The 67,588-nt window shown below is 34.6% G+C and overlaps 3 protein-coding genes and 2 long non-coding RNA genes across 9 annotated transcripts; 3 read left to right on the top strand and 2 right to left on the bottom strand.

Moving 5' to 3' along the window:
- Positions 1-8,485: 8,485 nt before the first annotated feature.
- LOC123886455 (secreted RxLR effector protein 161-like) lies at positions 8,486-9,181 on the top strand. The gene has a single exon (XM_045935769.1). It carries the CDS (start codon positions 8,486-8,488, stop codon positions 9,179-9,181), a length of 696 nt encoding a protein of 231 aa, XP_045791725.1.
- An 8,070-nt stretch (positions 9,182-17,251) lies between these two features.
- LOC123882849 lies at positions 17,252-39,536 on the bottom strand. Of its 2 annotated transcripts, XR_006800006.1 has the most exons (7): positions 37,733-39,536; positions 34,107-37,526; positions 33,131-34,022; positions 32,523-32,614; positions 32,312-32,419; positions 17,969-18,188; positions 17,252-17,829 (listed from the first exon to the last, which is right to left on the bottom strand). It is a non-coding gene; the product is annotated as an uncharacterized LOC123882849 (long non-coding RNA). The 2 variants fall into 2 exon arrangements; XR_006800007.1 differs by lacking the exons at positions 17,252-17,829; positions 17,969-18,188 and having other exon boundaries at positions 30,352-32,419; positions 32,523-34,022.
- Positions 39,537-47,724: 8,188 nt separating this feature from the next.
- LOC123882846 lies at positions 47,725-54,873 on the top strand. Its single transcript, XM_045931483.1, has 9 exons — positions 47,725-48,008; positions 48,092-48,188; positions 48,291-48,412; positions 48,490-48,574; positions 48,652-48,939; positions 49,049-49,166; positions 53,905-54,066; positions 54,175-54,312; positions 54,413-54,873. Exons 1-9 carry the CDS (start codon positions 47,822-47,824, stop codon positions 54,611-54,613), a joined length of 1,398 nt encoding a protein of 465 aa, XP_045787439.1. The 5' UTR covers positions 47,725-47,821; the 3' UTR covers positions 54,614-54,873.
- On the bottom strand, positions 49,940-53,425 carry LOC123882848. 4 transcript variants are annotated; one of them, XR_006800003.1, is made up of 5 exons: positions 53,010-53,425; positions 52,324-52,654; positions 51,044-51,172; positions 50,193-50,570; positions 49,940-50,092 (listed from the first exon to the last, which is right to left on the bottom strand). It is a non-coding gene; the product is annotated as an uncharacterized LOC123882848 (long non-coding RNA). The 4 variants fall into 4 exon arrangements; XR_006800002.1 differs by having other exon boundaries at positions 52,324-52,595; XR_006800005.1 differs by lacking the exons at positions 51,044-51,172; positions 52,324-52,654; positions 53,010-53,425 and adding an exon at positions 50,766-50,855.
- Positions 54,874-60,952: 6,079 nt separating the features above from the next.
- On the top strand, positions 60,953-63,258 carry LOC123886453. The gene is made up of 10 exons (XM_045935768.1): positions 60,953-61,108; positions 61,203-61,298; positions 61,386-61,470; positions 61,595-61,691; positions 61,778-61,899; positions 61,997-62,081; positions 62,170-62,457; positions 62,549-62,645; positions 62,749-62,937; positions 63,040-63,258. The coding sequence occupies exons 1-10, from the start codon at positions 60,953-60,955 to the stop codon at positions 63,256-63,258; spliced, it is 1,434 nt and encodes a 477-aa protein (XP_045791724.1).
- Positions 63,259-67,588: the final 4,330 nt, after the last annotated feature.

Here is a 67,588-nt window from a genome sequence, read left to right as displayed (position 1 = left end):
TTTTCCGTTGCGTATTTTGAAAAAGATTTTACTAAAGGTAGAAATATACAAATAATGGGTTTGGGTGTTACAATTGCTATCAGGCGGAAATACTGCAGTTTGCACCAGTTTTTCATCTGCGATCTTCCTTTGCATGTAGTTTTGAATCAGTGTCTTATTCTTACATGATTGTTGATGATTGTTGATGCTTGTTGATTCTTGTTGATGCTTATAATGATTGTTAATCATGTATGAAGAATAAATGAAGTATATTAAGGTGTTAATCAACTTAATAAAGAAGGATATTAAGGTATAGTGTTATCTTAATAAAGAAGTAATGTTGGATAGTGTTCCACATTAGTAAATGAAGAGCTTAATGCTAATTAAAATGATTGTGAGTGAATTCATGAAAAACATATACATGCATTCATGAATATATGTGATATTGGATATTCCAATAAAGAAGTATATCGAATTATGTTATTCGATAAAGAAGGATATTAGAGGTGAGATACTCTGATAAAGAAGATGGTACCACATGCATTAGAGGTGTCTAGAGGACATAGCATGAATGTGAAGCATTAGATTGCATTAGGGATTATGTGTGCATTTTATGATAAATAATGTTGACACGTACTTGGTAAATGTTGATTGTTAATCCGTATGTGAGGAGTAGAGTCCGTCATGACTATAAAATGAACAACGCAGGGTCCGTCATGACCATAATCTGAACCGTGTATTTGTGGTGTTAGATTACATTAGGAACTTTATGTGTATTCCTATTTGTAATTGAATTATGTGTATTTGTTGATGTTTTGGTATTGTCCGAGACGACGTGAAACTATATGTTTGGTGTATTTTGTGGGTGATTGATTATGTGATAAATGAAGTATATGCATGATATATGAATATGCATGAATAATGGTGAGGTATATGTATAATGTATGATTATGCATGTTTTTATGAAGAAGTGTTTAAGTACCATTTACTTACACTTATATTTTGAGTATGTTTCCTAACTCTCTTTTATGTGTTATGTGCTGGACCGTTGGGGGTCCAGATTTACAGGTTTTGTGGTATTCGATGTCGAGTCGTCGATGAAGCTCCGCTCTGATTGTGACACGGGAAAGGGTTTTACATTGTATATAAAGTCTATTGTCTAGGTTGTTTTGTATAATCAATAAATACATTATTTGATTCAAAGATTTGTATAAACACTATTTTTACTAATTAATTACATTAGTATTATTTTGATAGAGGAGTGTAATACTCGAACCGATATTCAATAAATTAAATGTGATTTTCCGTTGCGTATTTTGAAAAAGATTTTACTAAAGGTAGAAATATATAAATAATGGGTTTGGGTGTTACAATTGGTATCAGAGCCCCGTTGTCTTCGGACTGTGTGGGTTATGTGTCGATCAGAGCAGGTCTGTGCAGTCAGACCAAGTGAGTATTGTGTGTCAGTCGCGTTTGTCTAACAATTTTGTGTTGTTTGTTTTGTGAAATCATTCATGTTGTTCCTTTAGGAACTATGAGTGGTGTGAATTGGATTAATAGATCCATTGTTTTGTTGAGTAATGGTGTGAGTGCTATACTTCTATGTTTATAATAGTTGTGTATGCGTAGAGTTTAACCTTTTTGTAGTTTAAACTTGATGGAATGATGCTTATTTGCTAATTGTTGTTGATCCGGCATGATGTAAAACTGCATGTGACGATCCGGCATGATATAAAACTGCATGTGGTAATGATTTGAAATAATTTTAAAAACTAATATTATTTCTTGAAGATTTTGGTGAAAATATAGAGTTATTTTCTTTTGAGTGAGTGAAAATTAATTTTCAAAATGGTGAGAAGAGTAGGATATTAATGTGTTTGTTATATGTTTGTTTATAACATGTGCTAGATAATTACTAGGCATTTGAATTGCTATGCGTTTTATGAGTAAAAACATGAAGATCTCATAATTCTATGTTGTGATTGTTTATGCATGATTCTAATTGTGCTTTCAAGTCTATAATGATGTTATATGCTTGATGTTTTGGATTTTGTGGATTAGTGAGTCGAGAAAACGAGAGTTTAGTGAGCGTAAGTTCAAAACCGTAGCAGAGCACCCAGATTTTTTTGGATGTGCTCGCTAGGCGAAGAATGAACCTCGCTGAGTCTCGCTAAGTCTCGCTAAGTCCTGTGAATGTTTGTGACTTGTCTCGCCGGGAGCTCGCTAGCTTTTGCTAAGCGAGGGAGCCAGACAAGAAATTTTATTTTGTTGATGTCTTGTCCTAAGTTAATCGGATGTGAGATTCTTGCCTTCTTGTGTTTACTAGGGCTAGGATAAATGTGAATATGAATTGTTGCTATGCAATGTTCATTTTTCTTGTGTTGTTTTGATTTCCTAACTTTGAGAAGTGAGGGAAGTATAGGTTACTTGAATGCTTGCATGAATTTGTGTTAGTGTTTAGGTATCGTGGGTTAGGTTTTGTCCCTTGTATGCGACATGCGTATAAACGATGTCGATACTAGTTTCTTCTTAGGAAGAATATGTTTAGAGACGATAGAACCGTTAGGTGTGAGCACCGGAAGTTCTAGTGGAAGAGTACGAGTGAGTTTGAGATAAGTGGGGGAGAAGGTTATATCCCTCTGAGATGTTTCGAACGTGAGAAGATTGGATGAGTAGAGATGCTCTTGAAGTGGAATATTCAGGAAGTGGTGACGTTGTTCGAAGTGGAATGGATGGGAACAACAAGTTGTGAGAAACTATTAGAAGAGGAGTTGTCGGACCAAGTGTTTCGCCGTGAGGCGTTAGTGAGATTGGTTAAGTGAGATGAAGAGTATTCGGAATGATTGGAAATCGTGTGTTGCACTAAAAGTATGGAGACGTGTTTTGTGGACCAAAGTTGAAGTACCTATTCGATTAGAAGAAGTTGAATATGTAGAAGTGGAAGTGATTAGGATTCTTGAGAGGTGATGATTTTGAAGTAAGTTGTCATCCAAGGGGATCGGATGTTGTACCGGATGTTGGAGTAAGAAGTTTTACGTGAGTCGTGCATATGGTAGTATGTTGAATTGGTTGAACAAGTCGGAGTTCTAAGTCTAGTGTGCGAGGTGATTTCTAGAAGAGGTTTGAGAAACTTAGAGAAAGAGATGTGAAGATTAGTGAACTGTTGGTGTTAATTAATTGATGAAGGGAAGTAGGTTTTAAAGTAGATGAGAATGGAATTGAGAAATATCATAATAGGATTGGTATGTTTGTTGAATCGTTGGAAGTGAGGATTGTATGAGTAGTCGAGTTTATTCGAAGATGGAAGTAGGATAACAATTCGAAAGATTTTGTGAGAGGCTTGCCGAAGAAAGGGTAATTGGATTTGGATAATGACAGGGCAATTTGTGTCGAAGTTGAATGAGATCCTAGAAGTGGAGATGAAGCTAAAAGAGAGGTATTATTTTTGAATGATGAAGAATAAGAAAGTTAGCCGTTGAAGAACGTGTTGAGAGTGAGTAATAGGAGGTCATGTTGGAAGTGACTTGTGTTAGGTGAGAGTTTGCGAAAAGGATTACCGCACATATGAGTAGATGTTGTGTTTGAGCACATATAGTAAGGAGTTGAAGGTGATGCCTAAGGTAAGTGTTAGAGAGCATTTGGTAGTGCCCACAAGATAAGAGTGAGTAAGTATTTGCTAAGGAATTTGGATTCATGGAATGGAAGAGTCGGTAGAGACTAGTTTTGTTAGATGTATCGTGGATGTTAATGAGGTATGGTCACAATCGGTGACAATGAAATAAAGGATTTAAAATTGTTTCATCATGGATGATGAAACGGTAGTGACTTGGTGCATAACTTAAAATGTATTTGGACGAGAATTTTGGAAATTTTCTAGAGATGTCATATTGGGATTAGACAAGGAGTCATGAGTAAGAATACTAAGACAAAGGTTGATTAGAATTTAATGGATGGGATTAGATCGTATGACGAGTATTTGGAGCTTTGTGGATTTAATTCGATGAGTGAATAAACGGAGAAGAGTGTGCTTGTTGCAATACAAGATGATGAGGAACATCGATAGATGGATTATGGGCAAATTGAAGATGTCGTTTGGAATCAACGAGATAGAGGTTATGATTGTTTGGAGAACCAATTTTAGGCGGTAGCCTAATTTTGAAGTAGCAAATTGCTAAGGGATTAAGGAGAAGTGGTATTGGAAAATGTTTGCGTTAAGGAATGCAAATATTGGTTGAGAGATTACTTGGGAACAGAGTAGTCGTATTGGATTCGACTCAATGTGAGAAAAGGAATTTGACGGTTAGAGACGGTAGTTTTTAGCATGTGTCAATGAAGTTTGAGAATGTTGGTCATCAAGTGATTGTTGGAATTGAACTATCAAGTGATAAGTTGGAATAAGATTCGAATATGAATAAGTGATGTAACACGGTTAAGTGATTCATGAGGGAATCAGAGAATTATGGAGTTGTGGAAGTATTCCACGGAAGTATCTTCGGAGAGTTCGATTGTTTGTACCTGTTTTGGGGTAGAGTTATGTGTACCGTAGAATGTGAGTCTATGGATGTTTCGTGCGAAGTTGACGTTTTAGCGGTTTGATAAGAATGGTTTGTGCCGATATCATGATTGTTGAATATTTATTGACAAATTGAGGAACTGGCCGTCCTTGATCTCTTGTTGATAAATGGACAAAAATTGTGTTGGATGGGATAAACTAATTTTGTCATACTTAGTAATGTGTAGCGTTTTGAGCGTTTCGTTGGAGGGTCGGATATAGGAGTTATCCGGAGCTGTTTTAGTAGCGTAATTTTCGAGGGCGAAAATCTTTTAAGTGGGGGAGAGTTGTAACGACCCAATTTTCATATTATTATTTTTATGTGTTAAAATATTTTATTTAACGTGGAATTTTAATTAAGTTAATAACTAGAGTTATTTATCGAGTACTTTAGTTATTAAGCGAGTAGTGAGAGTTAACGTGTTATTGGGCCAAGCCAATTGGGCTTGAGGCCCAATGGGCCTTGAGTGTGTGTGAGGGGGCGCCCATTAAGGGCAAGGAAGAGAGAGAGAAATTCATTTCTCATGGTTCTTGTGTTCTTGAGAGGAGAAGAGGAGAGCTTGGGAGCTAGAGCAAGGGGAGAGCTAGGGATTCGAGATCTTCGTCGTGTTTTCTTCGAATCCAGGTAAGAGAGTAGATTTCATATTCGTGGGTGACTCAAGGAAGGGGAGAATGTCGATTTCTCCTCACCCGAACTTCCTCCACCCCATTTTCGTTTTAGTTTGGAATGGATTTTCTTGATGGAAATCGTTCCTAAGGTTCTTAATATGTTTAACATGCTTTTAACATGATTAATGAACGGATTTAATGGTTAAAACGAGTTTTCTAATGGATTAAACTCAAGAACTTTGTGTTCTTGAGAGTTTTGAGTAAAAGTGTTAAATCTCTACTTTTTCGTAGTAAAAATGGTAGATCGGTGAAATGAACCGTCCTTTTGTGTTTAGATATGTTTGTAGCACTTGAATACAAACTCTTTTGGGATTTATAACATGAAAAATGGAATTTTTGGGCGTTTTTGTGTAGAAAACGCATGTTTTTCCGCCTCAGGCACAATAATTTCCGCCTGAAACGGAAAAACAGTGAGCAGTCAACCTTTCAGAAGTTTTTCCGCCTCAGGCGTAAAAATTTCCGCCTCAAACGTAAACTTACGCCTCAAACGTAAAAATTTCCGCCCCAGGCGGAAATACTGCAGTTTGCACCAGTTTTTCATCTGCGATCTTCCTTTGCATGTAGTTTTGAATCAGTGTCTTATTCTTACATGATTGTTGATGATTGTTGATGCTTGTTGATGCTTGTTGATGCTTATAATGATTGTTAATCATGTATGAAGAATAAATGAAGTATATTAAGGTGTTAATCAACTTAATAAAGAAGGATATTAAGGTATAGTGTTATCTTAATAAAGAAGTAATGTTGGATAGTGTTCCACATTAGTAAATGAAGAGCTTAATGCTAATTAAAATGATTGTGAGTGAATTCATGAAAAACATATACATGCATTCATGAATATATGTGATATTGGATATTCCAATAAAGAAGTATATCGAATTATGTTATTCGATAAAGAAGGATATTAGAGGTGAGATACTCTGATAAAGAAGATGGTACCACATGCATTAGAGGTGTCTAGAGGACATAGCATGAATGTGAAGCATTAGATTGCATTAGGGATTATGTGTGCATTTTATGATAAATAATGTTGACACGTACTTGGTAAATGTTGATTGTTAATCCGTATGTGAGGAGTAGAGTCCGTCATGACTATAAAATGAACAACGCAGGGTCCGTCATGACCATAATCTGAACCGTGTATTTGTGGTGTTAGATTACATTAGGAACTTTATGTGTATTCCTATTTGTAATTGAATTATGTGTATTTGTTGATGTTTTGGTATTGTCCGAGACGACGTGAAACTATATGTTTGGTGTATTTTGTGGGTGATTGATTATGTGATAAATGAAGTATATGCATGATATATGAATATGCATGAATGATGGTGAGGTATATGTATAATGTATGATTATGCATGTTTTTATGAAGAAGTGTTTAAGTACCATTTACTTACACTTATATTTTGAGTATGTTTCCTAACTCTCTTTTATGTGTTATGTGCTGGACCGTTGGGGGTCCAGATTTACAGGTTTTGTGGTATTCGATGTCGAGTCGTCGATGAAGCTCCGCTCTGATTGTGACACGGGAAAGGGTTTTACATTGTATATAAAGTCTATTGTCTAGGTTGTTTTGTATAATCACTAAATACATTATTTGATTCAAAGATTTGTATAAACACTATTTTTACTAATTAATTACATTAGTATTATTTTGATAGAGGAGTGTAATACTCGAACCGATATTCAATAAATTAAATGTGATTTTCCGTTGCGTATTTTGAAAAAGATTTTACTAAAGGTAGAAATATATAAATAATGGGTTTGGGTGTTACAACAATCATTTAAAAGAGTGTGGGATCTTGTCTCAACTCACACCTCCTGGAACGCCACAATGGAATGGTGTTTCTGAAAGGAGAAATCGAACCTTGTTAGACATGGTCCGATCAATGATGAGTCATGCTGATCTTCCAAACTCCTTATGGGGACACGCCTTATTAACTGCAGCTTATACACTTAACTGAGTTCCATCCAAAGCGGTAGAAAAGACACCATATGAGATATGGAATGGTCGAAAACCCAATATGAGACATTTAAAGGTATGGGGTTGTGAAGCTTATGTGAAGCGACAAATGTCCACTAAGCTTGAGCACAAATCTGATAAATGTTTCTTTGTGGGATACCCTAAAGAAACTAGGGGATACTACTTTTACAATCCTTCTGAGGGCAAAGTTGTTGTCGCTAGGAATGGAGTATTCCTTGAGAAGGAATTTGTTTCCAAAGGAATTAGTGTGAGAAATATAAATGGAGGAACAAGAGCAGGATACACAAGCTGTTGTGATAGAAAATCCTACTCCAACAACACAAGAACCACGTAGGTCAAACAGGATACGTCTAGAACCTGAAAGATATGGGTTTCTCATATCAGAAGAAGGTGACGTATTGCTCATGGACCAAGATGAGCCTGTGACTTACCAAGAGGCCATTACTGGTCCTGAATCTGCGAAGTGGCTTGAAGCCATGAAATCTGAAATGGATTCTATGTACACAAATCAAGTTTGGAACTTGGTTGAAGCACCTGAAGGAATTAATCCTATAGGATGCAAGTGGGTTTTCAAAAAGAAAACTGACATGGACGGAAATGTAAGTACCTACAAAGCACGATTGGTTGCTAAAGGCTTCAAACAAATTCATGGTGTGGACTATGATGAAACCTTTTCACCAGTCGCGATGGTCAAATCCATTCGGATCTTACTTGCTATCGCTGCATATCATGATTATGAAATTTGGCAAATGGATGTCAAGACTGCTTTCCTTAATGGAAATCTCCTTGAGGATGTGTACATGACACAACCTGAAGGATTTGGTATTCCCAATGAAACCAAGAAAGTATGCAAATTACAGCGATCAATCTATGGATTGAAGCAAGCTTCCAGAAGCTGGAATCTTCGTTTTGATGAAACAGTACAACAATATGGATTCGTTAAAAACGAAGATGAACCTTGTGTTTACAAGAAGGTTAGTGGGAGCATAGTATCATTTCTGGTATTATATGTGGATGACATATTGCTCATCGGAAATGATATCCCTACACTACAAGAAATCAAAATTTGGTTAGGGAAATGTTTTTCTATGAAAGACTTAGGAGAAGCATCCTATATATTAGGAATCAGGATCTATAGAGATAGATCACAAAGATTGCTTGGCTTAAGTCAGGGTACATATATAGATAAAGTCTTGAGAAGTTTCAACATGTATGATTCCAAGAAAGGATTTGCACCTATGTCATCAAGCATAAGTCTATCAAAGGCTCAATCCCCTTCAATAGATGAAGAAAGGGAATACATGAACAATGTTCCATATGCATCAGCAATTGGATCTATCATGTATGCTATGTTATGTACTCGACCAGATGTCTCGTATGCTTTAAGTGCTACGAGCAGGTATCAGTCTAACCCTGGCAGCAATCATTGGATTGCTGTCAAGAACATCCTTAAGTACTTGAGAAGAACTAAGGATACTTTTTTGATCTATGGAGGTCAGGAAGAGCTCTCTGTAATTGGTTACACAGATGCTAGTTTTCAAACAGATCATGATGATTTCAAATCGCAATCTGGATACGTGTTTTGCTTAAATGGCGGTGCTGTGAGCTGGAAGAGTTCAAAGCAAGAAGTAGTCGCTGATTCTACAAGAGAGGCCGAGTATATTGCTGCATCTAATGCCGCAAAAGAAGCTGTTTGGATCAAGAAATTCATATCTGATCTTGGAATAGTTCCAAGTATTGTAGATCCCATTGAATTATTATGTGATAACAATGGAGCGATCGCGCAAGCTAAAGAACCTAGATCTCACCAAAGATCCAAACACATACTCAGGCGCTTTCATCTCATTCGAGAGATCATCGATAGAGGAGATGTGAAAATATGCAGAGTACCAACATCAGACAATATAGTTGATCCACTGACTAAAACTCTTGCTCAAAAGAAGCATGATGGTCATACTAGATCTATGGGTATTAGGTCTATGCCTAATTGGCTCTAGTGCTAGTGGGAGATTGTTGGTGTAAGCCCTAGAGGCCAATAGTTTATGTTAAACTTATGCTATGTATCATGACATTTATTATTAAATAAAGTATGGCATTATTTATTATAATTGTTGTAAAGATTAATAAAGTCCCTAGAATAGATAGTTCATGTGATGAAACATTAAGTGAGACTTAATCGTGAGATTACATTAACTTAAAGAACACTATTCTTAAAAGTATCCGTAGTCAAGCTTTAATATGAAGTGGGATAATAATAAAGCGTAGAGACTATTATGTGTGTAGACTGATGACCACATCTCACGGGTCATGAATATGAGATATTAAGTCTATACATAGGTATAAATATTAGGAGCAATATTTATACTGGATTGACCCAGCATGAGAGTACTACATAGTATGTTATGAAAGTGTCATAAGATACTCTCATAGTGATAATAGTGTATATCACTCTTAGACCTGAAACCACTATGATCCCTAGATGTGGACTTAAATGTTTTATTATCGTTCAAACGTTATCTGTAACAGGATAATTATAACGTCGGTTAATGGGCATTTGAGAACCATGCTTAGGAACATGAGTGTCCTAGATGGGATTTGTCCCTCCTGCATAACAGGAGATATATCTTTAGGCCTCTTGATGAACATGACTGAAAAATTGCATGGCCATGCCAAATTAAGTCAATATGAGATATTGGACTTATTCGTTACTCAGTATGCTTCGGGATCAAGAAATACAAATATTGAACTATACAAGGATGACACTATTTATGTCTTGTGTTCAATAAAGATATGAGGACAAAGGAGTAATTGTACACATATATATTATCATGGAAAGGTTTCGTAAGATCACCTGACATTCTTGTCACTTGGGTAGCAGTGATGTATTTCTAGATACCGCTCACTGTTTATAATATTAAAATAGGATTTAATATTATTGCCAATGTGGCAAGATCCTATAGGGTCACACACAAATGAACAGTCATAAGGAGAAACATAAGTAAGACTTATGAATAGGGTGCAATTAGTAAAAATTGCTAATTAGTTGGCAAAAGGTTAATGGGCTTAAGGAAGTCCACTATCACTTGACTTGGAGTGCATACAAAGAGGTTCTATAAATAGAACCCTTGTGCCATAGTCAGACACACCTTTTGGTTTTTGAGAAAAACAAAAGAGCACTCTCTTCTCTCTAACCTCTGATTACTTGGCTAGTATCGGGTACCGGAGGAGAACCGTTCGGTGTGGACGAGTAGAGGCTTTGCTAGGTTGCTCAGCTTGTGATCGAAACTTCTCTTCCACTACTTGTAAGGTAACAACACTATCACTGATTCATTGTTCTTCGTAATGATCCAAGGAAAGGAAATCAAATTTTTTTATAAATTCCGCTGCTTCTGATATATCGATTTCCCTTCATTCATCCCTTACAAAACTTATGAAACATTAGTGACAAGGGTCATTAAGTTCATAATGTAAAATCACTTTTAATTGCAGTTGCAGAATTGAATTTAGAGACTAAGGGTCATCAAAGCAGAATATACATTCATTCTTGCATTATTATGAATTAAAATTCATAATTTTTTTAATAAAAAAGAGGACACCGATAGAGACATTTGCTTGAGTAGCAATTAAGGCAACAACTAGCTTTTTTCATATTCAGGGACTAGAGTCATTAAGTAATTTATCCAGCATATTTTGGGCATCAAGAAATCCAATCCCTTAAACAATTTGAAGGTTCATTTTTTTTGAAGATTAAAGGTTTCTGAATAATCAAGAAGCCTGGTCGTTCCCAACAAGGTTCGATTATAAATCAGATAGAGAAAATATGTAGGAATGAAAATTCCAAAATCGTGTGAAACTCCATTATCATAACAGACAAAAAATTGTCTATTAATTACTCCCTCAGTCCGTGAACTATTTATTTAGAAATTTCTAATTAGACTCTTGACTACTAAAGTCTTTAATTATGTCATTGAACTAGTCAATAATTTGTAATTGCATCCCTTAACTTTAAATAATTTGTGATTGGTTAACTAGTTCAAAGACTCGATTTAAATAATTTGTAACTAGGTCTCTAAACTTGCCATTGATTATAAACTTGCCATTGATTATAAATTATTTAAAAATTCTGGTACCCGATTATAAAAGACTAACAAGTTGAGGACCCAACTACAAACTATTTTAGTTCAAATACCTATTTAGATATTCTCAAATAGTTCAGAACCATAATTAAACCTATAATTTAATGATTTTTTTTTTATAAGCAAAAGGATTGAATTAAAATGAGTGCAAGGGGCACTCAACCCTTACAAAAATTACGAAAACCATTAGATGCTTAGAATGCAAGCTAATGGATCGTTACACCAGTCTAACAATACAAATGAAGGATTAAGTTCTATTCGACCTACAAACCAAACCCAAGAAATAAAAATAATCTGATCAACAAGTAAGGCCAAATTAAACACATCTCCATGAAACATAATGTTGTTTCGAGTTCGCCATATACTCCAAGTGGTTGCTAGCCAAATGACATGACGAGCTTTAGCAAGACTCTTACTCTTCACCAAATCACCAAAAGTAGTGAAATGCTTCCATACTTCCTCAAAAGTTATAAAATTCACGTTCAGCCATTCATACACTTTTTTCCACACTTGAATTGAAAGAGAGCAATTAAAAAATAAATGATCGATATCTTCTTCTTCTCTAAAACAAAAAGCACAACAAAGTTCACGCGGATTACTAATAATTTTTTTTCTCTCCAAAGCCTTACGAGTCGGTAGTCTCGCTAGTAACAACCTCCATCCAAAAATGCTCACTTTGGATGGAACATCATTCGCCCATATGTCTTGTAGTGCATCCACCACATTGCTATTAATGGTCAATGGAATGTTACAATTTTGCAAAAAACAATACGCTGAATTTACCGAAAACATGCCGAGCTTGTTAGTGATCCAATTCCTATAATCCGTACGGTCCTTATTAGGACTGATATCTGATAGCAAACCCGCCAATTCAGCTGCTGCTTCTATATCATCTTGCGCTAAATCTCCATTCCAAAGCAATCTCCAATTCCATTCAACCTCATTCCATGAACCACACTCTGCTATGACTGAACTTGGGTGCATACTTTTAACATATAATTGTGGAAATAAGTTCATGAAACTATCATTACCAGCCCATCTTTCTTGCCAAAATAGAATGGTATTACCGTTACCTAACACGTTGCAAACATTGGACTTGAACCAACCGCCACTCTCTTCACCTCCTATTTTCATAATATCACGCCACCAAAATGATTGTAGTTTAACTTCCTTGTTCGTATATAGAAGAAAGTTTTCAGACTTTGATCCATACCTATGCACTAACAACTTACACCACATAGATTTTTCTTCACAAAGTCCTCGCCACTTCCATTTGCAAAGTAACGCTTGATTAAAAAAATCAAGATTCTTTATACCCAACCCTCTTTTATCTTTTGGTAGGCAAATTGTGTCCCAACTAACCCAACAAATTTTTTTAGTGTCCAAACTTCCACCCCATAAAAACTTCCTTTGGATACTAACCAATTCTTTTAATACGCACGAAGGTGCTTTAAAAAAAGAAAAAAAATACAGCGGGAGACTAGACAACACTGAATTAATAATAGTAACTCTACCACCAATAGACAGATTCCGACCATTCCAGCTACTTAGTCGCTTCCTCATATTGTCCACAATAGGATTCCATGTTATCTTTCTTCTTGGATTGGCTCCAACAGGAATTCCTAGGAAACGAAATGGAATAGACTCTACACCACAATGTAAAAAAGTGGACGCAGCGTTCAAAAAATTATCATCCAGATTAATTCCATAAAGTTTACTTTTAAAGAAGTTAATCTTTAAGCCAGAGACTAACTCGAAGCTTCGCAACACCGTTTTGATAGACCAAAGATTATCCCAATTACCTTTACCAATCAAGATAGTATCGTCCGCGAATTGAAGAGTATGAAAAAGTAAATCATCACTGACCTTATAGCCATGGAAAACACCATTACCCACTGCCTTCTGCATCATGCATGTGAGACCTTCAACTGCTATCAAGAAGAGAAAAGGAGATAGTGGATCACCTTGTCTCAACCCTTTACCGACCACAAAATCCTTAGTGGGACTGCTGTTTACTAGTACCGACATCGAACTATTAAAGATACAAGCTCTCATTCATTGGATCCAACCATTCGCAAAGCCCATACGTCGCATCATATACTCCTGAAAAGACTGATTTACTGTATCATAGGCTCTTTCGAAGTCCACTTTCAACAATAAACAATTATTTTTCCTTCTCTTGGCTAAGTCGATCAATTCGTTCACAACCAATACTCCATCCAGAATTTGCATGTTAGGAAGGAAGGCTGATTGGCATTCTGAAATCAAATTTCCTAACACTTTTTTTAATCTTGCCGCCAAAACCTTTGACACTATTTTATACAAACACCCTACCAAACAAATTGGTCTATAATCCGACAAGGCCTGAGGATGATCCTTTTTTGGTATAAGGGTCAAAAAAGATGTGATTGCCTTTGGTAAAGTGGCAAAGCGATGAAATTCATGTAAAAAATTCATGATGTCGTCTTTGAGAATATCCCAACAGGCTTTCAAAAAGTTGAAATTGAAACCGTCAGGTCCCGGGCATTTGTTCCCGTCACAACTCCACACCACATCACGAACTTCATCAGTAGAGAACGGTGCTAGAAGAAAAAAATTGTCAGACTCAGATAAAGTTTTAAATTGAATACCATCTAAGTTAGGACGATTATTCCATTCTTCTTCAAAGTTGTGAGCAAAACAATTCTTCACAAAAGTCTTAACTTCTTTAACTCCTTGAACCCAGACTTCGCCATCTCTAAGAGCCGCCAACTGATTTCGACGTCTCCTACTCTTTAAAGATTGGTGAAAATATCTGGAGTTGGAATCACCTTCTCTAATCCACTTTGTTCTCGACTTCTGCTTGATGATGCTTTCCTTATAATGAATTTGCTTCCAAAAATCTTTATTCAACCCATCCCTCTTAATACAGTCCAAATTTCCAACGTTATTCGCCATGAGACTTTCAAAATCATTAATGTCAGCAACTGTCTTGTCTATGTTGAGGTCAAAGATACCAAACACATCTTTGTTCCATTTCTTCAAGCTCTCCTTCAATAATTTTAGTTTTTCTTTAAGGACATAAGCTTTCTTGCCGCCAACATTAAAACTCTTCCAAGATGACTCCACAAAATTTTTGAAATCAGGGTGCTCCAACCAAGCATTTACCACCCTAAAAGGTTTAGGACCCCAATCACAAGATGAACAAAATAACCAAACTGGACAATGATCAGATATGTCACGGTCTCCAATCCATTGACCACTAATACCACTCTTCTCCACAAAACCTTCTGATAGCAAGAAATGATCAAGCCTGCTCATAGCTTTACCGTTAGGGCTAACCCAAGAAAACTTCTTTCCCAACACTGGAATGTCAACAAGCTCCATGTCTTCCACAAACTCTCTGAAATAAGTAATCTCCCCCAAACGTCTATCAGCACTACACCCTCTTCTTTCAGAAGGGTGAAGAACATCATTGAAGTCGCCTCCCATACACCAATCACCTCTACTACTACGTTTAAGATTTAACAGGTCTTCCCATAGTTTTCTTTTTCCCGCCAAGCTACAAGTGGAATACACATTGACAATATTCAAAATCATACCCTCCCATTCAACACAAAGCCCCATAAAACCATCTCCAAAGAAAGTATGTAACAATTTGAATAAATTAACGTTCCAAATTGTTAAAAGTCCCCCTGATAACCCATTAGCTTCCTTAGCCACCCATAAAACATCTTGGTGCCCCCATAAAATGTGAATAATTGAATCATCAAAATGCATTCTCTTTGTTTCTTGAATCATACAAAGATCAAAAGAGCCTTTTTTGATCAACTGACTCAGTCTCCTCCTCTTGGCACTCCCCCCCCCCCCCCCCCCCCCCCCCCCAACCTCTCATGTTTAGAGAAACTACCTTCATTTGGCAACCTTCTTTTGGTGCTCCCTTTGAATTCTTCCTTCCTTATCTCTTTTTTCATTATTATGAATATGGTGAATACACTCTTCTTCATTTGCACCTCCTCCTACACCCAAATCTTTAGCACCTTTCCAAACTTTCGATGTAACTTCTTTATCTCTGTTATTTTGAATCCTACTGTTGCAATTCCTTATGTCAGAGGAGTGTAAAGAACTACAACACAATATGGCCCCTGCCGAGGATAAGGAATTGGCTGCAAGTTTTGGTTTCTTACTTCTTCCAATTGGATTGCGAGAGCAAGTCGGAAGTAAGGCTTGGGAAGACGCACCTTTAGAAGATGAATTAATGTTGGCAGGTTTTGTGTTGGTGGAGGCGCGACTTATTCCTTCTTTTCCATTCAACGTGGAGCGGTTATGGCGCTGAGATGAGGGCTTCACCCTTAAATTACGTGCCCCCAATGAACTGCTGAAATCATCTCCTTTCTGCCCACGCTGACTAGTAGCTTTTTTTGGACACAAAGCGTGCTTTTCACGGCCTGCTCTCTTCACCACTTCAGAATCGTTGATTGCACCCCTCTCTCCATTATGACATAGGTGGTTAATAGATGTTGGACTAACAGATGAGAACCCATCACTACTAGCACCGTTCATTACTATTCTAAGACAAGAAACTTCATGATTTGAGTGTTCATTAATAATGGAATGAGTATTATTCCCTTCTTCTTGATGACCACTCTTCTCATTTGAATTTGAAATTTCAATTAAAGACATTGGATGCATCGTCTCCTCCACGAATTCTTTTTCCTCATCATCGTGTTCATAGTGATCATCGTTCGTTCTTTCAATCTCCACATAGCCAGGCTCATCTTCTTCATCATAACTGTTTACAACATCATCCCTTCCGTCGTTACTGGTTTTGGATGGTACAAGAATTCGCATCGGTCCATAAGAGTCTTCAATAATCCTTAGCGAGAAAATTTCTCCATTGATAATTGCCTCAAAAACATCGTCAACAACCTTGTGTCCTTTAGTCCTCAACATCAGTCTTGCTACATCCATGGTGTTTTTCTTCATAGTTCCGTCATCAGCATTAATGAAGGTTCCATACGCTTTGCAAATCAACTCAAAGAAATCTACATACCAAGCGTGTGCTGGAATTCCATACACTCGTACCCACAACAACCTCTCATTGTCCACTGATCCTGGTTCCCATGGTTTGATATGGCTAAACCATTGATCCAGCCAATTCTTTGCATCGGCCTGCAGTGCTTGTAATTCACCCTCTTCTTGTTCTTCCATCAACACTAAATTGGCACCCAGTGGTGTAACTTTAACTCCAAAATAACCTTGTATGTGAAATTAGGGGTGTACGTGGGCCGGATTGGGTTGGGTTTGGCCAAAACCAAAACCCAAACCACATATGGTACTCCGGGTTGGGTTTAGTAAAATAACCACCCGTTATAACATTGGGCCGGGTTGGGTAAACCCACTAATTTCCGGGTTGTGGGTTACCCAAATTATTTTTCTATTTTTTTTATATTAAATATCTAAATGTTGAATCATAATATTTTTTCATAAAAAATAACTCAATTAATATATTTTCTTGAAAAATAGGGTAACTTTTTTTCACTATAAAAAATAATCACCCATTTTTTTGTGTAAATCTACTAATTTACGGGTTGGATAGCGTGTTATCCAAATGATTTTTTTGCTTTTTTTAATATCAAATGACTAAACCATGAACCACTATATTTGTTTATGAAAATTATTCAATTTTTTAAAATTTTAAAAAAATAATGCGAAAAATTATTATATTTGTTCATAAAAATTATCTTTTTTTATTTTTCGTAAAAATATTTAATAATCAAATGAAAAAATCTTTAGTATTTTCATAAAAAAATTTCAAAAAACATAGCACTAGTGGGTTAGTGGATTTTTTGGGTTGGGTCCGGTTTTACCCGAAACCCAATTTTTTTAATGGGTTTTTCATTTTTGAAATCCATATCCACCCACTTGCCCGACCCAACCCACTTTTTTGGGTTGGATCGGGTGGGTTTGACCGGGTCGACCGGATTTGCCCAACCCATGTACACTCCTATGTGAAATTCTTCTTGTATGTTATATGACATCCCTGGCTGTGCAACTGTCCCAACAAGAGCTTTTTTTAAACTTTGGAGATCGTCTTCAGCAACCCTATAACTCACCCTTCTCAGCCCTTGATCCACTTGGTTCGGATGATAAGTTGTTCTTGCACCTTTTTTAACTGCGTTTGCAAAAGAGTTGCTTCCTCCTCTTTGCACAGCAAGATTGTTATCCGTTTTGCTGCCCCTATTATGATCTTTCTTAGTGGTCCTTGTTTGCCTTGTTTTCTCCATCTCCCTTAGTCTGATCATGTTGCCTTTCTGGCCTTTGAAAACGAGAAATATTGATAGAAATTTTATCTCTTCCGATTATGATTCCATCCAAATCGTATTCAAACCTTCGTATATCAGTAACCTTTTCAAAGCGAGCAAAACCAAATCGTTCCCCTCTTCTATCCCTCCTGGCTGGAATAACTACCTCAACAATGTCTCGATAGTTTTGAAAAACATTAAACATTGCTTTTGCTCCGAAGCTTTCTGGAAAAAAAATATAATGATTAAGTCCTCACTTAAAAAAAAATACAGTTTGAAGTAACCAAAATAAATCAGAGATGAAGATATTTCAAAGCCAGAAACAATTATTCCAAATTCAAAACTAAAGAAAGTAAAGCAGTACCAAAGGCAAACTCTGTTAAACTTAAACATTAGAATTTGTGGATTCCTGAACGAACGACGTTCTACATAATGAATGGGTGCTCATGAACGTGAAATCTTTTGTTGTTTACTCGCTAGGAGGTTTTCACAATGAAGAGCCATTTCTTTATATGGCATGTTACAAGATGTTGAAACTTGAAACAGAAATCCTTCCTACATGATTTGTACGTTGTCTCCAAAACCTGCAGACGAAATATCATTTTTCAACTCTTTATTTTTTTAGAATTAACTAGTTTAAACATGTGCATTCGCACGGGTCCATGGACTTTTATTCGATATTTGAGTTTGTCACTATATTAATGTAAAAAAATTATTTAAAATCAAATACTTAAAAATTTGTTATATAATATTGCTAAAATATAAGTGGAATTATTGTGTTAATTATTTCTGGTAAACTTATTTATTCAATTTTTTATGTTTCGGTGACAAATAATGGTCACGTGTATATTTTTTATCAAAAATTAGAAATTTTATTAGGAATATTTAGGGTAATTTAGTAAGTTTGATTATAATTAACTTTATTATATTATTATTAATGGTATGTAGTAAACTTTATAGTAATATTTTTGGTTAAATATGTTTTTAGTCCTACATTTTGCCCTATGGTTAAGAATAGTCCCTAAATTTTTTTCTGGTAAAAAAAAATCCTACATTTTTTTCATTCATCAAAATTGGTCCCTGCCGTTATTTTATTTTTTTAACAGAATGCTTATATGGCGTAGCTAGTCAATAACATATGATGACGCACGTCTTCTTCCGCAATAATTTTTGAGTCCCATGGGATGTGAAGAATGGACAGACACCCAAGAACTTAACATATTAAAAAGGCAAATTCTTATCTACCCATTGATATCCTTACCCATGCTACTACCCATCCAAGTTGTCAAACTAGAAATTTGAGTCACCACTATTATTTATATTAGTACGTGATATTATCTATAATTACATATTCAACCTAAATACATTAATTGCAACTTTTACCAATTCCTATGATCAATTAAGTGTGTTGTTCATCTTCTCAAAGTAAACCACCATTTTTTTTTTTTTACAAACGCCATATTTGTTCTTTGAAAAACATACTAATTAAAGTTTCATTTTTTATATTTCTATATGTAATTAAAATATATTGAAATAAATTATTAGTCTGTTTATTGTGTTTAGAACTAATAAAATATAATTTAATTATAAAAAATTAATTGACTCTTTGATAACTTTGAGCTTATAGTAATTTATAACTCATAGTAGCTTATAAGTTCACGAGGATTAACTATTTTCTTAAAAAAAAACGAGCATTAATTTATTTTTACTGTCTTTAGTTTATTTTGATTTATTTTTGAGCTTATAAAAAATACTTTGTGCAAATAAATAAACTTTTATGTTAATTTATAAGTTTTCACTAGCGAAAATTGTATCTTCATAAATTATTTATTTACAAGATTATGAATAACACATGAATATTTATTTATTTTCTTAAGTTATTTTGTATAAGTTAAAAAATAAATCAATTCAAACGAGCTCTTATTCATTTTACTTAAAATAACTAAAAATTAAAAAAAAGATTATACATTTTACTTAAAATATTTATTTACCCCGTCATTTTAATTACTGAAAATAACTAAATATTAAAAAAATATATATATACATTTTTTCTGTCATTAATTATTATTTATAAACAAATTCAACCACTAATTTTATGGAAAAAAATATAAATTTAATCAGCTAATTTAAGCATTATAAAATAGTTATTCGCTATAAGCTCATCCATTATTTTGTTGTCAAACATAGCCTTAATTAATTTAAATTAATATAAAAAATTATTTTAAAATTACACTGTCTTAAATTTTAATAATTATTATAATAATAAATCGATTGTAAATTTTAAATTCAAATTGACCCAATTATCTAATTGATTAAGGACCTTAAGTTGATTTAATACTCGTATTTAGTCGGAGAAAGTCAAAGTTGATATGAGACTCGTATTGACTTGTGTAACACCCTAACCCATACTACCCTTAAAAACGTAATTTTAAAAACTTTTCAACAAGTGTAAAGGCAGAGTGCCACGCGGTAATTAAAACACAAGCATACACACAGAGCATCATGAAATTTAACATGAAAAGCAACAGCGGATTCATTCAAACCAAGCATGCATATATATACATATATATATATACATAAGCCATATTCATCCCTAAGGATGTCACTTATACAAGAACTAGCATATCAAAAGGTAACACCGATATACGATGAAATCCAAGCGTAACCCCGACTCGATGTTACATTACCAGAGCATTCACTATTTACAAACTCTAGTCAAAAGCTAGTACTAAGAGGAGTAATCTATGCTAAGTCTCCTCACCAAAAGGTATCTTCAACACCCAGCTAATACCGCAGTCTAAACGTCGGCACAGTCCTCAGCCTGAATATCTGAACCCCCAAAGGTCCAGCAAATAACACAAAGCAGAGAGTTAGAAAACATAATCGCATATCATACGAGTATAAGAAAGGCCTTACACTTTCGAACTACATCATACATATTCTAACTCACGCCAAAACATCGCACTAAACGATTATCAATTAATAAGGTTCAACACATTTCAACCAACTAATGTCACATACCATTTACCAAATATATGCGCATTTACCCTAAGGTATCTAATGCCAATTAATTCACTGTCATGCCATCCCTAGACATAACTAAATGCATGTGGTACCAAGATGTCTCACCAACGGTGGACCAAGAACAGTTTTATATCATGCTGGATATGTCGGAACTTACCGAACCATCTTATCTCCCTTGGATAAGCCAAAACAGTTTTATATCCTGTTGGATAGCAACTCCGGACTCATGGATTCATCTAATCCGATCCTCGGCTTCATTATGGACACATAATCCATTTTCGTTATTGGAACCCAAGTTTCCAATGTTCACATACAATCATGAATGCATGTATGTATACACATATCAACCATATGATATTCTCTAGCTCGAAGCTACTCTTTTATGAACGCGGGAACACAATCCTAACACATTCACTTAACATTGCAATTAATGCCAAAACATAACATTGCTCACATTAAGCTAAAACTTATTGCATACACGTTTGTCAATCATATAACGATTAACAATAAGCATTAACAGTATCAACATGTATCAACAATCATGTAAGGATACTCTTAAACCATGTTACAAGTGCCTAATCACACTTATAAACATCAACAAAAATTGCTGTCACAGAGGCCTTCGCTAAGCGAAGCCTTAGCGAGACTTGGCGAACCTCACCAGGAAGTCACCTGCTCATAGCGAGCTTCGGCGAGATCCAGCGAACCTGTTCGCTACAGCGAACTCCTGGTCGCTTAGCGAACCACACCAGAACAGAATATCTGTTCTTGAGTTATCTAAGGCGGTTTAACCTTAAATCAACTCAAAAATTCATCCAAACATGTTATAAATTCATATAAACAGCTATTCCAAACATATATGGTATCAAGGAACATTAATCATCCCTTCCAAACATCCAAATACCTCTAATAATCAAAATCATGCCAATTTCTTGGGTTTTAAGTAACTTTCATAAACTTAACAAAAATGATCCCAACACATACATATTTATCATGGAATCAAGCTAGTGATTAACACATACAAAGTGATGATGAAGAACATCATACTCACATACAAAAGCTTAATCAAAGTCTAAAAGAAATTGAGTGGGAGAGTTCGGGAACGGAGACATAGACAATCTCCCCCCTCCTTGTCACTCAAGAATCATGAATTCTAATCTCTTACCTTAAGTTTGGTGATGATCCAAGCCTTCTCTTGCTCAAGCTTTCTCTTAGCCAAAACCCTAGCTCTTGCTCTATCTTGCTTCTACTCACTCAAACTCAAAGAAATGAATTTATGAAACTATTCATATGTTTGACTTGCTACTTATACTACTTTCCATTTGTCATGAACCAAGCCCAAATGGCTTAGGCCCATGCCTCTCACGCCCATTTAAGCCCAAAACAAGGTTCTCGCGCCTAATAACTTACGTTCGGCTAAATAATTATTCGCCGCTCACTAAAATAATAAAAGCCAATTAATAAATAAAATAACATTTAATAAAATATACGAATACGAAAAATGGGTCGTTACAATCCTACCCCCCTTAAAAGAATTTCGCCCTCGAAATTACCTAGAAACAGATCGGGATAAGAATCTCTCATCTTGCTTTCCAGCTCCCACGTTGCATTCTCACCAGCCGGTCCTCCCCACACGACTTTCACGGATGCAATCTCTTTGTTTCTCAACCTCTTCACTTCTCTTCCTTCGATTCTCAAAGGCACAGTCTCAATGGTCAAGTCATCCCTCACTTGAACATCGTCCGATTCAATCACGTGTGTCGGATCAGACACATACTTGCGCAACTGTGATACATGGAAAACATCGTGCAAATTCGCCAATGATGGCGGTAATGCAATCCTATATGCAACTTTCCCAACTCGCTTCAAAATCTCAAACGGTCCAATAAACCTCGATGTCAACTTCCTTGACTTCAACGCACGTCCTACTCCAGTAGTCGATGTAACTCGTAGGAATACATGATCCCCCTCTTGGAATTCAATGTCCTTCCTCCTCTTATCATGATAACTCTTCTGTCGACTCTGAGATGCTTTCATCTTCTCACGAATCATCCGAATCTTCTCTGTTGTTTCTTGTACAATCTCTGGTCCAAGAATTGCACCTTCTCCAGTTTCATACCAACACAGAGGTGTCCTACACCTTCTCCCATACAACGCCTCAAACGGTGCCATTCCGATACTAGAATGGTAACTGTTGTTGTATGTAAACTCTACCAACGGCAAACAAGAATCCCAATTCACGGTTTGTTCCAAAACACACGCTCTTAACAAATCCTCTAAGGATTGTATCGTCCTCTCCGACTGACCATCTGTCTGAGGATGATACGCTGAACTCAACCTCAACTTCGTTCCTAAAGCTTCTTGCAAGCTTTCCCAAAATCTGGAAGTAAATCTCGGATCTCTATCCGAAATAATACCTGTTGGAATACCATGTAGCTTCACAATCTGCTCCACATAAATCTCGGCCAACTTAGGCACCAAAGTACCTTTCCTGATAGCAATGAAGTGAGCACACTTCGTCAGACGATCTACCACTACCCAAATCACCTCGTTACCTTTCTTGGTCTTCGGTAAACCTCCCACAAAATCCATTGCAATGCTATCCCATTTCCATTCGGGTATAAACATTGGTTGTAACAAACCAAACGGCTTCTGATGTTCAATCTTCGATTTCTGACAAGTTAAGCATGAATAAACAAATTCAGAAATTTGCCTCTTCATTCCCGGCCACCAAAATAACTTCCTCAAATCCTGATACATCTTGGTTACTCCAGGATGAATACTCAAACCACTTCTGTGACCTTCTTCCATGATCATTCTCTTTAATTCGGGTACATCCGGTACACAAACTCTTCCTTGAAATCTCATGACTCCACTTTCGTCAATCTTGATATTGGTCTCCTTACCTTCATTGATGAGTACCATCTTCTCCATCAATCTCTTATCCGATTTCTGGCGTTCTTTAATATCTTCAAGAAAAGGATTCGTCAATCTTAACATTCCAAGCTTCACACTTGAAGAAGTAACCTCACACACAAGACTCAAGTCTCGGAATTCTTCAATCAATTCTAACTCTTTCACCATCAATGATGACATATGCAAAGTTTTCCTACTTAATGCATCGGCCACTACATTGGCTTTTCCGGGGTGATAACTCAATTCAAAATCGTAGTCCTTTAAGAATTCGAGCCATCTTCGTTGCCTCATATTCAACTCCTTCTGGTCGAATAAGTATCTCAGACTCTTGTGATCACTAAACACTTCAAACCTCGATCCATACAAGTAGTGTCTCCACACTTTCAAAGCAAACACCACTGCGGCTAACTCCAAATCATGCGTTGGATAGTTCCTCTCGTGAACCTTCAGTTGTCTTGAAGCATATGCTACCACATTACCCCCTTGCATAAGCACTCCACCAAGTCCTAACTTCGAAGCATCGCAATACACGACGAACGACTCTTTGGCATCAGGTAAAATCAACACGGGTGCAGTAGTCAATCTTCTCTTGAGCTCTTGGAAACTCTTCTCACAAATACCATCCCAAACAAACGCTTGATCCTTCCTCGTTAACTTGGTTAACGGTAAAGCCAACTTCGAAAAACCTTCGATGAATCTTCTATAATAACCGGCTAAACCAAGGAAACTTCTAATCTCTGAAACAGATTCCGGCGTTCCCCACTGTGACACAGCTTCAACCTTCGCAGGATCTACCGCGATTCCTCCACTCGAAATTATATGCCCTAGGAAACTCACCTCTTTCATCCAAAATTCACACTTCGACAACTTGGCATACAACTTCTTCTCCTTCAAGATTTGCAAAACAATCCTCAAGTGCTCTTCGTGCTCTTCCTCGGATTACGAGTAAATCAGAATGTCGTCAATGAACACCACCACGAATCTATCCAAAAATGAATGGAAAATTCGGTTCATATACTCCATGAAAACTCCAGGTGCATTAGTCACACCAAACGGCATAACTGAATACTCGTAGTGCCCATACCTCGTCCTAAATGCAGTCTTAGGTATGTCTTCCGTCTTCACTCTAATCTGATGGTATCCAGATCTCAAATCGATCTTACTAAACACACAAGCTCCAACTAGTTGATCCATCAAATCATCTATCCTCGGAAGTGGATATTTATTCTTGATCGTCACTTTGTTCAACTGACGATAGTCTATACATAATCTCATGCTTCCATCTTTCTTCTTCACAAGCAATACCGGCGCTCCCCATGGCGAAACACTCGGTCGAACAAACCTCTTCTCAAGCAGCTCTTCAAGTTGCTTCTTCAACTCATTCAACTCAGACGCTGACATTCGATACGGCGCCATCGATATCGGACTAGTTCCAGGTACTAGGTCGATAGAAAACTCTACCTCTCGCTTTGGAGGCACGTCAGATATGTCATCTGGAAACACATCTGGGAATTCACAAACGATCGGTAACTCTTCTATCTTAACTCCTCCTTCGAGTTTCAATGATGCAAACATCATGAACATCTCGGCATGTTCTTTCAATGCTTCCGATACTTCCTTCCCGCTCATCAAATGCAAGTTCTCCTCCGGCTTCGGAAAAACAACGGCCTTCTCACGACAGTTGATATGAATTCGATTAAAGATTAACCAATTCATACCAAAAATCACATCCATACCACTAAGTGGAATACACACTAAATCCATACCAAAATGCCTACCAAAAATGGTTACGGGGCAGTTACGACATACTTGTCGGGTAATCACTGAACCATTAGCAGGAGTTTCTATTTCCATCCTACCCGTCATATCCGTTACTGGAATATTAAGACGCTTCGCACAATCCAAAGAAATAAAAGAATGCGTCGCTCCCGTATCTATAATCGCAATTAAAGGAGTGTCATAGATGAAACACGTACCTCTAATGAGATTGTCCTCAAGGCTAGCATCCTCTCCACTCAAAGCAAACACCTTGCCCATCACCTTCTTGGGCTTCTTACAAGTCGGACTCTTGTGGCTTTCCTCACCACAGTTGAAACACACCACCTTTGTCCTACACACTTCGGTCTTGTGGCCCAGCTTTCCACAATTCTTACATCTATCTCCTTTCTTAGGGCAATCATAAGACATATGACCCCTTTCTCCACAGTTGTAACAACTTCCATTCACCGGCTTCTTACCACCACTGGTATTCCCTTTACCGCGGTTGTCATAAGGTTTTCCGCGCTCTTGTCCTTTCCCTTTTCGGTCATTCACAGCCTTGTAGTAGTTCACCTTTGCCCTACCATCTTCATCACAGATCCTACTCTTGTTCACAAGGGTCGCAAAATCCCTTATCTGCGAAAATCCAATCATATGCTTGATGTCTGGACGTAGACCACTTTCAAACTTCACACACTTGTCGTTCTCCGCTTCCAAAGTGTTGTAATGCGGGCTAAGCGCACACAAAGTTTCAAACTTGACGGCATAGTCAGCTACCGTCATATTTCCCTGTTTCAACTCCATGAATTCCACCACCTTCTTATTCTTCACATCAACAGGAAAATACTTAACCAAAAATTCTCTTTTAAACATTGCCCATGGTATAGCCATACCACCGGGTCCTAGCCTCAACTTGGCATTCTTCCACCACACGTTCGCTTCCTCACGCAACACATATGTCCCAAGGGTTGTCTTCCCTTCCTCGGAACAATCCATTGCTTCAAAAATTATCTCAAGTTCCTCCAGCCACTTGTGAGCTCCATCCGGGTTGTAACCTCCGGTAAATGTTGGCGGTTTCTGCTTCATGAACCTTTCCAACCTCATCTCCACCTCTCTTCCAGGTTGATGATCTCTAACCACTATGTTGGTGAGTGCGGCCAAAGCCTCCGCAATCCGAGCATTCGTTCTCGCAGCAGCCATGATTCCTGAACGAATCACAACTAGACGTTAGAAAGTACTAACAGTGTTCCCTACACATGCTCATACGGGGAAAAGAAAAGTCCTAATTGGTTCACACGAACCGACCTGCTCTGATACCACTATTGTAACACCCTAACCCATACTACCCTTAAAAACGTAATTTTAAAAACTTTTCAACAAGTGTAAAGGCAGAGTGCCACGCGGTAATTAAAACACAAGCATACACACAGAGCATCATGAAATTTAACATGAAAAGCAACAGCGGATTCATTCAAACCAAGCATGCATATATATACATATATATATACATAAGCCATATTCATCCCTAAGGATGTCACTTATACAAGAACTAGCATATCAAAAGGTAACACCGATATACGATGAAATCCAAGCGTAACCCCGACTCGATGTTACATTACCAGAGCATTCACTATTTACAAACTCTAGTCAAAAGCTAGTACTAAGAGGAGTAATCTATGCTAAGTCTCCTCACCAAAAGGTATCTTCAACACCCAGCTAATACCGCAGTCTAAACGTCGGCACAGTCCTCAGCCTGAATATCTGAACCCCCAAAGGTCCAGCAAATAACACAAAGCAGAGAGTTAGAAAACATAATCGCATATCATACGAGTATAAGAAAGGCCTTACACTTTCGAACTACATCATACATATTCTAACTCACGCCAAAACATCGCACTAAACGATTATCAATTAATAAGGTTCAACACATTTCAACCAACTAATGTCACATACCATTTACCAAATATATGCGCATTTACCCTAAGGTATCTAATGCCAATTAATTCACTGTCATGCCATCCCTAGACATAACTAAATGCATGTGGTACCAAGATGTCTCACCAACGGTGGACCAAGAACAGTTTTATATCATGCTGGATATGTCGGAACTTACCGAACCATCTTATCTCCCTTGGATAAGCCAAAACAGTTTTATATCCTGTTGGATAGCAACTCCGGACTCATGGATTCATCTAATCCGATCCTCGGCTTCATTATGGACACATAATCCATTTTCGTTATTGGAACCCAAGTTTCCAATGTTCACATACAATCATGAATGCATGTATGTATACACATATCAACCATATGATATTCTCTAGCTCGAAGCTACTCTTTTATGAACGCGGGAACACAATCCTAACACATTCACTTAACATTGCAATTAATGCCAAAACATAACATTGCTCACATTAAGCTAAAACTTATTGCATACACGTTTATCAATCATATAACGATTAACAATAAGCATTAACAGTATCAACATGTATCAACAATCATGTAAGGATACTCTTAAACCATGTTACAAGTGCCTAATCACACTTATAAACATCAACAAAAATTGCTGTCACAGAGGCCTTCGCTAAGCGAAGCCTTAGCGAGACTTGGCGAACCTCACCAGGAAGTCACCTGCTCATAGCGAGCTTCGGCGAGATCCAGCGAACCTGTTCGCTACAGCGAACTCCTGGTCGCTTAGCGAACCACACCAGAACAGAATATCTGTTCTTGAGTTATCTAAGGCGGTTTAACCTTAAATCAACTCAAAAATTCATCCAAACATGTTATAAATTCATATAAACAGCTATTCCAAACATATATGGTATCAAGGAACATTAATCATCCCTTCCAAACATCCAAATACCTCTAATAATCAAAATCATGCCAATTTCTTGGGTTTTAAGTAACTTTCATAAACTTAACAAAAATGATCCCAACACATACATATTTATCATGGAATCAAGCTAGTGATTAACACATACAAAGTGATGATGAAGAACATCATACTCACATACAAAAGCTTAATCAAAGTCTAAAAGAAATTGAGTGGGAGAGTTCGGGAACGGAGACATAGACAATCTCCCCCCTCCTTGTCACTCAAGAATCATGAATTCTAATCTCTTACCTTAAGTTTGGTGATGATCCAAGCCTTCTCTTGCTCAAGCTTTCTCTTAGCCAAAACCCTAGCTCTTGCTCTATCTTGCTTCTACTCACTCAAACTCAAAGAAATGAATTTATGAAACTATTCATATGTTTGACTTGCTACTTATACTACTTTCCATTTGTCATGAACCAAGCCCAAATGGCTTAGGCCCATGCCTCTCACGCCCATTTAAGCCCAAAACAAGGTTCTCGCGCCTAATAACTTACGTTCGGCTAAATAATTATTCGCCGCTCACTAAAATAATAAAAGCCAATTAATAAATAAAATAACATTTAATAAAATATACGAATACGAAAAATGGGTCGTTACAACTTGTATATATACAGTTAAGTAAAGATTGTTGTATGATTGATATTCGAAGTCACTAAGGGATTAATTAGTCAAGTCAATCAAAAATTTAAATGGATCCTGATACCTAATTAAGTTAGAGCGAAATGGATCCAGATGTCTGGTTTTAGTTATTTTTATATTGATCACATTAGAATAAAATTTAAGGACCTAGTGGATATCGCATAGGAAACAAAGTTAGTAATCCCGACCGAAGGACATCGTGCTAAGGACCTAGTGGATATCGCATAGGAAACGAAGTTAGTAATCCCGACCGAAGGACATCGTGCTAAGGCCTACATGAGAGCATTAAATTCAGTATCTGTGGTCTTAGTATAAGATTGGAATAGAACGTTAAATTATACCTTGCAGAGTATGTTTGTGGGTAGGTGACTAGTTTTAGGCAAACGTGACAACTTATAATTTAGGGGTCCCTAGGGCGATGAGACCAAAGTTTTAACGAAAAAGTGGAGTTCTGGATCAAGGTGTCTAAATAAAGTAGGGTAACCTTTAACTAGGCTCTGTAGAAGCTTGTAATAGAAATAGACACAGATAATAAATACACCGCACCTATTTTCAATAGTCTAAATCATAGGAGAGAGAAATAATTGAGCAACCAAGCAGGAGTAAAGGAGGGATCCGACCACACTTAACCACCCCGTGTGGTCACACAAACAACATTTACTTTTCAGTCATTTAATTTCTGCATATATTTCTTGTATTTACTAAAGTACCCACAAAGATACCTTCTTAAACAAACAAAGGAAGACAACTATCCATATTCCTAAGCGAAACTAGTAACTTTGGCACAATTCTTGTGGAGAATGATAACTTATCACTTTATTACTTGGTAGCGATTCTGTGCACTTGCAGAGTTACCATCATTCACCATCTTTTTGGTCTTGACAGGAATGCTCTCACTCGAACCCTTCATAGAAGATTGGGGTCGGCTAGCGATGCAACCCACAAGAAGATCCCTCCAATTAGCGAAAATGTTCGTTGACTCGCACACAAGTTAGACTCCTTGATCCATGTTTCAAGACGGGTCGAATGGGGAGCCCACAGGTCAACGCAAGGAGCATGCAAGAGTCGAATCACGCCGAAACGGCGCGCGCTGTCGTCCAGAATCGTGATGATGATGTCTTCGCAAATATTTCAACAAATAAGGGGTGGGCCACCATAATAATCCGCGTCAGTCGATATCCCGAGTCGATTTAGTGGATTGACACAAACCGTTTCGGGCCCCATCCACATCTCGCCCGACAATTTTAAGCACTCTTTGACTCTCTTTTCAAAGTCATTTTCATCTTTTATTTTGTCCAACTTTTGGTCTTGCTTTTAAGTCAACTCATGTATACTCTTTAATTTTTGAATGAGTTTAAGTATTCATGTTTATATTATTATAATATTTGAATGGTTTTTTATAGACATGTTTAAAATATCATATAAATTTTATTTACTAAAATTTAGAATTTGTTAACATTATATGAATTAAATATGATTTTTTTTAATTGGCAAAAGTTCAAGATAAAACTAACAAAAATCGTGAGATAGGAATGAAATTTTTTTTTTTTTTAGAATTTTTTTATGATGTTCTAAATAATAAATATACATGCTAAAAAATCATTAAAAAAATACATGTTGTCTTAGTTGTATGGACCAAAACTGAATGCATGATTATTTTACAGGGACTAAAAATTTAATAGAAATTATGCAAGGACTAAACTTAGAAGGTTAACATTTTGTAATGATAAACAACATACATCCGACAAATAATAAAACAATTTTTTTTAGGGATTGAAAACATCTCATTTTTATTTTTAGGGAATAAATCAAAATTCAATATATTTGTAGGGACAAAAAACTTATTTAACTCTTTTTATAAAAAGAAAAGTCATTCTATTAGTTATTTTGAAGATTTTTTATTTTTTAAAAAATTTGAATAAGATTTATGAAAGAAAAAAAGAGCAAAAATAAATCATTTTTGTACGAATAAATTAACCGTGATCCAACCAATAGTTTTTGGAAGCAAGTTAATTAAAATAATTAAAATATCAAAACAAAAATAAAATAAAACCATAACTACGTAGTTGCATTTCTCTTGGAATGTTTATGATGTGCAGGTATGGAAAACTACAACCTTGGGAACAAAACAGAGTAATTACCGGTATGAGGAGTGCTAGCAACACACTCCAATAATAAACACACTCTAACACACTCTCTTCTATTGGTTACAAGTTATATGGATCCCATAAAAATTATATTGGTCCACATTTTTTTATGGGACCCATGTGAATTTCAACCAATAAAAGAGAGTGTGTTGGAGTGTGTTTGTTAAAGAGTGTGTTGCTAGCATTATTCTTACCGGTATAGTCTTAGTCTATAGAGGTTGAATTTATAAATATTGCAAATTATATTGCCATAATTTGAAAACAACCACATGCATTAATTGTATTATAAGTGGCATTTTTTCAACAATTATATTTATGACACCTAGGATGGGCTAGATGACCCAATTTCATGAAATGGGTAGCCAAGTTCCCACCTATTAAAAATGTAACGGTAGAATTTGGTGTCGGTTCAGTTTCACCAAGTGTCCAATGCAGACAAGGCTCCTTATTTTGGAGTTTTAGTGCTTGTGTCATGTGTTAAGAAGTCTCTGATAGTTAATTAACCAACACAAACACAACTCTTTAATTCCTTGTTCTCCTTTGCAGTATAACTTGCTTTAGACTATCGAATGGGTATTGCTACTGTTTCATTTCATTCATGGCTATCTAATAGGTTAATACACAAAACTTGAAAAAGCTTTGGGCATTGAGATCCTTCCATTTGCTCTGATTCTTAATAGGAAAGTACCTTTATGTCTTTCTAGTTTTGTTGTGCTGAGGTCGGAAAATATACTGAACTTTTATGCGAAAGCCACTTTCTTGACTCTCCTCAATAGCTTATGTGTAGCTTAAATGGTTAATATTTTCATGAGGTTTCCTAAACATGTTATCCTAAAAACACGACTCCTAAGAAAAAAACACCAAAACCAATTTAATCCCTCAGAAATTAAAAGTATCATAGAAGATTTAGGGTGCGTTTGGAGGAGGACTTATTTATAGAATAATCACTGAATTTCAGAGAGCTTATAAAAATAGCTCATAACATGTCTATAAACTGTTTTTAGAAATATCTTATACATAGATGTTTATATGAAAAGCACCAATTCATTAAGCACTTAACTGAGTTTGTTACCCAACACACCCTTAATACCATGTCAATAGCTAAATCAATACAAAAGACCAAAACTTAACCTGTAGGTGTAGGTCTCAAAATAGTATTTATCTCTAACTAGTGCAATTCTAAATGTGTGTTTGGATTAGCTTATTAAAATATCTTATAATCAAAATCTTTTTAGGGGAACTTTAGAGAAAAATCAAAAATCAGATTTTTCATTATTCCCTATAACATAATTTAAACTGAACTTGTTATTAGTGTGTACATATATATCAATCAATGAACAGAAAAACTTACTGAACCCAAAATGTCATCACCACTCAGCAGGATTAGATTATCTGAAAACTGTTGTCCACCAGCATTAGCTTGGCTTCCCAAACCAGAAGTTGGACTGTCATCATCAACCTGCATAATTTCATTTAGGTGAACTGTACAGGTTAAAATACAATCAAAAAATATATATCTTTTTTAAAAAATAAACACATGAGCAGAGCTGTGCAAATTTTACCATGTCAGAATGTTTATCGTCCTTTAGTCCAGACTGGCAAATATTTCCTGTTGTATCAAGTGACTACTGGACTCCCAATGGACAAGCATCATCTGGTGAAAATTTATTAAGCAGCCGTTCTTTTAAAATGGATGACTCATGTTGCACAAAAAATGTACGTTAATACACTGATCATGATAAACAAGTTTAGATATGCTCCATTAATATTTATCCATGTGTCACGATCTGAGCAACGTAATGGAAAGGTAATGGAGGATAAGGTAATGGAGCATATCTGAACTCATGATAAACAAGTGTAACATTAAATGATAAATAGTAAATAGTTGTTACATTTGCAGGTTTTTCTAGACCCTGCACTATCATAGTAGCAAACGATTCATTTGACTGGATTTCAGTTAGTTTGATCGATGAAAGTGCATTTAAAGCATCCTCATCATCCTCATTTGATCCGTAAACCTTACTTGGCTGCCTAGCTCTATTAACAACAGCTTGTAACTTGCTGTCGTTAACCAGTTGCAGGAAGACAGAATGAATAACTCAACTGTCTCAACATAGTAATAACACCAACGGATATATTTCATAAAAATAAGATCTTAAAGGTGCATAACCTGTTTAATTTCATGCCACATGTCCTTCGTTGAGATACCCTCGTAAGAACCAGATATAACAAAGACAGGGCATTCTGAGACATGAACATATTCAGTCTCTTCTGCGGCATTGCAAATGTGACGGGAGATTGCTCTTTCGCAGTCCTGTACATGCATATATCCGTTAATTTACAAATTTAAGGATTGTATTTCTTTTCATCCATTTCCTAAAAAGATATTAATAAGTTAGAGTTACTTGTGATGTAGGAGCACCTTGGCATTCTGGCATAATGTGATATGTGTTGTCATAGAATAATTAGTTATTTTACAATTTAAATTATTTTACAATTTGAAGCAAATAATACATTACTGTTTTGCCCTTTATGTATTTTGACGTATTAGAATTTCCTCTGCAATGATTGGTTGATGTTGTAACCAGCTTGCTATTTATAAGCCGTTGTGGCCAAGAGAATAAGGAATCCAATAATTCAACAAATTCTTCTTAACCCTAAAATCTCTACTTGTGTTCACCGTTTCTACATCAACGAGTGGTATTCCGAAATATTGCTACTCCTGGTATAGTTACAGGGTATTACCGGATCTAATCCCTAATATCCAAACTCCTGTATCATATGTGTCATGAATGTTACAATAAAGTACTGGCAAGCTGTGGGGATGAAGAAAAGTAACCAACTGACAATTTTCTTACGTTAGCTTTGAGTTGAAGTGCTGACCAGTAAATTCAGAATGTCCTCTAACAGAATTCTGAATGCCCACATCAAATCCTCAACAAAAAACAAGTATTTAAAACTAACATACTGTAACTATAACAGCCACTAAAAAAACACAGCACTTATATAGTCCATCTGAAAAGCAAGATGACATATGTTGTTGTTTTGCCAAAATTATTCAGCTGCATCAAATAAAATTGACGATTATTGTTAACTTTATATATAAAACCGTAACTTAAATTTATATTTAAGTGAGCTTTGCCTACCGTAAAAGTAAAAACTGATACAGGATATATACTCTCCTTGTAATTATAGGGTATAACAGGCGAAATCGGGCAACAAACTATTTTCAAAGCTGGATCAAGTTCTTCATTTGAATAATACAGATGATCAGTGTAAGAGATACAACAAACTCATGGAGGACTCCAAAGAGTTGCTTTGTACTTTGCTTCAGTTAATTTGTTTCTTCCTTAGAGAATTCTTTTGAAACCCTTATCAGTGGGCGAATCAAAGACAAGGAAACTTTCGTTTGCATTTGCAAAATCACTTCATATTGTGATTGCAAAATTGCATTTAGGGACTAAGGGTCCATCAAAGCACGATAGATAATAGCATTTAGAGACTAGGGTCAACAACCAGCTTTCACATTAAGGCATCATCCAACATTTTTGGGTCACCCTTACAAAAATCATGGAGCAAAGTCTATCCATCCACATTTTAAATAAATTTCATATTAAAATTACTTTGCTTTGAAAGCCACCATCCAACTTTTCCATTATGAACAAAGAATTCATAATGCATTTTCCTCAAAGGTCATTGAGGCATCCATCCCTTACAAAATTTATTTAACATTAGAGACAGGGGTCATTAAGTTCATAATGCAAAATCACTTCTAATTGCAGTTGCAAAATTGAATTTAGGGACCAAGGTTCATCAAAGCAGAATATATATACATTCATGCATTATTATGAATAAAAATTCATAACTTTTTTTAATTGAAAAGCAGACACTGATAGGGACAATTGCTTGAGTAGCAATTATGGCAACAACTAGTTGTCACATTCAGTGACTTTTAATATCTTACATTCAATGACATTTAACACTCAAAAATGAAAAAATCAACAACCCACTATTGTTACCAATAGGTATTGATTATAAACCAAACGGGACAAATATGTTGGAATGAAACTTCCAATAAGCAGAAGATTGAAAGTTCTTGGGACAGAACATGTTTCCTCAATTAAAGTTTTGTGTTTTCAAGCAGAAGATTGAATGTTCTTGAAATATCAAGAATTAAAAAATTGGTATCACAACGGCTATCAATTGTAAACATGATATCTTGGCACAGAAACACATTTTTGCACGACTAAGGTATTTTTTTTCTCAAGCAGAAGATGAAATGTTCTTGAATGATCAGGAATGAGAAAAATGGGTAAAATTATACCTTTTATTAAGCAGAAGATTGAATGTTCTTGATTTAACAACTAGCTTTCACATTAAGGCATCATCCAACATTTTTGGGCCCCCCTTACAAAAATATGGAACAAATTCTATCCATCCACATTTTGAATAAATTTCATATTAAAATTACTTTGCTTTGAAAGCCACCATCCAACTTTTCCATTATAAATAAAGAATTCATAATGCATTTTCCTCAAAGGTCATGTAACATTAGAGACAAGAGTCATTAAGTTCATAATGCGAAATCACTTCTAATTGCAGTTGCAAAATTGAATTTAGGGACTAATTAAGGGTCATGAAAAGCAGAATATATATTCATTCATGCATTATTATGAATAAAATTCATAATTTTTTTTAATAGAAAAGCGAACACCAATAGAGACAATTGCTTGAGTAACAATTATGGCAACAACTAGCATTCACATTCAGTGACTTCTCTTACAAAAACTAAAGGTTCGTTTTTTTCGAAGCTGAAGATTGAAAGTTCTTGAATACTCAAGAATGAAAAAATTGAAAACCATCATCGTTACCAATAGGTATTGATTATAAACCAAACAGGGCAAATATGTTAGAATGAAGTTTCCAATAAGCAGAAGATTGAAAGTTATTGGGACAGATCACGTTTTCTCAATTAAAGTTTCGTGTTTTCAAGCAAAAATTGAATGTTCTTGAAATATCAAGAATTTAAAAAACCGGTATCGCAACAGGTATCAATCGTAAAGATGATGATCTTGGCACATAACACATTTTTGCATGATTAAGGTTTTTTTTTCTCTCAAGCAGAAGATTGAATGTTCTTGAATGATCAAGAATGAGAAAAATGGGTAAAGTTATACCTTTTATCAAACAGAAGATTGAATGTTTTTGATTTAGGGTTTATTTAGGGACTAGGGTCAACAACTAGCTTTCACATTAAGGCATCATCAAAGATTTTTGGGCCACCCTTACAAAAAACATGAAACAAAGTCTATCCATCCACATTTTGAATAAATTTCATATTAAAATTAAAAGTCACCATCCATCTTTTCCATTATGAATAAAGAATTCATAATGCATTTTCATCAAAGGTCGTTGAGGCATCCATCCCTTACAAAACTAAACTTATGTAACATTAGAGACAAGGGTCATTAAGTTAATAATGAAAAATCATTTTTAATTGCAGTTGCAAAATTGAAGTTAGGGACTAAGGGTCATTGAAGCAGAATATATATTCATTCATGCATTATTATGAATAAAAAATCACAATTTTTTTTAATAGAAAAGTAGACACCGATAGAGATAGGCAATTGTGGCAACAACTAGCTTTCACATTCAGTGACATTTAGTCTCTTCCAAAAATTGAAAGTTCATTTTTTTCCGAAGCAGAAGATTGAAAGTTCTTGAATACTCAAGAATTAAAAAATTGAAAACCCATCATCGTTACCAATAGCGGGGAAAATATGTTGGAATGAAGTTTCTAATAAGCAGAAGATTGAAAGTTATTGGGACAAAACATGTTTCCTCAATTAAAGTTTCGTGTTTTCAAGTAGAAATTGAATGTTAGGAGATAATTTTTAAAACAAGGCTTGACTCTATTCAATTACTAATTTTTTACTCTCTAATACTAATTTTATCATTTTTGTACATTCTCATTGTCCAAAACCCATAGCTTCTAAGTCTAATTCACAAAGGGACAACTCTACTAAATAAATAAGCCAGTGGCCGCAACTATATTGAATAAGATAATGTACATCTCAATCTCTCACAACCATGCCACTCAGTATTGTTTTACATTTCCTCAAAAAATGAACAAAAGAGTATGTATATATATACTCTAATTTTCTGCTCACAGCATGATAAAGAATGATACGGTGCAAAAAGCATTAAGGCAAGATTTTGGAAATGATATCGCTATCAAAGTATCGATGAAGTATCTCGGAAACATAAGTCAATAATTTTCTTTTGAAATATATACAATTTAGAGGGAACTCGGAGCATATTTTGAGGAATATGGTAGGCATATTGGTATCTGATACATGTATACCACCGATGCTTTAGCAATTTTGGAGTATCTAGGCTCCATATCACATAACTAATAAAATCCAGGTTCCAATGAGACAATTGAAAGAAATAACATGACACAACACTTACGCAGATGGTTTTGAAATTATAACTCACCCGTAATCCTGTATTCCCAGCAACTTCCATGGCAGTATTACCAGCATTCGCAAACCTATTAACCCAACCTGTAATGAAATGAAAGTTGTAGGAATACACATGTGAAGCTAAAAAGTAATGTACAAAAGCGATAACTCAAAAATGGATTGCATCAAAAACTTCGGTCACTTGCCATATAAATTTAAAATAGGTACTGACACATATCATTACTGTCCATATCCAAGCATTCAACAATATAATCAAAATATAAAAAATTGAGACAGGAATCATATACCTCTTGATCTGACTTTTCATTTTTTTGGGATAGAAAGTTGCTCTAATTTGGCTTGAAGCCCCATTAACACCAACACCTGAACCATCAACCTTCCCCTTACCCACCAGGATGCTTTTAACTTCAGTTACAGTCCTCCACAAACAGTTCCATGAGATTTCAGTTTCCAAATCATCGTTGAACCTGAACACCGCTATGTATAGTAATAAAAGATTTTGTATTTATCAAGCAGAAGATTGAATCTTATTGAATGATCCAAGACTTACATTAATAATTATCAACACAAATCTTATACTATACCAGTGACAGAGCACCCACCATATTTTATCAAATTTTATCAGATATACAACCTCATTATGGATTCCTCCATTAATCGTAATGCCATATTATAAATAGTTTCTTTGTACTTTGCTTCAGTTGATTCGTTTCTTCCTTAGAGAATTCCTTTGAAACCCTTATCAGAGGGCCAATCAAACACAAGGAAACAATTTCTTTTGCATTTGCAAAATCATTTCATACTATAGTTGCAAAATTGCATTTAGGGACTAAGGGTCCATCAAAGCACAATAGATAATATCATTTAGGACTAGGGTCAACAACAAGCTTTCACATTAAGGGATCATCCAAAATTTTCAAAAATCATGGAACAGTGTCTATCCATCCACATTTTGAATAAATTTCATATTAAAATTACTTTGCTTTGAAATCCACCATCCAACTTTTCCATTATGAATAAAGGATTCATAATGCATTTTCCTCAAAGGTCATTTAGGCATCCATCCCTTCCAAAACTTAAGTAACATTAGGGACGAGGGTCTTTAAGTTCATAATCCTAAATCACTTTTAATTGCAGTTGCAGAATTGAATTGAGGACTAAGGGTCATCAAAGCAGAATATATATATTCATTCATGCATTATTATGAATAAAAATTCATAATTTTTTTTAATAAAAAAGCGGACACCGACAGGGACAATTGCTTGAGTAGCAATTATGGCAACAACGGACACCGATAGGGACAATTTCTTGAGTAGCAATTACGGCAACAACGGACACCGATAGGGACAATTGCTTGAGTAGCAATTACGGCAACTGCTAGTTTTCACATTCACATTCAGCGACATTTAATCTCTTACAAAAATTGAAGGTTCATTTTTTCCCGAAGCAGAAGATTGAAAGTATGTTCTTGAATACTCAAGGATGAAAAAATCGACAACCCATCATCATTACCAATAGGTATTAATTACCAACCAAACAGGGCAAATATGTTGGAATGAAGTTCCAATTACATAACATGTTTTCTCAATTAAAGTTTTGTGTTTTCATCAAGCATAAATTGAATGTTCTTGAAATATCAAGAATTATAAAATCAGTATCATAACAGTATCAATCGAAAACATGATCTTAGCACAAAACACATTTTTGCACGATTAAGAGTTTTTTTTTCTCAAGTAGAAGATTGAATATTTTTGAATGATCAAGAATGAGAAAATGGGTAAAGTTATACCTTTTATCAAGCAGAAATTGAATGTTCTTGATTTAGGGTTTATGCCCTCATTTTCATCAAAAAAGGAAAAAGGGTTTTGATTTTATGATGCAGAAGATTGAATGTTGTCGTTTAATAATCAAAATGCAAATATTTGAAGAAATTACCATAGCAAATAGAAGAGATTATCGGCACAAGTCGAGCATACCAGTTTTGTGATCTTTGAGCGACCCAGCCAACACCACAATGTGTGCGTGTTTCTTGTTTCTTGAAGAAGAAAGAACGAGTTTTTATTTTCTTTTCACAAACTAGCGTAAAACTGAAGCACACGCATACTATTTCACAATGAGTTTCTTAATGTGGCGTTTGTTATTTCTTAAAAAAAATAAATAATTGTTATACAGTATTTTTTTTTTAGGGTTAAAATAGTTTTTTTATACAAAAGGGGCCGAAACCCACTCTTAAAATCTTTTTGGTGTCGGGTCTCGAACTGAGTACCACTCGATTGAAGAACAAATCATCAACCAAGTGTCGTATTTTTAAATGTGTCATATTTTTGTCTCTAAAAAAAAATTATTACGGTAAGTTCCTACTGTTAAATCAATATGTATTTCTACCCTAAAAAAAAATCAATATGTATTTCTGAATGATTATTTTGCACAGAAGTTTCTCTGAAGTAGAAAAAAAAACCAAAAAAAAAAGGAAACAGGGTTTAAAGGGAGAATTACTAGGAGAACAAAAGAAGGGTGTTCCAAATTTCAAAAATGTTTCTGCAAATTGAGGTAAGGGGCAAAGTAATGCATACCTTATTAGGTGGTGAAGGGTTTATATATATATGAGGATGTATATTATGAGAATGGTAAAAATATATGAGAATATGAGAATGAATAATGGCCATAAGATTAAAAATTAAGGGCTAAGATTAAATATAACTTAAATAAGTCACTTGTATGTGATCCAATAATTTCTCTCTTCCCCCCAGCAATATCGATGTAGCTGTTCATATTCTCTCTCTCCCTACGGCAACGGCGGAAATCTCTCTCACCGGCGGCAACCATCTGACTCCCGGCGACCCATCTCTCTACCCGACAGCCGTCAGTCTCATTCTGCCAAATATCTCTTTTTTATGTGTTTATGTTTCCATCATCTCTTCTTCCTCAATCCATCAGATTCACTTATTGACTTATAATAACATCCATGATTTTAATTTGGTTATGGATCTGTAAATAAAAAACACATTTAGTTCTGGACAAATCTACACAAGCTGATGATTTTGCCAATGGAAGGAAGATGAACAAAAACAAGTTATCACTTTAAATTTTCTAATACAACCGGAAAATCCAAGAAACAATGAATGAATCTGATCTCTAATCAATTTAGAAATCAAAAGGAAAAAAAAATGATCTCTCTGTTAGATAATAAAATAATAGTCTATGTTATTAGGCCTGTTAGTTTAGAGTCCATTAGGTTTTATTATATATTCTTCAGTAACCTTTTTGTAATGTTAAGCTATTGGTATTCTATTGAAACCCTAGCCGTCTTTTTCTCTTTTCCTATTTGTGTATCTCTGATTCTAACATGGTATCAGAGCATGGTTCGATCCGCCTTGAACAACTCGTTGTTTCCGCTGTTGAGTTCCCAACAAAAAATTGGGAATATATTTGTTGCCGTTGAGTTTGTGTTGATGCGCTTTTGGTCTCTCTTGGTGTGATTTTTCCGTTGTGGTAAATTTTGGCTTGTATTATGAGATGAGTGTCTTGTGTCTTTGGATTTTTTTTGTGGCCACGAAGTGATTGTTTATGTGGGGTTGTTGTGCGTGTTTCTGTTGGACTATGTAGCTTTTTCTTGGCATTGTTATGGATTATGCAAATTCTTTGCAACAACAACTCAGTTAGTTATGATTCTTTGAACGGTGAAATTTGTTTCATTATTGGTTTGTAAAAAATAAAATAAAAAATTGTTGAATTGAAAGTTACGTTTGGTGTTAGCTAGTATTTTGAAAATCAAGACTTGTGTGGAGTTGATTTATTTTGGCAGCATTCTTCAAAGTAAAGGGTGAAAGACATATTTGATTTTGAATTACTTCATTGTGTAATTTGATTTTGAATTGGTGCGGGCACAGTAACTATTGGTTTGCAAAAGCATTTGGTTCGGCATGTCAGGACAGACACTTTGGTATTTTGCATTGCACTTCTCCCCCTATTGCACTTCTTCTGATTGCATTGCATTTCTCCCTATTGCACTTCTGATTGTATTGCACTTCTTCCTATTGCACTTCTTCTGATTGTATTGCACTTCTCCCCCTATTGCACTTCTTTTCTGATTGCATTGCACTTCTCCCCCTATTACACTTCTGATTGCATTGCACTCTCCCTCTATTGCACTTCTCTTCTGATTGCATTGCACTTCTCCCTATTGATTCTTATGATTAGTTTAGTTTGAATTTGTTCGATTGATCTGGTTTATGGTTAGCTTGGACTGCATTGGATTGGATGTTGGATTAATTTGATTTGGTTCTCCCCTCTTTGATGGTAAATTGTTGCGTTGATCGTGATCTTAATTTGGTTGATTTGTTGTCAGGGCTAATTTGTAACAAGCTTAAAGTTTAGTAAGCTTTAGCTTGAGGGGTGATGTTAGAAGTTTATTTTATTTGGTAGTTTATTTTATTTTCGTATTTTGTTTGACAAACTCATAATGCTTCTTGTTGATGCATCATGAGTTTGAGAGTAGGTGTTAGATAATAAAATAATAGTCTATGTTATTGGGCCTGTTAGTTTAGAGTCCATTAGGTTTTATTATATATTCTTCAGTAACCTTTTTGTAATGTTAAGCTATTGGTATTCTATTGAAACCCTAGCCGTCTTTTTCTCTTTTCCTATTTGTGTATCTCTGATTCTAACACTCTCCACCTTCTTCAGGACCTGCAAAACACAAGAACGCTGGAGACGGCGAGAAAAATGGCCGTCGGAACTGAGAAGAAGAAGGCGGCGGCGGAAAGCAGAAGGCGGCCGAAAAGGAGAAGAGCTGGAGAGATACTAGGAAGAAGAAGAAACGCGTAAAAATTCTGATAGTGGAGGAGAGAGAAAATTCAATGGGAATGATAATGGGAAATGACACATGACAAGCACATGACTCACTTAAGTGATGTTTTAATCCTAGACTTTCATTTGAATCCAATGGTTATTATTCATTCTCATATTCCCATATATCTTTATCATTCTCATAATATACATCCCATATATATATATATATATATATATATATATATATATATATATATATATATGTGTGTGTGTGTGTGTGTGTGTGTTGAATTGCCCCGAATTAATTATTTATTGTGATATGAGGATATACGATAATTAGTTAATGTGTTTGAGCATTTTGAATTTGCATTATAATCTTATTAATGTATTAGTATAATTTTGAAATTTGCATTTTGATCTGAACACATTTTGAATTTGTATTATGTATTATAATCTTACTTAATGTATTAGTATACTTACTATTCTAAATACAACATTTTGAATTTTATTTGGTGGTTTTAAATTCTTCATGTAATTAATTAACGAAGACTATTCTAGAAATAGGTTAGGTCTTTCCTATTTTAAAATTTGCTAGCTTGGCAGTTGAATTTATGTCCCCCATCTTTGTATTTTGGTTTCTTTCTTTTAATTTATTTATTTATTTCGATGTTGACATTAAAAAATATCTAAAAAAAAATACTTTATACCAATATAATTATATAAACAATTTATATGCTTGGATATTAATATCTAAAAAATCTAAAAATAAATCATTAAAATACATTATGTAAAAAAAAAATACAAAATTTTCAAACAAATTCTAGATTGAAATCTATGAAAAATTAAAATTACCACACAACTTTTATTTTTATTTTAAAAATATTTTTATTACTTTATTTTAAATATCGTTGTAAAATCTTTTTGGACTTAGGCCCTCATCATTATAAATAAATAAAAAAAGTTGGGCCAAACATACTCTTTGCTTAATTATTATGCGAGCATATTGTCTAGCATTTTCCCTTTTTTATGTTTACAATAAACTGCAGATCGAACCCAAAATTTTTAGCGTACGACTCAAACACCTCATCACCAGATCAAACCAAATGGCTTAACATTTTCTTTTATTTATTTTTTTGGTTTTTCACCACTAGTTGAATCTAGTTCGATGGTCAATTCTGACATCAAGTGGTTTCAGTCCCTCCTGATCGCAGTTGCGGGGGATCAAACTGCTCCTCTCTACCAAGTTCAGCATCAATCACCGAACTAATTTCATGAAAAACTACTCTCCCAATGAATTTGAGTATCAAAATTGAGCAATAGTATTTTCATCAATTTTGTTTTTTTGAGCAATTGTACAATTTTACAGATTTTTTTTTTACAATGAGGTGGGGAAACTTTTTTAAAATGAAAGTGGAACAAAAAAGAAATAAATTATGAAACAGAAATGTTATAGGGACACAAATCTTCCAACAAATATACAACACAAAGGGTATATTGGTCAATTTGCTCATCACGATATCTCCCACGTGACCTTCCTTTCAGATTTTATATTTTAATTTTTTTTTCCTTCTCTCTCACACCACCAAAACACGACCAAATCTCTAACCGTATATCGCACAATCCCCTCCGCCGTTCAATCACTCCTCTGCTGCCGTTCATTCTCCTTCACAGTTTAATCTCGAACCACAATCCGTCAAACCCTCCGCAGTCGAAGAACTACAACCCCTCCGTCGTTGTTCTTTGCTTTTCCAAGGTATGGAATAACTTCATCTCTCTACCTCTCCAATGTATTGATTGATTGCATGTTGTTTCTCTTTAGCTTGCTTTTATACTGCGTTTTCTAACTAATGGGTCAAACAAGAGATGAACTTGATGACAACACAATAATTTTTTAGTTAACCTTTGTGAAGTTCAATTTGCAATTTGTGGCATATAGCGAGGCTTAATTGAGAAATTAGGGTTAATTCCTTTTATTTGTCTTTTATATTAGGGAATAAATACACTTGTGGATACGTAATAGAGGAATTCAAAATATAAATAATAGGGAAAATTACACTCACCTCCCCTGAGGTCTATTAAAGGAGGGACTGCATCGGTTTTGTTTTGAGGTTTGTTGTAGTGGTCGTTTTGGTGTTTTTCTGGCTGTTGTACCGGTTGTTGCCTTGCTGTTTTTCTGTGGCTTGGTGCTGTGTTTAGATTGCGGGGTTGTGTTTGTGTATTACTGAGCTTCATGGTGTTTGTGTTTTTTGTTGGTGTGCACCAGTTTGTTGCAGCAGTGTGAATGTGTTTTTTGGCCTGGTTTTCTTCTATTTGCTTGTATGTCCTATTGGTTTAGGACTTAGGTAGTTAAGGGTAGTGTTTGATTTCGTTTTTCTTTTTGGTTTTGGCAATGTTGTTGGTGCCTTGGCTGCTGTGTATTCTTTTTTGCTTTATTCAGGTAGGTATTGTAGTAAAAATGAGTGTTCTAATAATATTGTCTTGTTTCAAAAAGAAATAACACTGCAATATTTGTGATAAATTGAATCTCATGGAAAATCAACAGAGATTAAATATGGGATCGAAATATACTTGGTCTGTAGTGAGTTAACGGTAAACTAATGGTCTTAGTAAAAAAGGGAGGTAGTTGTCTATTTGCAACACCTGATATTGTTGGTTTAAGTCAACACCAACTCTGCTCAACCATTTTGCATGATGTTTGATTAATGGAAATTGTAATGTGTTTTGTAGAATGCAAATATCATAATTTGGTGCTTTTATAATGTTATGGTGTGGTACTGATTAGGTGTTATAGTTAACTAATTTTCCATGTTTTATTCTTTCAGTCTTTTCCAACTTGCCCCCTGCATTGCAAACTACAAATTCCTTGTGTAGGTAATAGCTAACAGGTCAAAGATATTCATTGTAATGGAAATTGTTGTTGATAACATTGTATGGCGGTTTTTACCTTTATATGTGTTTTGAAGACCAAAATTCTTCACATCAACATTGTTCTTTAAAATCTCATTTTGTTGCTTTTGTTGTTAACTTGATCCAGGCACGCAATGGGTGGTTGAAAGAAGTTGAAGCAAGAAAATACTTTCAACAACTTATATGTGATGTGGATTACTGTCATAGTAGAGGTGTTTGTCACGGAGACCTAAAGGTGTTTATTACTTTCTCATTATGATGGTGCAATTGCATATCTCTAGTCATGTGGTGTTAGTCTTGATGATGTAAATTATATTATTACATATTTTTATTATTTGTTGTACATTTTGTGCAATTATGATTGTATTTTTTATGAAAGTTTAAGCACTGTAACGATCTGGATTAAAAAATCTGTGAATTTTTTTTTACTCATTTTAACAATTTGCGGGGGTTATAAACCCCCTCAAATTAACTCCCGCTATTTTATAGCTATACCAGTTGTTCCCCAAAACTCCTGGAATTATTTTATGGGAATCGATTAGGCGGAAGTTAATCAAACCCCTAGAAATGTGTGTCGTGTACGATTCCACTCTTGAACAAATAATGATATTTCTTGAAATTATTCACAATCTAGGTAAGGAGAGTTATGTGTAGATAAGTGGGGAGTTGGTGTACAAAGTTGGTTAAGAAGCTTAAAATCTTCCAAATTTAAAAAAATCATTCACATTTAACTTTGATTTAACTTTATCATCTACTAACAATCAGAAATGTGTGTCGTGTACAATTCCACTTTTGAACAAATAATGATAGTTTTTGAAATTATTCACGATCTAGGTGAGAGGAGTTATGTGTAGATACGTGGGGAGTCGGTGTATAAATTGGTTAAGAAGCTTAAAATCTTCCAAATTTGAAAAAATCATTCACATTTAACTTTGTTTTAACTTTATCATCTACTAACAATCAGAAATGTGTCTCGTGTACGATTCCACTCTTGAACAAATAATGATATTTCTTGAAATTATTCTCAATCTAGGTAAGGAGAGTTATGTGTAGATAAGTGGCGAGTCGGAGTACAAAGTTGGTTAAAAAGCTGAACATCTTCCAAATTTGAAAAAATCATTCACATTTAACTTTGTTTTAACTTTTTCATCTACTAACAATCAGAAATGTGTCTCGTGTACAATTCCACTCTTGAACAAATAATGTTATTCCTTGAAATTATTCAAAATCTAGGTGAGGGGAGTTATGTGTAGCTAAGTGGGGAGTTGGTGTACAAAGTTGGTTAAGAAGCTTAAAATCTTCCAAATTTGAAAAAATCATTCACATTTAACTTTGTTTTAACTTTATCATCTACTAACAATCAGAAATGTGTGTCGTGTACAATTTCACTCTTAAACAAATAATGATATTCCTTGAAATCAAAAACCCTTATAATAGAGGAAATTTGCTTAGTGCCTTAAAAGCACTGTTCACAAAATTTCTTGACACGTGGTTTGTTGTGTGTTTGCTTTCTTTGTTCAAGGCATGCCACCTGATTAGTTTTGCTTGAAATCCTTCAGTAATATTTTTCATAGGGAGTGTCCCACTCTTGTGTGGCCCAACATGTAGGTATGTAGGTTCTATTTTGATTTCGTTTTTGATTTATTTTTCATTCCTTTCATCTTATCTTGAAATTCAATTTGTCATTGCTCTCACAGTTTCACGTAATATGAAAACCAAGAATTGCAATTCTTTTTCTCTGTGAATCGTAGGATCGTTCATCGCTTTGAATTCCTTATACATTTATTCGTTTTTTTTCTTTTCAATTGCGATTTGTTTCCTTAATTTTTGCGTGGGTTTTTTTAAAGCTATGATTTTTATTTTTTTCCCAATTAAGATCTGTTTCGATTATATCCTGAATCCTTAGTTTAACACATTCATGCTTGATTTTTTTTATAAAGATTTTCGTTTAATTTTTGTTTTCAATTGTGAAGATTTTGTTTTTTAGGGTTTTTGTTTTTACTGGAAATTTGTTTTCGGATTTGATGGGTTGTACTTGAGATGATTGATTTGATTTCCAGGAGACTTTTTGGTTTTGTTTTATATCTTTGCATGTAATTTTTTTTACTTTATGTCTTCCTCCTTTGTATTCTTTTGCGCCGATTGATTCTATAGGTTTTACTTTGTTTATTTTGACATCTGTTATTAATGTGCTAGAAACAAAAGTCATCAATGTTTTTTAACTCTTTGTTATCCTTCTGATTTTATATTTTTGTATAAATATATCTAACAATTCAGTTCTGTAGATCAGTTTTTGTTTTTGTAGTGTTTGAGGGTTTAAGACTTTTGATTGAGTTTATTTGATATGGATAGAGCGTTTGATACACTTGCTTCTGTTTGTTCGGGTAAAGAATCATGGCGGATCAAAGTAAGGGTTCTTCGTTTATGGAATGTGTGCAGTTTTATGAAACCAGAGCAGGTTATCTCACTTGAAATGGTTTTGATTGATGAAAAGGTATCTAAATTTATGTTTGTTGTTGAATTATATCTGTTAATAAATTCTTTAATATTGTTCATACTTATAATTGGAGTTTTTTCCTTGAATTAATGGTTTGCAGGGTGTTAAGATCCATGCTTCTGTTCGTCGTCAATTGCTATATTTGTTTAATTTGAAGATTGTTGAAGGTGATGTTTATAAGATGTCGTTTTTCACTGTGTGTCCAGAATCTGGAATTTACCGAACTACTTCACACCAATTTAAACTTGATTTTGAGATCAAAACAAAAGTTCAGGCCTGTGAAGGTAAAACCATTGATCGGTTTGGATTGTCCCTTTGCACCATCGCACAGATTTCTGCTTATGGTCCTGCTCATAATTTCTTAGTTGGTTAGTTATCTTTTTGATTTTGTTGAATTTATTTTTTTGTTGGTTTGTTTGTTTCTTGATGTTTTATTGTGTTTTATGTTTAGATGTTGTTGGTCTTATTACTGGTATTTCTGCTGAGAGGGAGTATATTCGGGATGGTAAGGTTACTAGGATGATTGTGGTTGAGTTGACTGATAGTAGGTTCGTAATGTGTTTAAGTTTATTTGATATATGTTATTTTTTGATGGATGTAGATATTAATGTTTTTTAATTTTTGTTTGACCTGATTGTTATTTTTATCAGTGGAAAGTGTGAGTGTGCTTTGTTTGGTGGTTATGCTGATGATCTTAAAAAAATGGTTGGGAAGGTTGATCGTGGTTTGCCAATTCTTGTTCTTCAATTTGCCAAAATTAAGATTTTCAGGGGTAATAATTGTTTTTCTTGTTGTTTTAAATTGTTTTTGGGTCAACAAAGTTTATTCTCTATTTGGTTCAATTTATAGGAAAAGTATCTATTCAAAATGTTTTGAATGCTACTAGGATTTATTTTAATCCTTCAACACCAGAGGTTGTTTCTTTCAAGGAAAGGTTAGTGTTCATATTGATATCTTCTAATTTCAGTAAATTATTCCTTGCTGTGTAATTAATCATTTTTTGTTAAGTAGTCTTGCTGTTGATGGGCTCTTGGCTGGTGGTTTGATTCCTATTATTGGCCCTCATACTAAGGTGTCTTTTGAAGAAGATTTTTTGAGTAATTTTCCCAAAACTTCAATTGTTAAGTTAGTAGGTAAGGAAGAGGATGGTGTTTACATTGTTGGTGGTGTTGTTGTTGGGCTGGTTGATCCGGAAGATTGGTGGTATCCTTCATGTACTTGTCATAGAAGTGTTTCTGCTGACTCTGGTGCATATTACTGCAAACAGTGTGTGAAACATGTTTTTAAGATGGTTCCAAGGTTTGAGTTTTTTAGTTTTTATGTTTTTTATTGATTTTTGGTTGTATAAAGACTGTTAGTTTAGATTTGGTTTTGTTAGTTTTGATATGTAGGAATTGTTGACTTTTAGGTTTAGGGTTAAGATGATTGTTGATGATGGAACTGCTCAAGCTGTGTTTGTTGTTTTTGATGGCGATATGAGTATTTTGTGTGGAAAATCTTGCCATGAATTGGTTGCTTTGTCCAAGGTTTTGTTTACTAACACTACAACAAAAAAGGGGCTTTAATAGCACTTGTTTTGACTTTTAATAGCGCTTAAAAACGCTATTACTGATACCGCTATTATAGGTTCTGTACCTATAATAGCGCTTAAAAAAGCTATCATTTGTCTACATTTAATAGCGCTTATTTATAAAACCGCTATCGTACGTTGTTTTCTGCTTTCTTGGAAAGAGCTTTAATAGCGCTTTATTGTGAAACAGCTATTATAGGTCATATATTTAATAGCGCCCGTGCATAAAGCGCTATTATAGTCTTCAAATATACTAGCTTTAATAGCGCCCGCACCTACCTATAATAACGCTTTCTTGAATAAACGCTATTAAAAGTCTTTTTTAAAATAAAAAAAAAATCCATTTTTTTTATTAGGCTATACTTGAATACAAAAAAAAAAAGAGCCAACAAATTTCATTGATTATAATTAAACACCACATAAGACATTCGAAGAGGTACCATACAAAAGTATTGGTTAGAAAATATGTTACTCAAATCTCTTTACAAGTTACTAGAATACAATGGATATCTTCAAATCCAAATATAATTTACATTTAAACTAAGGGTCATGTTAACTTGTGCCCTAAGGGCACATGTTAAGCTACCTAAAAATAGAAATATATAGCATTTAATGATACAAAGAATTTAATGTTTAGAGAATTGAATACAACACAAGTTCAATAAATATTTTCCACATTTATCTTCTTAACATGTGCCTTAAGGGCACAAGTTAACATTCTCCTTAAACTAATCAGTATATGAATTACAGAGCATTAAATGCATTGCTAAGCATTGATAAAGCCAAAATTCGAAAGCATGCCTTCACGAACAGTCCATATTCCTGCACAAACTCAGCTTCAGACCCTCCACTTCGAAATCATGCCTAGACCTCAATATAACTCTGAATTCCACCAAATCGACACCCAGACGAAGATAATTTCGTTAGCTATCCATAGAAACAAACCACACTAAGTTCAGAGTTACACAGAGAGATTTATTACCGTTTGAGTGGAGCCCTGTCCCAAATACGGATTTTACACAACTTAAGCAATTCCTCTTGTTTTCTTGTTCCATCAACAGTCCTTCCAAGCTCCGACCTTCAATTCTTTTCTCCATTTCAATCAGTTCCCTAACACTTTCAATTACCCCAATTTACAGAGTATGTGTACATGCAATTGACCCCAAATGAGTGAAGGCTTTAAGGGTGAGTTTAGTGTTCATAAAAAGAGGGAAAGAGAGTGGAATTGAAATTACTAATTTTACCTTAGCTTTTAATACTCAAAACCAGCAGATTAAGATTGTTTCCAACACATGCAACCCTTTGGCCATGAGAGCACATGAAACTGGTTCAAGGTGTGGAGAGGAGAGAATCACGTTGCCTGAGAGAGAGAAAAGCAAGGGAAAGGTGAGTTCATGAAGAAGGGCAAATGAATCTGAAGCTACACATGCATTTCTCTTTGGTTGAGATTTGGATTTTTGTGTGGGGTGGAGTTAAGAAAGGGAATGAACGGACAGAGAAGAAAGAAGGGAATGGGTCTTCACTATACTGATGTTTGCTTCCTCCCAATACATACCTGTAATACTAGTCTTACTAGTAATGATACTTGTCCACTATACCCTCCAACTTATTACTAAAACATGTTTATGCCTTTGAACTATCTCATACTTTGATCAATAATTCTTCAAGTAACTTCAATCACCATTTCTAATTAATATTACTTATTTTAATTAAAGTCGGGTTGTTACACTTCATGACTGTAATAATAGAATGAGGTTACTATTGCAGCAACCATGGTAGAATGCAAATGATAACAGAACCAGTTGATTATGAATCTAAAGAAGGGGATTTTACCTCGAGAGTAGCAAGGATATACCTGAAGCCAAATGTAAGATGAAGTAAATAAATAACACTTGCAAACCACAAAACAGAAGAAAAGTAGAGAAGACAAGACCTGCCACCATCTTGTTTCTTACATTGTACCTGTTCAAACTTAAAATAGAGCAATTATACTTAATACTATTCAATTCCAACATTCTTCGGCTCCCTGGTAACCACTTAATCTTAACTATCTTTTGATTTTCTATAGAAGAATCACAGTTTATATCAAAGAAAGAATCTAGAAACACACACACACCAATACAGTTTCACATAAAACTAAAAGATGTATACTTCTATATATCTGATTAACAAAGCTTATTCTCAAATTCACAAAGCACAAAATACACTGTGCCTCAAAACAGAAGCACTGCAAGGCCAATAAAACACACATAGTAACGACCAGCAGGCACCGGAAGAAGCATATACAGGGACCAAAAAAACACCCAAAAAGAAAGTAATAGCAGGCCTCTTCGACGAACAACAACAAGAACAACAAAATTGAGAAAGCTGCTAGTTACCATACCTAATCATAAAGGACGACATCCTAGTAGTGATGTCAACACAGCTGTAATATATGGCAACCACAAACAAACCAAAACTACCCATTCTCAATACATACCACAAACACCAACCACACACCTAAATTGTAAGGCACCAAAAACCAGCCAAAGATACAACATTTCTAGCACCAAATGCCCAAGATGGAGACAAAAAAACAGAAGGCACACTAAAAAAAGCTAGCTACATCCAAACAAAGTACCCCTCTCTAAAGCTACAAAAACAAATCCAATACAAAACTCTAATGCAGTCCGAATAGCAAAAAAACACAGGCAGTAGCTACACATCAAAAAATTGTAGCAACACAAAATATAGAACAGCTGTAGCTAAAACACTAAGCATCACAGCTTGAAGATTTTGTTTGCCAAATTCACAACTTCTAAAGCATGATAAGAAATCAAACATTGTAGGCATAGTTTTTTTTTTTTTTTTGACTAAATGGTAAGCATGGTCTTATCCTCCATTTAATTTGATTTCAAAGCATCTTTTTCTAAAGTTCTAATTCTAATATATATCAAATATATTCTTTGTAAATATGAAGTTCAATACACATGATGGGCATAATAGGCTCACTAGTCCAAATATGAAAAATAACAAACCACAAATACAAAACAATCGCTTTAAACCCTAAATTAATTGTAGTAACAAACCACAAACCAATCACCTAAAACCCTAAATCAATTGTAGTAACATACCACAAAGAGCAAAAGTGGAGGAAGAAGAGGCATCCTGCAGTAGTCAGAGCTAAAAAATTCAAAGAAATCTGCAATTGAACATAGGGCTCAAGAATAGAAACTTTATAAGTACAGAGAGATGAAGAAATATATATTAGCCACCCATCAAAGCCTAAATGAACAGCAAGCTCTGCCAGACGTTCTGCATACATTTGTGCAGACTCCTTTGTTGAAAGTAGTATATCACAGTTAGCCTTTCTCTCATCCCATTCAGTGATGAAAGTCCCCAACACCTAAAATATCAAATATGTATGAGCAGCCTAAAGCAGAAAAATCAATCCTACCCCCCACCCTGCCAAACAAATTAACCCTTAATTAGAGATGAATATGTTCCAATGAACTAAAGATAAGTGCAATTAAAAATCTACTAGCCTGATATGGAACAACCAGAAGTGGAATTAAAAATCTACTAGCCTGATATGGAACAATGAACTAAAGATAAGTGCAATTAAAAATCACAATTTAATATTTTCCACTAAACATGTTCAACAACACCAGCACTGCAGTTGAAAAAATCACATCCAAATAGCCAACACTCAAAAACAACTTTGTCTACTAAATTAAATCAATTTTGCAAATTCAATTTTCTCAAACTTCTATAATGTGAGCTATATCCAACATATACTGTAACTTATCCCTAAGCATACCTTAATGACAACAATTTGAGTTGTAAGAGCACGGCGACGAAGAGAATTTATGGGTTATGGGATAGGGTTCACAGTGGTTTCTGGGTTCTTGGATATTAGGATTGACGAGGGTGATTGGAGAAGATGAGTGTGATTTGAGAAGAGGAACGATTAATGGGAAACGATTGCTCTAACTTCGATTTCTCTGAGTTCTGATTGCTCTGAGTTTGATTATAGAGGAACGATTTCTATCGAAGTTCGATCCTTTAAGTTTGAAGCTAGAAGACGATTGATTTCGAATCTATGGTTTGAGTTCAATGTTTCCTAGGAATGGTTTGAAAGAAGCTAGAAGAAGTTGATTTTGTTTCTAGGATTTGAGTTCTATGTTTGCTGGAAGTGGTTTGAAGATCGTGGGATTGAGATTGGGAGTGCGAAAATTTGATAGATCTCTGTTTTTTTTTTTTAATTATTATTTAATTAATATATTATATTATTATTGTTAGCAACAAGGGGTCAAGGGTTCGAGACCCACCCACGACAGGTTTTTATTTATGAATTTCATCTACTATAGCGGTTACGTAAAATGCGCTATTATAAGGTATCAACTTTAATAGCACTTTTTCAGAAGTGCTATTATAAAGCTGCGCGTTTATGGCTTTAATAGCGGTTTTTAACAAAACGCTATTATAGTATACTTTGGTTCAAGGATTTAACAGCGCTTTTCCCAAAAGCGCTATAGTAAGGCCTCCGATTTATGTTTTAATAGCGCTTTTTCAATAAGCGCTATTAAATGGGCGCTATTAAAACTCCTTTTTGTAGTAGTGTAACATCTCACTGAGTTTTTTGTGTAAAGTTTTATGGTTTTTAGTTTTGTGGTGGTTTTAAATTTTTATATTATTATCCAATTTGGTTATAGGCTGCAAATGCTCCTTCTTATCCTGCTGAAATAGATTTGGTTAAAGGGATGAAGTTGTTGCTTAAAGTGGAGAAAAGGTCTTCTGGTATACTTCTTTCTGATGATTCTTTCAGGGTGAAGAGAATATGCACTGATTTGTCTATAATTGATGTCTTTGATTCAGTAAGAAAGTTTTGTTCATTTGGTATTTGTTTTCCATGTAAAGATTTAGTAATTTTACTAATTGTATTTGTTTGTTTTTGTTTTCTGTTTGGTTTTGATTCCATTAAGTTGATGGGTAATGTTCATTCTGGTTCTGATGATGACCAAAATATTGAAGGAGAGTATGTTGATAATACTCCTGTTGCTGATTCTGCTGGTAACTTGATTACTTTGCCCATACCTGTTAATCCTGTGGAAGTAAACTCTGTAGGTTATTTGATTCCTTTTAGTCTATGTTTGGTGTTTATTAGTATTTAATGATAACGCTAATTAATTTTTTAATGATTTTATTTACTCTGTGTTTAAGGTTGTTACTGGGGATGTTTACCCTGAGGTTGTGAATTTGGGCGATGATTCTGATAGTGGAATAGACTGGTTTGTTCCTGGGTGTGGTGGGTTGCAGGCTAATAAAGTTGGTTCCATTAAGCGGAATCTGCTATCTGCTTTTTCCGATTGTGATGACGCTCCCTCTAGCACTTTGAAGCTCACCAAGTCTTCTAAAAATTAGGCTTCCTGATATGTATTTGAATTTGCTGATCCTGTTCTTTGAATAATTGTGTTGGTTAGTTAATTTTCATTCCAAGTATTGTAATATAAGTATTGTTCTGATACATTCAGCTACCTATGGTGCATTTGTTTTTTGTGTTTGGTCTTGTGTTGGTTAATTGTTAATGTAATGTGTATCACGATCAGCAGTAGCCTATTGTATTTGGTTAATGTATCTTTCCAACTTTGTAATATAAGAAAATTCCCACTCTATTTGTTGTCTTTGTGGAGTTATAAGGTTCAAAAAAGATGTTGATTTTGTTAGTTGCATATTATTTTGGAGTAGTTTGTTTGTGAATGGTTATTTAATTAAATGATTTGTTGAAATTTTTGTATCATGTAACATTATTTAATTAATATGTTAAATTTAGAAGTTCTTTAATATAAGATATATTTTTCATAAATTTCAGATATTTTTTTATTTATTTTATTTTAATTGAAATAGATCACACTTTATATATGTTTATATATATATATATATATATATATATATATATATATATATATATATATATATATATATATATTAATTTTCGCTTGCGCTATTTTTACTCATCCCATATCATCGATTTTCTAGCGCCCTGTATTTTTACTCATTCGCTACCTACGATTGTTTTGCGCGTTATTTTTTTATTTATCTCCTATGTATGACTTTCTAGCGCGGCCTATTTTTACCCATGCCCTATTTACGATTTTACTTATAAGTTTATCGCACCGTATTTTAATGTATTCGGTACTTACAAATTTCTCACGCGCCATATTTTTACTCATCTGGTACTTGCGACTTTCTTGCGCGCAATATTTTTACTCATGCGCTACGTGCGATTTTCTCGCGCTCCCAATATTTACTCATTTAATATGTACAATTTTCTCTCCCGCTCTATTTTTATTCATCCGCTTCTCACGTTCCCTATTTTCACTCATTCGCTACGTACCACTTTCTCGTGTTCCTTATTTTTACTTATCCGCTACGTACGAATTTCTGGCGCGCCTTATTTTTAGTCACGTGCTACCGATGATTTTCTTGTGCGGCATATTTTTACTCATTCGCTGCTTTCAATTTTCTCAGGTGCTTTATTTTTACTCATCCGCTATCTACGACTTTTTCGTGTGCCCTATTTTTATTCATCTGCTACTTACGAATTTCTAGCGCGCCCTATTTTTACTCATTTGGTAAATTTAACTTAATTTTTAATTTTTTTTATATCGACAATTGTATTAAACATATTATTTCTGATATTAGTGTAATTATTTATTTAATTGTTCGGTTTTATTTATTTTCTTATGTGTTTTTTTAATTAATTTGGGCTTTTAATTGATGTATCAATAATAGGTTAGGGTCCATCTCATCACTTTTTAATTTATTAATTAAAGGAGTATATAATAATATTTTGGGATCAAAAGGAAACCTTAAATTTGTTTGTGTTTTTCCTCTAAAACGTTATTTTTATTTGTTCTTCATCTTACGAGAGTTTATTCGTTCCCTTTTTGAACAATTCAGGTGGTATTCTTCTTCTGCTTCCGCGATTTCGCCTCCCAGGTACTCTATAACCCAGATTTCGTGTTGATTATTGCGATTTATTGTTCGATTTGTGTTGTTTTTTTTTAAATGGGTATTTAGTGTTTGCTCTTAGGTTATAAGAACTTGAATATTTTGGTACTTTCTGTTTGATTTTAATTTCGTGGATCTGTTGGTTATTGTTAATTGTGTCTGTGTGTTTTTGGTAAGATTAAATATCCTCATAATGTAACTGTGGGTCTTTGTTAACTTTGCTACTCATATAAGTTTTTGATAGTGATTTTTTTGTTAGGTTTTTTACAACTATACGAACTTTGATTTTGCTACAGATTCGTTTTGTCGTCAATGCATTAAATTTTTTGATGACGATTACTGTTCATACTCTTTTTTTGGTGCTTTTTATGTTTGTTTTCTTTGCATTTAATTGCTTGTCATTAATCCAAGTTTTGTTGTGTGGCAGTCCCATCCAAACTTTTCAATGGTGGGACTTTTTGTTTTCTTTCAAGTATTTGATTTTGTCTTTGTCTTTAAGCAAATATTCTGGATTTATGTTAAAGTCTTTAGACTAATTTGTGTATGAAGTGTTTTTTCGTCTTATATGGGTATATGTGTAATGAGGTTGTTATTTTCCCTCCATGATTTTGTTTGAACTTTTAGTGTTTGGTTCATTTTTTTTCAGCTTCTATTTATACCCTGTTTTGTTTTCATTTCTATCACAGTCTTTGGTTTATTTCTAAGTGTTTTTTATAAACATTAAGTGGTTCCAGAATGGTGTTTGATAACAATGTCTCTCCTTTTTGCACTTCAAATCATGATATACTTTGTTTTCTTGATGGTCAAAAGATTTTAAAATTAATAGACTTGGTGTCACTAAAAGAAGAATCCGTTGCTTTTGTTATTGGATGTTTTTTTGGAATATGTCATGGAATTGTCAAGCAGCTAGGCTGTTATCCAAGGTTGTTAATAGATATTGTGATTGAATATTTTTCATCTTTTTATATTGTGTTTTGAATGTATTCCTTTATCTATTCAGGCTTTGTCTTGAAGTTAATGTTGGTGATGAGTTGGACGAAATTGATTTTATTCTCCGTGATGATGTTGTTAAGAAATTTGCTCCATTGACCTGCATGAAATTAGAAGAAGAGGTTAGGTTTATGTTATTTATTGGTTTAATATATTTTAGTGTGGTGTAGTTACTATTTTTGGTATATTCTATTAATGTAATATGAATTTATTTTTGTTAACAGAATGGATCTGCCACTATTTATCCCCATGAATTGGAACAATATTTTGGTGATCCTATTCTTTTTAAAGTCAGGAAAGTATATGGTTGTGATTCCTGCAGTAGTATTACTCTTGAAGTGTTGGATATTCTTATTGGTGATAATCTCTTGGATATCTACTATAATCCTAGGCATATTCTTTATGATGGGAATGTAATTTTTATTGTCCTCTTATTCTTTTTGTTTTATATTAGAATCTATACTATGGGAATGTTTATTTGTTTTGATTTTGTTATTGTGTTTTGCAGGAATTTCTAGATGGATCCTTGAAACCTTATGTTTCTCTTTCCCAAGAGTTAACACGTGTTTCAAGTGGTCATGTAATTCCCGAAGTTATTGTTCCTTTTATTCAGTCTTCTCTGCCCTCCAATTGTCCAGTGTTGGATGATTTTATTGGAAATATTGGAGTTATGAGATTAAGTGATTTGGGAAATTTAAAAGATGATTCAGTTGCTATTATTGTTGGTTGGTATGATTCTGTGTTTGAGGGAATTGACCTGTGGTATCCAGATGAGAAAGATACTAACCATCCAAGGTTGTTTGGGTTTTTGTTTGTTTCTTATAGAGTTTAATATATATTATTAAAATTAGTTATGCATAATTTAGTTTTTATATAATGTTGAAGCAATTTGTGTAGATTTCGTTTGAAGATTAAAGTGGGCGATGAAACCAGAGTTGATGTTTTTGTTCTATTTGATGAAGATGTTAAAAGAGTTGGATTTGAAACTTGTGCTTTGTTGGCTTCCATTGTAAGTTTCATCTTTGAGTTTTTTATTTTATTTTATTTTGTTAGGTGCATTCTTTAAATGACAGTATGACTTTATTGTTTTTATTGTTAATCATTGTTTATAGGGTGAAAATGCTACTATGTATCCTAATGAAATGGATGTTTTTTATGGTGATCCAATGCTTTTTAAAGTCCTCAAGAAAGCTGGTTATGTTGCTGAAGGTTCTAAGATTTATGAAATTGTTGGAATGCTGTTTGATCCATTGATATTGGATAAATTTTTCGAATGTTATATGCCCTCTTATGGAGTTATTGAATCTGTTGGTGGTAATGAATCTCCCCTTAAAATTTTTGATGGTTTTTCTTCCTTTGAAGATTTTGAAGATTTGATTGATGATTTAGTTCCTCTTTCAAACAAGAGAAAGAGTGACACTACTTCTCAAGCCCTTTGTTCACCTCATTCAAGTTCTTCTTCCAAACGTTTCAAGAATATTTAGATCATGTAGTACTTTTTATCTAATTTTATGTTAGGTCTTTTTTGTTATAAATTTGTTTGTTGCTAATTATTTTTGTATTCTCTTTTGTTTTTCAATTGTTGAACTATGTAATGGATGGTATTTAGTTTGTAATACAAGTTATAGTTAAGTTGTTTATCTTATTGTAGTCATGTTGGCTAATTTTGGAAATGAATTTGTTATGAAAATGGTGTTCTCTAGCTGGTAGTCTTTTAATATTTGAATATCATTATGGACTAAGGCGTTTTTTTTATATATCCTATAGTTCAATCATGTATAATAATGAAAAATTTGTAAGATTATGTTGTATCTAAAAAAATTTAGTTTGTATATTTTAATTAGGTTTCTATTTGATATATAGTTTATTAATAAAGTGATTTTATACATAGGGATTACTTAGTACATAGGTGACTTAGTTTTTGTTATAATTTTAAGTTTTAGTTCTATTCAATAGGGGATACACCAATAATAACTGGGTATTAGCAATCCACATTTTTTCTTTTAATAGTTATCATTGTAATAAAGAACATATAAAGAAGAGTTTTTATCACTCTCAGAAATTTTATTCACTTCATCAACTTCAAAATCTTCATCACCAGTTTTGTTTTCGTCACTACTATCATCAGAATCTTCTTCATAGTGTTCCTCAACTTCAAAATCTTCATCATTGGTTTCATTTTCTTCACTACTATCACCAGAATCATCTTCAGAGTTTTCTCCACTTCGATCTTCATCAACAGAGTTTTCCTGTTCGAAACGACACTTTTCAAAAACCCTTATAATAGAAGAAAACTGCTTGGTGCCTTAAAAGCACTGTTCATAGAATTTGCTGACATGTGGTCTCTTGTGTGTTTAGTGCTTTAGCACAAAGGGTGCCACAACCGGAAGTTGGCTTTCAAATTTGGAGTAAGTTTTTCATAGTGAGTAAGGAAATGTTGATGGTCACTTTCATCTTCATTTTGTTTGATTTTTTTTCAAGAAGAAACACAGCCTAAATAAACAAACGAATCTCTGAACCGTTTCGTCTTATGTTGGACAGAAAGACATCCAAACAATGGAATATTCTTGCTACGAACACTACCCATCAACAATTTCTTCTATGTTTTATTTCTTTCTTATTTGTTAAATGAGAGCAGATAGAGAATGTTTCCAAGAAAACAACATAACAACTTTAAAATGTCATATCAAAAGTATTGTGTGTATGTAAGATGATTGGTAAAGAAGACATTGTTGGAAGATGAATACATTTAATCTGTCAGTGTTATTTGATAAGATTCAGCCACGTGGCTCATTGTGATTGATTGCTTTGATTTTTATCCATTTAATACTTTAAACTCAATTATTTCGTTGCAAATTAATTTTTTTTTATTTATTTTTTTCACCAAAAATCATGATTTTTTTTTGTCTATAAATAGAGACTTGGTTCATTTGATTTGGACACAGGAAAAAAATCAATTTTTTCACTATATTAGTCTTATTATTATTTTTCTATTAGTGTTAATCTTAAAATATTATTCTTAAAATATTTTTTCTTTGCGTTACCCCCTGACTCAACAAGTGGCATATGACATGGATGAATCTTGATGTGGGCTCACACGTGGAGTATGAGCTGAACGAATTTTAAGTAGTCGCAATACTTAAAATTTTCACTCTTTTTAGAATATGATAACTACATCATCCGCTACGTTTGATTTTCTAGCGCGCTCTATTTTTACTCATTTGCTACCGATGATTTTTTTGCTCGCCCTATTTTTACGTATTGAAAAAAAATGTTAAAATTGATTTAGGTTATTAATCTTTTTTTTTGTTAATTCAGATTAACTACTCTAAAATGATCAAAATTTTTAGAATACCACCTACTTAAAAAACAGTTGAGTTAGTATTTCTTATAACTTCAAGTCTGAGTTAACTAAGGATAGTATCATTCCATATAAAGCTTATTTCCTCTTTTATGTAGTTACCAATACCTGTTGTTTCCTCTTTGTGTGTGATTAGCTGTCAACTCAAAGAAGAAAATTTACCCCAAGTAGTCATTCAACTTATCACATTTAATGCACATGTCAATCCTTTAATTTAATTTTTGATGGGTGCTTAATGATAAAGCTGTTATGCGATTATATCCTTTAATTGGAAGGATTGTACCGTAATTTGCCCTGCCAAACCATTGTTATTTTTCCTTATATAAGTCAGTTGCATGAGTTTAAAGTTATATATTACAAAGTCATTGTTTTCTCTGTAAACAATCTCTCTTTAGGTAATGGAATTTACTCATCGGTTCACTCCTTTGGATCGTCTTCGTTGTAATAGTTTAGATTGGTCCATTAAGGTTAGGGTGGTGAGAATGTGGAAAGTTAGACGTTGTTTGAAAACACATGATATTTATGAGATTGAGCTTATTTTACTTGACAAAGAGGTTATATTTGTACATTTTGTTGTTTGTTTTGAGTGTTGTGAATATTTTTTCTATTTTGACTTTTGTTACAATTTATGTTTGATTTCATCTGCAGGGTAAAAAGATTCAAGCAACTGTTCCTGCTGAATTTGTTGATCGTTTTGCTAATATTTTATTCGAAGATGGTGTATACATGATTGAATATTTTCATGTAAAAAAAAATATTAGCCAGTGTATGTTTACTTTCAGTCAGTTCAGGATAGTTTTCTGCATCATGACCACTGTTGCCCTCTCTCAGAGTTTGGCCATTCCTCATTATGCTCTCAAGTTGTTTTCTTTCCAAAAGATGCGGAACTTTACAAATGGTTTGAATTATTTAGTTGGTATGTGATGTTTTTTTGTTAAGTTTGGTTAGCTGTTTATTTTCTCTTATAAATTTTTGTGTAAATGTTTCATTAGGTTTTGTTAGGGATTTTTAATGTAACTTTTGTATCTTTTGCTGTGTAGATGTTATGGGTGTTGTCATTGATGTATTTTGCCATCCAGCTGATGGAATGAGTGGTGGAATGGATTGTGGTGTGAGAGTTATATTAGCTGATATGTGGTATTAATTGAATTTTTTTTCTTTTCTTAGTGTCCTGTTTTTGATTTTGGTTGTATGTTTGTGTGATCTTATGGTGTTTTATGTAGTGGAAAGTTTGAGTGTTTTCTATCTGGTCGTAATGCTTATGAGTTGGAGAGGATGTTGAATGGATGTACCAGGGATTTGCCTATTTTAGTACTGCTTTTTGTCAGGATTGTTGCCAAAAATGGTATGTTTAATGTTAATTTTTTGTCTGCTTTTTGTTTATTATTTATGATGTCCTTTGTTTTTAATTAACCTCTTATCTTTTGATTCAAAATGGTTAGGTTTTGTGTTTATTGAATGTATTGATGATGTTAGCAAAGTTTTATTGAATCCTCCTTATGTGGAAGTGGATCAGTTTAAGAATGAGTGAGATTCTTATCCTATTTTATAGTATTCATTGTTTTAGCTGATTTTTTGTTTTCCATTGATAATTTTATTGGTGATTTTGTTTTAGTATGGGATATAAGTGTTGTTCCGTTCCTTTGGTTAAGAAAGAATACTATTCAGGTTCCAAATCATGTAAAGAGCTGGAGTTTACTCGGCTCTATCCACATAAAACTGTGCATGAACTGATTCACACATTTCAGGATGGATTGTTTGTTCTCTGTGGCAAAATTGTTGGTCTTTTCAAAGTTGATCAGTGGTTCTATCCGGTTTGTCACTGTGGAGCTTTTTTAAATATTGGACGTGGTTCTTATTATTGTGTTCATTGCCATCTTACTGTCTTCAGCTCTACATCAAAGTAATGTGCTGCAGTTTTTTATTTAAAACTGGTTTTCCTTCATTAGTTTCCCTATTTATTTTTTAAGTTTCTGAATTTGTGTTTGTTATAGGTGTTCTCTTCAAATTGGCATTCAGGATGGAACATCTGGAGTATTGTTGCCAATGTCTGAGAATTTGCTTGAAGGAATTGAATCCATTCGTGACAATGTATTATTTGTACTGTTATGTTTTGTTCAAATGTACATCCGTTGCAGTTTTGATTTTATGCTTTTTCATTGTTTTTAACATGTTGTCTATGTTGTTTTTTCAGGGATCTTCCTTTGCTTTGAGTGACTATGGTGAAAAAATACTGGCTGATAAGTTAGTCTTAATGATTGTGAAGAAATCTATTAGAGTTGATGAGCTGTCTGATCATGTTGTTGAGGTTCTTCGTATCACAGATGATATTGATGTTATCAAAACCCTTCAATTTGATGGCAAATATGCGTTTTCAAACCAGGTACCTTAGCTTTTTGCATAGAGACCTATTTGATTGTTTTTGCAAATTTTATCTGTGTTCATTAATTGATTTTGTTGCAATTGTTTTTTGAAATTGTTTTAGGTAATTTTTGAAGGGCCTACTCTTGGATTTGGTTGTGATGGGGGAACTGGAATAGTATCATTTGGCCAAGAGTTTGTTGGTCATGGAAAGGGTGCTTTGATTGAGGATGTTGTTCAAGTTGTGTCTCGCAAGGAAATAAATAAATCCAAAGCTGTTGACAATGCTATAATTATGGGTGGAATAAGCACAGAAAGTTCTTCTTCTACTATGCGTTTTTAGTGGTTTTGCTGCTGAAAGTGTTTGCGTGTTGGCCTTCAATGCAAAGGCTGTGTGTTTGCCTGTTTATTTTGTTTGTTTATCGCTTATGTTTTGGTTCAAGGGCCATTGTTGTGCTGTATTTTGTTAACAGTTTGTTGTGTTTTAATGTGTGTTAGTTATTGCTTTAGGTGTTCTTGTGTATTAGGTTGAACTAAATCTGGTTTATTTTAGGATTTGTTTTATGACTAAGCTATTATTGTTGATCAATTAGTGTTGCTTAGGCATTTTGATTATGGGTATCTTTGGTATGAACTATATTATTGTCTACTCTTTATGTTTATCTAATGTGGATATCTTAAGTTGAGATTTATCACTTTATTTATTATAATTTAGAAATTTATATGATTTATTTATTTTTATTATTTATAATTTAGTTGTCTATAGCAATAATAACTTGAGGATAATAAGATAAAAAAAATTATAAATTATAATGAAATTCCAAACAATCTACTCAATCATATTTGTTGAATCAAAATCGCTTAATTTAAAATCTCAATCAAAATTTGTGATATTACACGACGGATTCATGTGTTGCTATCTATGAATAGATTAATAATTATTGTTCGTCTTATTTTTTATCCATCCGCTATATATATATATAATAATAATAATTGTCGCGTTCTATGTTTTTACTCATTCCCTATTGTCAAGTTTTTCGCATGCCCTATTTTTACTCATTTCCTAGCCACGAGTTTCTTGTCCGTTATATTTTTACTCATTTGCTTATTACGATTTTATCGTGCGCCTTATTTTTGCTCATTCACTATGTACGACTTTCTCGCGCGCTCTATTTTACTCATTCCCTATGTAAGAGTTTCTACCGTGCCCTATTTTTACTCATCCCCTATGTAACACCCTAACCCATACTACCCTTAAAAACGTAATTTTAAAAACTTTTCAACAAGTGTAAAGGCAGAGTGCCACGCGGTAATTAAACACAAGCATACACACAGAGCATCATGAAATTTAACATGAAAAGCAACAGCGGATTCCAATCAAACCAAGCATGCATATATATATACATATATATATATACATAAGCCATATTCATCCCTAAGGATGTCACTTATACAAGAACTAGCATAACAAAAAGGTAACACCGATATACGATGAAATCCAAGCGTAACCCCGACTCGATGTTACATTACCAGAGCATTCACTATTTACAAACTCTAGTCAAAAGCTAGTACTAAGAGGAGTAATCTATGCTAAGTCTCCTCACCAAAAGGTACTTCAACACCACGCTAGAACAGCAGTCTAAACGTCGGCACAATCCTCAGCCTGAATATCTGAACCCCCAAAGGTCCAGCAAATAACACAAAGCAGAGAGTTAGAAAACATAATCGCATATCATACGAGCATAAGAAAGACCTTACACTTTCGAACTACATCATACATATTCTAACTCACGCCAAAACATCGCACTAAACGATTATCAATTAATAAAGTTCAACACAATTCAACCAAATAATGTCACGTACCATTTATCAAATATATGCGCATTTACCCTAAGGTATCTAATGCCAATTAATTCACTGTCATGCCATCCCTAGACATAACTAAATGCATGTGGTACCAAGATGTCTCACCAACGGTGGACCAAGAACAGTTTTATATCATGCTGGATATGTCGGAACTTACCGAACCATCTTATCTCCCTTGGATAAGCCAAAACAGTTTTATATCCTGTTGGATAGCAACTCCGGACTCATGGATTCATCTAATCCGATCCTCGGCTTCATTATGGACACATAATCCATTTTCGTTATTGGAACCCAAGTTTCCAATGTTCACATACAATCATGAATGCATGTATGCATACACATATCAACCATATGATATTCTCTAGCTCGAAGCTACTCTTTTATGAATGCGGGAACACAATCCTAACACATTCACTTAACATTGCAAATTAATGCCAAAACATAACATTGCTCACTTTAAGCTACAACTTATTGCATACACGTTCATCAATCATATAACGATTAACAATAAGCATTAACAGCATCAACATGTATCAACAATCATGTAAGGATACTTTTAAACCATGTTACAAGTGCTTAATCACACTTATAAACATCAACAAAAATTGCTGTCACAGAGGCCTTCGCTAAGCGAAGCCTTAGCGAGACTTGGCGAACCTCACCAGGAAGTCACCTGCTCATAGCGAGCTTCGGCGAGATCCAGCGAACCTGTTCGCTACAGCGAACTCCTGGTCGCTTAGCGAACCACACCAGAACAGAATATCTGTTCTTGAGTTATCTAAGGCGGTTTAACCTCAAATCAACTCAAAAATTCATCCAAACATGTTATAAATTCATATAAACAGCCATTCCAAACATATATGGTATCAAGGAACATTAATCATCCCTTCCAAACATCCAATTACCTCAAATAATCAAAATCATGGCAATTTCTTGGGTTTTAAGTAACTTTTATAAACTTAACAAAAATGATCCAAACACATACATATTCTTCATGGAATCAAGCTAGTGATTAACACATACAAAGTGATGATGAAGAACATCACACTCACATACAAAAGCTTAATCAAAGTCTAAAAGAAATTGAGTGGGAGAGTTCGGGAACGGAGACATAGACAATCTCCCCCCTCCTTGTCACTCAAGAATCATGAATTCTAATCTCTTACCTTAAGCAAAGATGATGATCCAAGCCTTCTCTTGCTCAAGCTTTCTCTTAGCCAAAACCCTAGCTCTTGCTCTATCTTGCTTCTACTCACTCAAACTCAAAGAAATGAATTTATGATACTATTCATATGTTTGACTTGCTACTTATACTACTTCTCATTTGTCATGAACCAAGCCCAAATGGCTTAGGCCCATGCCTCTCACGCCCATTTAAGCCCAAAACAAGGTTCTCGCGCCTAATAACTTACGTTCGGCTAAATAATTATTCGTCGCTCACTAAAATAATAAAAGCCAATTAATAAATAAAATAACATTTAATAAAATATACGAATACGAAAAATGGGTCGTTACAATCCTACCCCCCTTAAAAGAATTTCGCCCTCGAAATTACCTAGAAACAGATCGGGATAAGAATCTCTCATCTTGCTTTCCAACTCCCACGTCGCATTCTCACCAGCCGGTCCTCCCCACACGACTTTCACGGATGCAATCTCTTTGTTTCTCAACCTCTTCACTTCTCTTCCTTCGATTCTCAAAGGCACAGTCTCAATGGTCAAGTCATCCCTCACTTGAACATCGTCCGATTCAATCACGTGTGTCGGATCAGACACATACTTGCGCAACTGTGATACATGAAAAACATCGTGCAAATTCGCCAATGATGGCGGTAATGCAATCCTATACGCAACTTTCCCAACTCGCTTCAAAATCTCAAACGGTCCAATAAACCTCGACGTCAACTTCCTTGACTTCAACGCACGTCCTACTCCAGTAGTCGATGTAACTCGTAGGAATACATGATCCCCTTCTTGGAATTCAATGTCCTTCCTCCTCTTATCATGATAACTCTTCTGTCGACTCTGAGACGCTTTCATCTTCTCACGAATCATCCGAATCTTCTCTGTTGTTTCTTGTACAATCTCTGGTCCAAGAATTGCACCTTCTCCAGTTTCATACCAACACAGAGGTGTCCTACACCTTCTCCCATACAAAGCCTCAAACGGTGCCATTCCGATACTAGAATGGTAACTGTTGTTGTATGTAAACTCTACCAACGGCAAACAAGAATCCCAATTCACGTTTTGCTCCAAAACACAAGCTCTCAACAAATCCTCTAAGGATTGTATCGTCCTCTCCGACTGACCATCTGTCTGAGGATGATACGCTGAACTCAACCTCAACTTCGTTCCTAAAGCTTCTTGCAAGCTTTCCCAAAATCTAGAAGTAAATCTCGGATCTCTATCCGAAATAATACTTGTTGGAATACCATGTAGCCTCACAATCTGCTCCACATAAATCTCGGCCAACTTAGGCACCAAAGTACCTTTCCTGATAGCAATGAAGTGAGCACACTTCGTCAAACGATCTACTACTACCCAAATCACCTCGTTACCTTTCTTGGTCTTCGGTAAACCTCCCACAAAATCCATTGCAATGCTATCCCATTTCCATTCGGGTATAAACATTGGTTGTAACAAACCAAACGGCTTCTGATGCTCAATCTTCGATTTCTGACAAGTTAAGCATGAATAAACAAATTCAGAAATTTGCCTCTTCATTCCCGGCCACCAAAATAACTTCCTCAAATCCTGATACATCTTGGTTACTCCAGGATGAATACTCAAACCACTTCTGTGACCTTC

This window comes from Trifolium pratense, linkage group LG5 (assembly GCF_020283565.1).
Source record: "Trifolium pratense cultivar HEN17-A07 linkage group LG5, ARS_RC_1.1, whole genome shotgun sequence".
Classification (NCBI taxonomy): domain Eukaryota; kingdom Viridiplantae; phylum Streptophyta; class Magnoliopsida; order Fabales; family Fabaceae; genus Trifolium; species Trifolium pratense.
The sequence above is the reverse complement of the archived record's forward strand: the minus strand, read 5'-3'. Positions and strand labels throughout refer to the sequence as shown.

Excerpts from the sequence above, each read along its gene's own strand:
- LOC123886453 (XM_045935768.1), top strand. The coding sequence starts at position 60,953 with ATGGAATTTACTCATCGGTTCACTCCTTTGGATCGTCTTCGTTGTAAT. Across the intron at positions 61,109-61,202 it reads TTATTTTACTTGACAAAGAG|GGTAAAAAGATTCAAGCAAC; the intron begins GTTATATTTGTA and ends TTTCATCTGCAG. Across the intron at positions 62,938-63,039 it reads AATATGCGTTTTCAAACCAG|GTAATTTTTGAAGGGCCTAC; the intron begins GTACCTTAGCTT and ends AAATTGTTTTAG.
- LOC123886455 (XM_045935769.1), top strand. The coding sequence starts at position 8,486 with ATGAACAATGTTCCATATGCATCAGCAATTGGATCTATCATGTATGCT.
- LOC123882846 (XM_045931483.1), top strand. The coding sequence starts at position 47,822 with ATGTCGTTTTTCACTGTGTGTCCAGAATCTGGAATTTACCGAACTACT. Across the intron at positions 48,009-48,091 it reads TGCTCATAATTTCTTAGTTG|ATGTTGTTGGTCTTATTACT; the intron begins GTTAGTTATCTT and ends TTTTATGTTTAG. Across the intron at positions 49,167-53,904 it reads AATTGGTTGCTTTGTCCAAG|GCTGCAAATGCTCCTTCTTA; the intron begins GTTTTGTTTACT and ends ATTTGGTTATAG.